The 72089-nt window shown below is 33.5% G+C and overlaps 1 long non-coding RNA gene across 1 annotated transcript; it reads left to right on the top strand.

The window, feature by feature from the left end:
• Positions 1 to 39423: 39423 nt before the first annotated feature.
• Positions 39424 to 49968, top strand: LOC140685517 (uncharacterized). Its single transcript, XR_012058767.1, has 3 exons — positions 39424 to 39560; positions 42716 to 42907; positions 49882 to 49968. It is a non-coding gene; the product is annotated as an uncharacterized lncRNA (long non-coding RNA).
• Positions 49969 to 72089: the final 22121 nt, after the last annotated feature.

Below are 72089 nucleotides of genomic sequence, written 5' to 3'. Positions count from 1 at the left end.
GATAAACAAAACTGATAAACCTTTAACCAGACACTCCATGAAAAAAAGAGAAAAGGCCCAAAAATAAAATCAGAAGCAAAAAGGGAGAAGTTACAACTGATATCATAGAAATACAAAGGTTCATAAGATATTACTATGAACAATTATGCACCAACAAAATGGACAACCTATAAAAATGGACAAATTCCTAGAAATGTAAAATCTCACAAGACTGCATCAGAAATATATAGAAAATATGAACAGACTAATTGTCAGTAATGAATTGAATCAGAAATCAAAATGACTCTCAACAAGCAAAAGTCCAGGCCTAGATGGATTCCCAGGTGAATTATAGAAAACATTTTAAAAATAGCTCACACCTATCCTTCTCAAACTATTCCAAAAATTTGAAGAGGAAGAAATGCTTTAGAACTCATTTTTTGAGACCAGCATCTTCCTCATAACACAACCAGACAAAGATGTCACAAAGAAGCACTTCTGAGGCCAGTATCACTGATAAACATACATGCAATTATTCTCAACAAAATATTAGCAAACAAAATTCAACAATACGTTAATTTGGTGAAGCCGTTATGGAAAATAGTGCAGAGATTCCTCAAAAACCTAAAAACAGACTTACCATAGGTTTCAGCAATCCTACTCCTGGGCATATATCCAGGGGGAACTCTAATTTGAAAAGATACATGTTTCCAAATGTTCATAGCAGCACTTTTTACAACAGTAAAACATGGAAGCAACCTAAATGCCTATCAACAGATGACTGGATAAAGAATCTATGGTATCTTTATAAAGGGAAATTCTACTCAGACATAAAAAATAATAAAATAACACCATTTACAGCAATATAGATGGACCCAGGGATCATCATTCTAAGTGAAGTAATCCAGAAAGAGAAAGAAAAATACCATATGATATAACTCATATGTGGAATATAAATCAGTAAAAAAAAAAAGAGGACACTAATGAACTGATCTATAAAATAGAAACAGACTTGCAGACACAAAAACAATTTTATAGTTACCAGGGGAAAAGGGGTAGGAAGGGATAAATTTGAGAGTTTGAGATTTGCAAATGTTAGCCACTATGTATATAAATATATTTAAAAATTTTATTCTGTATAGCACAGGGAACTATATTCAATATCTTGTAATAACATTTAATGAAAAAGAATATGAAAACAAAAAAGTCATTAAAAATATCATACAATATGATCAAATGGGATTTATCCCTGGGATGCGAGAATGGTTCAATATCTTCAAATCAGTCAATGCCATACACCACATTAACAAATTGAAGAATAAAAATAATATGATCAACTCCATAGAAAAAGCTTATAACCAAATTCAACATCCATTTGTTTTAAAAATTCTCAACAAAGTGGTTATAGTGGGAACATACCTCAGCATAATAAAGGCCATTAATGACAATTCCATAACTAACATCATACTCAGTGTTAAAAGCCTGAACACATTTTCTCTAAGATCAGAATAAGACAAGGATTAACAACCCTCACCACTTTTATTCAACATATTTGTGGAAGTCCTAGCCACATCGACCAGACAGGAAAAAAAAAAAAATAAAGGAATCCAAATTGGAAAGGAAGAAGTAAAACTGTCACTGTTTATGGATGACATAATATTACACATAGAAAGTCCTAAAGACGCCACCAAAACACCTACTAGAACTCATCAGTGAATTAAGTGAAGTTGCAGGATACAAAATTAATATAATAGAAAGCTGCTACATTTATATAATCTAACAACTTATCAGAAAGAGACATTAGAAATAAATCCCAATTACGATTGTGTAAAAAAATAATAAAATACTAAGGAATAAATCTAACTAAGGAGGTAAGGATCCGTACTTGGGAAACTGTAAGACACTGATGAAAGAAATTGAAGATGATACAGGTGAATGGAAAGATAGCATGTTCTCATGGGCTGTAATAATTAATATCATTAAAACGACCATTCTACTCAGGGCCCTCTATAGATTCAATGCAATTTCTATCAAAATACCCGTGGTATTTTTCACAGAACTAGAACAAATGGCTCTAAAATTTGTATGGAAACACAAAAGTCCTGAAATAGCCAAAACAATCTTGAGAAAGAACAAAGCTGGTGGCATCACCCTCCCTGATTTCAAACTATACTACAAAGATACAGTAATCAAAATAATATGGTAGTGACACAAAAATGGACACATAGCTCAATGGAACAGTGTAGAGAGTCCAGAAACGAACCCACGCTTGTGCCATCAATTAATTTAATATACAATATGGAAGAGACAACTTTTCCAATAAATGGTGTACAGAAAATTGAATAGCTACATGCAAAAAAATCAACCTAGACAACTTTCTCATACCATAAAAAAATAAGCTCAAAATAGATTAATGAATTAAGTGTAAGCTCTGAAACCATAAATCTTTTAGAAGAAAATTTAGGCAGTATGCACTTGGACATTAATCCTAGTAATTTTTTTTTTTTTTGGATAGGTGTGTTCAGAGAAGGGAAACAAAGGTGAAAATAAGCCAATTGGACTACATCAAGCCAAAAACCTTTTGCACAGCCAAGTAAACTATTAACAAAACAAAAAGGCCATCTACTGAGTATTCAAAAATATTTGCAAATAATATATTTGATAAAGGATTTGTATTCAAAATAATCAGATAATTTATACAATTTGATATCAGAAATGATAACCCAATTAAAACATGGACAGAGGACCTGAATAGACATTTTCCCAAAGAAGACATACAAATGACCAATAGGCATATGAAAGGATGCTCAACATAGTTAATCATCAGGGAAACACAAATGAAAACCACAATGAGATCCTTCATACATGTCAGAATGGCTGCTATAAAAAAAGACAATAATAAATGTTGCCTAGGATGTGGAGAAAAGGGAACCATCATGCAATGTTAGTAGAAATGTAAAATGGAACAGCCACTATATAAAGTAGTATTAAGCATTACCAAATAAATAAAAAATAAGACTACTATACAATCCAACAATTCTACTCAGATATTTATCTGAAGACAATGAAAACACTAATTTGAAAAGATACACCTCTATGTTCACTGCAACATTATTTACAATAGCCAAGATATGGAAGCAACCTAAGTGCCTGTTGATGGATAAATGGATAAATAAGATGTGGTATAATATATGCAATGGAAGGTTACTTAGCCATCAAACAGAAATAAATCTTACCTTTCAGGATAACATGGGTGGAGGTAGAGGGAATTATGCTAAGTGAAGTAAGTCAGACAGAGAAAGACAAAAATTGTATAATTTCATTTAGATGTGAATACATAAAACAGAACAAAGAAACAAACATAACTAAACAGAAAAATAGCCATAGATACAAAGAACAAACAGACGTTTGCCAGAGGGGAGGGTGGGTGAGGAGATGAAACAGGTGAAGGAAATTAAGAAGTACAAATGTCCTGAAACAAAATAAATGAGTCAGGCATGAAATGTACCATGTGACAATTGTAGTCAGTAATAATGTAACATCTTTATATAGTGACACATGGAAGCTATACTTATCTGGTGATCATTTTTAATGTGTAGAAATACTGATTACTATGTTGTGCACCAGGAAGGAACATAATGCTGTAGGTTAATTATACTTCAAAAACAAACAGTCAAACAAACTCTTAGAAAAGATGATCACATTTATGGTTACCAGAAGCAGAGTGGACAGGGGTACAAGGGGGAATTGAATAAAGGCAATCAAAAATTACAACTTAGTTATAAGATGAATAAGCATGAGGGATGTAATGTACACCATTCTAAGTATAACTAAAACTGTGTTATGCTATTTACAAAAGTTATTAAGAGAGTAAAGCCTAAGAATTCTCAGCACAAAGAAAAATTTTTCTATTTATTTAATTTTGTATATATATATGAGATGATGGATGATCCCTGAACTTATTGTGATAATAATTTAATGATGTATGTGAATCAAATCATTATGCTATTCAGCTTAAACTTAGACAGTGCTGTATGTCAATTATATCTCAATAAAATTGGAAGACAAAACATTTTTTAAATAACAAATGGTACTGAAAGAGACAACAGACACACGAAACGAGGGAGAAATGCATCATATCATCAAGTTTATGCTTTTGTGGTTCTAATTCATAGATATAAATACTGTTTAAAAACTATGTTTATATGTGTGAAGTTTCATCAAAGAAACATTAATAAATATGCAGTGTTTATTAATCCATGAATAAACATGTCATACATTTAGAAGTTAGGAAAATCATGACCAAAGAATCAAAGTTTGAACTACATTTTTGAGTAGGAACATATGTTTACTAGTTAACAAGGAGAGCAAGTATATTCGTAGTGGAGTAAGTTATATGCAGAAGCTTAGCATGAAACAATGGGGAAGTGTGGCTGGAGAGCAGAGTGTAAAATCATTATGGACCCAGAGAGAGAGAGATTAATAAAATATAGACAAGAATAAAACTACAAAAGGCCTTGTATTTCATAGTCAGCAACTAGAGTTTTTTCTGTGCATTTAATAAGAGGTATTTAAAAGTTTAAGAGTATGGAGATTGCACAAAAGGTCAAAAGTGGCAGACAAGTTCAGAACATGTAACCATAAATGTGGGTGAAAAATGAAGAAAGCCTGAATTATATCCACAGTGAGCTAGTTAAACTAAAAAAGAAAGTCCTCGAGGAGAGTGCGTCCTTGGAATCTCTATTGTTTTTATCTCTGATTGGATTGAGGGAGAATATGAATCAAAGTATTAATAGTTATTAATAGTTTTAATATCACTTAGAGAATGCTGATGTCAGTCACATTTAAGCCTCATGGTGCAGGTCCATGCACCTCTTTTACCCATAGCCCTAGTTTTCTCCTGATGTCCCAGAGCAATGACTGAAATTAAAATTGCTTCACTGGTAAAGCTAGAATCACTCTCTATAATATATATATTATATATATGTTTATTTATATATTATATATATATATATACACACACACACATACACACACATATAAAACAAGTGAGTAAGGAAACAAAATTGCCTAACATAAATCAATGTTCATAAAATGCTTAGGAAATATAATTGAGCATATTATGCACAATTATACAGTTTTTATCTTTAATGTCACTAAAAGTGACCAGTCAGCATAATTAAAACTTCACCACAAGAAATCAAATTTATCCCTTTCACAGATAATAGCTCTAAATTCTGGGCAAAAAGTCAGCTATCTAAAGGCACTAAATAACAACGAAGTGGGGAAAGAAGGAAGTTGAAGCTTGGAGAAAAGGAACTGCACTGGATAAATTTCTGTGTGTGTGTGTGTGTGTGTGTTTTAATGTTGAGGATACATCTGGAAGGTCTAGGAAGTGGGTCCTCCCAGACACTGAATCTGCTGGCCCCACAGTCTTGGGCTTGCCATCTTCCAGAACTATTAGAAATAATATTTTTGTTGTTTTATAAACTACTTCTAATTTTTAAAGCAGCCTGAATGGATTAGTATTTGTGTGCACCATGGACTTAATCAGCCATCCTAGGAGAAAATAGCTAGTTTGAACCAAAGGGGAAGAACACAGGAAAGAATGAAAGGAGGCTGTCAGAATTCTTATATTTTAAAGCATGAAATTATAGAGCTATTTGGCTGAGATTATGTGATAATCTTCAAAATTAAGGGAAGAAGGACCCCGCAGGTGATACTGAGATTATTAGGGATGCCGTCTCAGTTTCAAAAAAGGAGACCATTGCCTGGATTTCAACAATCCAGATGACCACCACCCAAAATCATGGGAGTCTCACCCACTACGTAGTGGAGCCTTGGGGCTTTGGCCAACTTCATCTTGATTTTGAAGGATAGAGCATCCTGGAGCTATGGCCATGTGACCCAGGCAGAAGGCTGCAACAAGGGCCAGGCTACCTATACAGCAATGCTCAGTGGAGCAATGGAGGTAGGACTACCCTGAAACCCCAGACTGGCTGAGAAGCCAGTGTGCCACTTCAGCCCAGGAGAGCAATAGGCAGGGGATTCCAGCTCAGAAGAGTTGCTGCCTGGGCTGTGTCCTGCAAAGCCATGGTAGTTAGGTTGCCCCCGTGTGTTCAGAAGGTAGGACCCCATGAGAATTTCCTATTTCTTCCTTTTGTAATGGAAGTGTTTGCCCCATGTTTATCCTACCATTGCATTTCAGAAGCACATAACTTGTTTGATTGCAGAGGTCCATAGCTAGAAAGAAATTTGCCTCAGAATGAATCGATATTTAGATGGAACTTTGGACTTCAGATTTTTGAGTTGATGCTGGGAAGAGTTAATTTGGGGCTGTTGGAGTGGTCTAAGAATTGGCTCCTCATCAAATACTGAATCTGTTGGCATCATAATCTTGGACTTCCCAGCCTCCAGAACTGAGAGAAATAAGTTTCTATTGTTTATAAGCTACCCAATCTGTGGTATTTTGTTATAGTAGCCCAAATAGACTAAAGTAGTGACGATTTCCCATATATTTTGCTCTAGAGTTTTTATTTTTATATTGGGGAATGTGTATCTTATTTGCATGTATATGGTGTGGAGTAGGAGTTAAGGCGCATTTCTTTCCCATGTGTCTATCCATCTGTCACACTTAAAAGTTTCTTAAGTCTTTTCTATCTCTGGTGAATTCTGTCAGTATCTTTTATAGATATCTATTGCTTCCTTTTTTTTTTAAATTTTATTGTATTTTATTGGATTTTGATCAGATTATCACCTAAAAATGCTCTTTCTCTTTTCTTCTTCTTCTTTTTTTTTTTTTTGATATTTGTTGATTTGGGTGGGGGAAGCTAAGTAGCTGATTAATTTATTATAAACCTTCCATGTATTTTTGAAGTAAAAATTTCTGTTCAAGAAATGACCCCTAAAACAACCTAAGAGAATAATTATTTTTTTTATATTCTCAAAGTCTATTTCCTTTTTTGCATACTGTGTCTCTCAAATTCTTAGAAATGTTTACCAATTTTTTTTTCATTTCTGACATTTTATTTTATATATTTAGTTTCAATGCCTTTTGGTATGTATATTATATGTATTCCAAATTTCCTCAAAACTTACACTTCTTATCACAACATAATGTTATTGTTTATACTATCTAGTGTTTTTAACTTAAAATTCCCTGTGTCTGATATTGTTGTTTTTTGTATTCACAGAAAATTATGTTTATTTGCTCATCCACATATTTCAAGACTTTATTCACTGTGTTAATGTATTCCTTAATCTTATTTTGCTATTTATTTAGAATCACTAACACAGCATCTTTCATGTGTTAGACATAAGCAAAAATAAGGAGCAATTTCTCATACAGTTTTCTCTCCCAGGTCTTCAAGGCACTTCTTATGTATTTCATCTTATTTTAGGGAACTCATCCCTTTTCTGTCAAACCACAGTACCTTCCTACTTTAAATTGCCATCAAGATAAAAATCACCCAAATACATGGACTGGCCCCTCACTAGACTTACACAGTTCTCTCCAGTCACCAGCTAATTTTTGATGATATCCAAGTTCTCAGAATCATAATTTTTTCTCACATTGTTTATTAATCTGTTGGAAATGTTAAGTAAAAGTCCCTGAATATTTATGAGAAAAGTAAAAGTTCAAGAATTTTACTTTTATACACTGTGTGACAGACTGCGATTCGAACATTTCACCAGAGGCTTCTTCAGTAATATTCAGAAGCTCAATAGATTCGCAGGGCTTTTGTTTCTCTCAGAAGGGTTGACATCAATTTGCAGTAACACTGAATGTTCACATGCTTTTGAATACATCACAAGCAAGAGTCTATACACTGATTACCAAATGTTTAATTTTAATACTTACCTTGTCCTTCTTTAAATATCTCCCCTATTTAGAATTAAAAGGGTCTCAAAAAGTCATTTGGGTTTTTAAATAACACCGGATGAATAAAAGTTCTCTTCAAAAGGTTAAAGGAACCCATAACTCTTTGAACAGAGAAAACACAGATGATCTCTTTTGGTAATTGTTAAAGGTCATGTTTTAATCTAGTGCCTCAAACTGATAATAGGGAACAGCCACAAGACTATAGTTGAAGGTCATAACATCACGCTGAACTCAAAGTATATTAGAATGAAATCAATTAAACATGATATTTGTCTTCTGAAATGATTGGGTCTAACCAGGTTCACACCCCCATATTTGATATGGATACTTTTAGGGAGACATGTACCTAAGTTTTTTGAGGCAATTACAATAAAGAAGAAAACAAATTAGATGGATTAAAATATAATTTAATCATTTAAATATTTGTAATATTACCCTTGACTTACATGAAAGTCATTCTAATAGATTTTTTATCAAATAATATCTTGGCCAGAATTCTTAACTTAAAACTTTAAAAATTATTTTCCTTTCCTCCATGTTCTTTGTTCACTGCCAGATAAAATATACAATTAATAAATAATAATAATAATAAATATTATAAAATATTATAAAATAATAATAATAAAAATTGTCCAGAGTTAAATCAAAAACAATTGCAAACTTTAATGTGGTATCATTGCTTTTATCTTGGTACATCTTTATAATATTGGGCTTAACCTAAAAACTAAAAATTGTGTTAAATTTATAACATTTTATGTTGCCAATATATAATCCAATGTTATTCACTACTCATTAAAAAACTTCAGATTAGAGAAATAATAATAAAACAGATTTTTTTTTCAAAACACCTGATGGTTTGTTGTATCCACAGGAGAAAGAATCCAATAATTTTACTGACTTTTAATTCTGCTTTACCAAAACCATATTTAGGCATATAGTAAACAAAGTAATAATAACCACATATAAAAGAGAAAAGATCTTGAAGGCAATCAGAGGGAAATGCAGCATTACATAAATGGGAACCATCATAAGAAAGATGACTGCATTTTTATCAAGGACATGGTGGTCAAATGACAATAGATCAACATTTTCAAAGTTCTGAAAGCAAATTATCAACCCCAAATTCTACATCCAACTGAGTCCAAGCTTATAATGCTTTCTGCATCAGTCTAGAGACAAGGTACTGGGGCAAGGAATAACTATTATACAGAAAGCCAGCAAACTGAGAAGATGCTGGACTAATGTCTACTTTAATAGATACCTGGAGACAAAATAAGTGAAAGATTCTTTCCTTACCAAACATTCTGTAATTTAAAAAAAAATTCAGCTTCTGATATTAAATGATTCACAAGTAATAACTATTTTCTAAAAATATTATGATTAGTGTGCCTTAATATTTTTAATAGAAATGTAAAACTTGTTTAACTTCAATTCTTCATAAATTTAAAGTCAATTGGCAATGCTTTTATTCATTAAATGCAAATTTGATAATTGTATTATTTCTGATATCTTTTTTTTAAATTAAGATTTATGCAGGAATGAAAACAATGGAAATGTTACAGAACATGTTAGAATGATAACTGATTGTATAACTACAATTAATTAAATACTACTTTGTACCTGATACTTTTTATAAATTATTTCTTAATTTTTTTCTATTTTCCATGTGTAGATATTATTATTATCTCAATTTTACATTCAATCCATTGTTACATCCTATTTGATCACTGATCTCTAGGCCAAAGTCTTATCAGTTCCCTTCATGCAATTATAAAAATAGTCTAGCCTATTCTATTCACCTTGCTAACTCACTTCCCCAATTCATCTGTTATAAATTCTAAACTATTTACTTTCCATTCCCACATCCACATCATATCAACACCCTATAGTGTGGTTTAAGATTCTTTTATTTTGGGGCACTACAGGCTTCATATTAATCCAACATGTCAAGATTATTTAGCTAGTTCCAGAAAGTCTTCTATCAAATTCTACTGCCTTAAGTTACCTAAATAAGAAAAAAATATCTTGTGCAAATAATGATCCCCTGTAAACGCTCACATTATAATCCCTGAAACCTGTGTATATAATTTACCTGGTTGAATGAATTTTGTAGATGTGATTAACTAAAGGATCCTAATGTGGAGAGATTACCCTGGATTATCCAGGTGGGCCAGATGTATCACAAGAGTCTCATGAGGGAGAGAAAGGAAAACTTGTCAGTAGTGGAAGATGTGATGATGCAAGGAAGAGGCTGGAGTCATGCAAGAAGAGGTCACAGTTTAAGGAATGCAGGTGTTGTAGGATTTGAAAAAAGCTAGGAAACAGCTCCTCCCCAGAAACGTCTAGAAAGAATGCAGCCCTGGTGACATTTTGATTTTACTCTCCCGACTTCTGGACGGCAAAATAATAAATTTATAGTGTTACGAACCGTTAAATTTGTGACACGTCATTATAGCAACGATAAGAAACTAGTGTAGATTTTGGCACCTGGAAGTGGAGTACTGCTGTGAAAAATATCTTAAAAATGTAGGAAGTGGTTTTGGAATTATAAAATGAAAAGAAGCAGATAGGGTTTTGAGATATTAAGAGAAAAGGAGATCATAAACTGTTGATAGAAATATGTATATTAAAATCTCTGCTTGTGAGAGGTTAGAATGAAGTGAGGAACATGATAGAAAAAACTCAGAATTCAGGAATCCTCTAGAATCTGAAAAAAAAAAAAAAACAAACAAAGAAGAAAATGGATTCACTTTTCAGAAACTTCAGAAGGAATCAACCTGCCTATACCTTGACTTTAGATCAGGAAGTCAGATTTTATACTTCTGACTTCCAGAATGATAAAATAATAATTTTGTGTTAGGTCATTAAATTTGTGTTAATTTGTCACAGAAGCAATAGGAAACTATAAGTCTGAAAGCAGCTATTTTCAACTTCGTTCTCAAACTTAGTGTCTTTTCAAGGTATTTCAAGTAGCTTAATGAGGAAATCATCTTCTAGGGACTGAGGTTGTTTTCACTGGGAGCAGCCAGGATTTCTGGGATTAGATTCAGTAGAAAAGGAATTTTATAATGTAAACATGTTTATGAATTAGGTCAATGGTAGGGTCCCATTGCATAATATATCCTATTCTATAGCTAATTATGTTCCATTGAGTTTCTGTTTCCATATTTAATATTTTATTTCTTGGTTTCAGAAAATCATAACAATTGTGAAGAAATCTTTTTAGTTTTGTTTTTTAAAAGATATTTATTAGTTATAATTGCCATTGTCTTGAATGAATCTGAGTTCTGCATATGTTATGTCAAAGTTGTCAGTATAGAAACTTGTGAGGCAATTTATGGGGCACAATGTCCCATTATTTATCACAGAACCAATTGTAATTAAATCCTAATGTAAGTCTCATAAGTTATTTTGCCATTTTAAATATACCTGTAATTACCAGCTCAATAATCTAAAAGTACTCTTTCCTCACCAAAAAACAAGCAAGGTTCAAGATTTAATATTAGACTACTGGTCCACTTTTTGAGCATAAAAACATGTAAAATTAATTTTAGACAATAAAATAAATTAGCATAAATTATATTTAAGTGCCCAAGATATGTGGTTGTGTATTTGACATATTTTATGTCTAGTTTATTGGAAAAATAATAAACAGCTTTATCAGAAGTAATTGCATTCTTTACTGTTGTCCCCATGATTGTTTTCCTTAACTTTTATATCTCCCTACTTATTTTTCTCTTTCCACTCTGGAATTTTCACTGGCTAAACCTAATGGGACTGTAGATTTCTATAGGAAAACTTTATTGTCATTTAAAATTCCGCAGTTCATTTGAGGATCAATATATCAGCTTATACATTTACTTAAACTTTCCAAAACCAACATTCAATTCAGTGAAATGTATTTGAATATATTTTTTATTATCTGTGTCAAGGTAAATAAAAATATATTGAATTATTCTTAATTAACAAAATCATGATATTCCTGGCATAACTTCCCTCCAGTACAATTGTAATGTCTAATAAACTGCGACAGAATTTACAGTCTTTATTACCATATTCCCTATAGCAGAATTCACAATGAAAGTGCAGGTTATTTCAGCTAAGCAACAGAAAGCTGCTTTCCTGAATGACCTCAGTGCTATTCCTCAGACAGATACTCTATAATACCAAAGTGAGATGTCTTGCCAATATAGTTCCATCCTACTAGATAGCTGCTTCATAAATATGGAAGGGTCTACTGCCCGATTTCTCTCCACTTTCTTTCTTGCTCTCTCTTCCTAAAAAGTAAGGTGATTTGAAAAAGACAACTTTTCAAGAGTGACAAGTACATTTCTATCCCCTTTCTGTTGTGTAGGAACATTAATGTGTATGAGAGACAGTTGTTGCCTTCTTAGGAGCTTGCTCTAACGTGATGACAATGGCAATCTCAGAATCTTTACACGTAGTGGTCAAAGTCCCGGGAAGAATTGTCTGTGTGTGCGTGGTCTATGGCAACCAACCCAACTAAAAATCAGCACTGGAATACCAACATGTTTCAAAAGTTCTAAAGACCTGTTGTTAACCTTTGAGCCTCTACGAATGTCCTAACAGAACCAATTAATAAGCTTCCATATACTGATACCTAGAGACAAAAAGACGAGCAGATTATAAAAATCAGTAGTTAATAACACAGCAATAAACACAGCAATACCAGAAAATTAAGAAAATACATTACCCTGCCATTGCAAACATGGCATCAAATGAAAATACTTAGTTGGTCTAAAAAATCTTAAATTCTGAAGCCCTCACTGTTAAATGTGAAGTGATTCTCTAGGGAAATATAAATGTGCGAAAAGACAAGATGAGTAAGATGTCAGTGGTCACAGAGAATAGGGGTGAGATCTTACACTGGAGACAGTCTGGATTTCTCCATTATCTGCCATTTCTTAATTGTATGACCTTGGGCAATTGGGGCAAATCACTTTGTGCCTCAATTTCCACATTGGTAAAATTAGGATAAATTTAGTACCTGCTTTATTTTTTTAAGCACTTGAACAGAGGTTGCACGTAGTAAGAACTGTGTTATTTGTTACATGAAAAAAAATTAAAAATACATTGCACATTTCATCAAGTGCATAATTTCATAGAAAGTTTCATTTTCCCTTCATGATCTTAAAAAAGATCAAACTAAATGAAAAGGTGAATGAGCAGCTGCGAGTAATTAAGGTGCTCCCTAAACCTTGAGGGAAAGTAGGAAAGGAAAGATCACAGGGGGCGGGGTATGGGCAGAGAAAGAATTCAGGGTTCTTTCAGACAATAATAAAAGGTGAAAGAGCAGTCTTTCTTCCCAACACAAACACACTAGAAATTTGTCAACTCCACAACTCCTATTAAAATTAAATTCAATGTCATTACTGTATCTTTGAATGTAACTGCCATTGAGAAATCATGGCATGAAAGTTGATCCTCTAGGTGAATTTTGTACGACTAGAGCACCCACTAGCCATTCAGGGTTTTAGTCATTTATTCATCCATTCACTTAACAATCACTCAAAAAACACATGCCCTATAACACATGAATCATCAGCTAGAATCCATAGACAAAATGGAATTCACATGCTATCCCTACAGAAGATGATACTGGTAAACCGATTCAAATGTTCCTTATAAACAGATGACTTCAGGGAGGACCAGGGAAGGGGTTTTTGTGGAATGAGTTCCCTTTTCACCTGTCAGAGAATCTGAAAGAGACAGCCCCTCATAACAGTCACTTTGAAAGGAAAAAAAATTGAGCAAATCATAATAAAATGAACATAAAAAATGTCACTTATACCTACCTACATATATATAATTGATTTTCTTGTTGGAATTGTTGTCCATTAACCTATAGACGTGGCTCTAACCCATTGTTGATGATATATTTATAAGTTCATTTCACTGCCTTGGAGTTAGCTCTTAAATGTAAATAATATACCAGAGAACAGAGGTTAATGCAAGGGGCACTAAATGAGTAGCCGACAGACCATAGTACTAATCCCAGCTCTAAACCAGCACCAGCAGTGTGACTTCAGGCACATTACTTCAAATGTAAAAGAGTTAAGCTGAATTAAGTATCTCCCAGTGTTGTATGATTCCATGTTTTTGATGAATTAACAATGCCGATCCTATTTCTATGGATGTAGGTCAGTGATTTGAAATACAATTTGAAACACTGCTTTAAAAAATCACAAGGTATATTATTAACCCAAATCTGTGTGCTTTAGTAATCAAATAATGCAAGACTGAAAATGTACTGACATAGATGAAAAGCCTTTACTTTCCAGCCAATGTTTTTTTAAAGCTTTATACTACATCTTTTTGTTTCAAATGTTATCTTGATTTTTCACCAAGGTATTGTGTTTAATGACTTAAAATAAGTTCACAGGATTTTATCTTATAAGGAATAAGTTATCCAACAAATTTGCCTTAACACAAATTTGTGCAAGATAGATGCAGTTTTCTGTGAGCCAACTTATTTGTCTTTAAAACAAAAGGAATTGCTCCTACAGGGTATTATATAATGGTCCAAAACATCCAACTCCTTATGAAACATAAAATAATCAAATAATCAAATATTTATACTATTTTTGAGATAGTTTAATGTGTACATATATATTAGTCTAATAAGCTGTGGAAAACCATCCTGGAAATTGAAAACATTCACAGTATCTAGCTATTTGAACATTTAGAAAGATGACATATTCTTTGAATAAACATTGATGTATCTGCATAAGTTCTAGATGTGAACATTCTCATTTATTTAACTTCACTACCCTAGATCTCCAGTTCTTCTGTTTTATATAAACAAAATGATTCAAAGCATCACCTCTCTCTACTCTACTGACCGATAAAGATTTACCATATGAAGAAGATCAATTATCCATTGTGAAAATAATGCTACATAACAAACCACCCAAACAGAGTGGCTTAAAACAAAAATTCTTTGTTATTTTTCTTGTGTCTATGAATGAGAAGAGTAGTTGCAATAATCTGGGTCATTTTTTGGTAGAACTCTGTTGGGCTTGGTCATGCATTTGAGGTCAGTTGGCAGTAGATTATGGCTGGCTGCCAGAATAGCCTCGGCTGGGACTCTGGGCTCTCTTCCATGCACCCTTCATATTCCTACAGCATCCCAGCCACATTCTCATGGGTGAGGCAGGCATTCAGGAGGAAGCAAGTCCAGTCATGCAACAGGAAGCAAGAAGACACATGTTGTTCTCAAGCTTCTGCTTGTCTCACTCACGCTAGAAAAATGCAGTTGGCCAAAGCAATTCATATGATGAGCATACAGTCAGAGTGGAAGGGCACTACAAGTTACAGTATTAGGATACAAGGTGCAGGGAGACCTTCGATTGGCACAATTAATGCCGCATAGTACAAACATCCTGCAGGTTTGAATTATTTGAATTTTCAGAGATACCTGTGTCCGCTCATACTCAATTATTAAAGTTCTTAATAACACAATAGAATCAATTGTACTTATAGTCATTTTGTATGTTCTGAGTATAAAAGTATTAATAGTAAAAAATTTAAAAACATGGAACATTTCTTATAAATTCACAATCATGTTAAATCTTATTAATATTTTAATAATTTTGCTTTAACTGTACATATGTAATTACATGTTAAAAACAAAATTGAGAATTTACTATATATATGTCATGTTTATACTGTTTATACTGTATATAATGTGTTTATATGGTTATTGATACATACGTGTGTCATAAATCATATAAATATATATGTGAGCACACACAGGCTCATTTACACATCTACACAAACACACCCAGATACACCCTACCACATATATTTATTTTTCCTTATCACAGACATTTCCCCACATAATTAAAAATAATTAAAATTCTCCTTTAATTCAACATCACATTGGTCAAAATGTTTATTTTTGGAATCTTAAACTATTTCTAAGGTATTCATGAATCTATATTACACTTTTTAATACATAGATGTTTCATAGTTCTAATTTTTTTCAAGAAGATTTATTAGAAATTGGATCATTGGATCAAAAATTGAAATGTTGATAGAATTCTTAACATGTGATTCTCTATTGCCCATAAGAATGATTCTACAATTTACCCTTCTAGTAACAGTATCTGAAAATACAGACTTTCCCTCACTTTCACCAAAGCAAGTTAATTTGATTTGCAACGTGAAAGTCAAATAGGTTTTTCCTTTTTTAACATTATAGAGTACAATCTTTAGCAGTTGTGTAGTTTTGCCAAATTATTTAACCTTTCTCTTCTTCAGTTTCCTCATATGAAAAACTGATATGACTTCACAGAGTGGTTTGGTGAAGATTTAAAGTAGTGAGAATTATAAATTGTGGAGCATATTTTTAGCTACACAGCAAATTGTTTGGTATTTTTTATTGTTGATAGTACATTTGCTGATTTTATCTGTTATGTATTGGCCATTCAAGTATTTCAAATATTTTTCTATTAGGATATTTTTCATCTTCTCAGCATATTAGAGCCCTTTATACTAAGTATACAAATTCATTATCATGTGCATAACAATGATTTTTTCCGCTTTAACACTTGCTTTGTTTACAGTATTATCGTGCAGAATTTTAAAATTTTTGTGTCCAAATATATTTTTTCTTTTTTCTTAGAAATATCTTCACCAACTAAAAGTGAGATAACTATATATTTTTATTTTTATTATTATCATAAGACAACTTTTTATATTAAGCTTTTAATGACATATGTCTGGATTTTTGTGTATCACAGTGGTGTCATTTATGTACTAATCCTCAGAGTTATTGGGTAACTTACCAGATTATTCCTTGTATTAAACTGAGTACAACAAATGGCAAAAAAGAAGATTTCAATGTATGTTTGCTAAAAGTCAGTGTACTTTAGCTACAGAATCATGAATATTAGTTGTAGATTAAGCCCTTACTCATTCCAAATGTCTCTCATATTTCCCAAAAATGTTTAGAAAATTGCTATACTAGAAAACTAAAAAAAATAGGTAGGATTGGTAGTGAATAAGATGCTAAAATCTGTTAAACAAGCTATTGAATCTCAGGCTACCCACAGGCCTTAACCTGAGGGCCGTTTCCTATAAAAGCAGCTTATCCATTCAGTGAAATACCAGAAAAACAGAATGAACAGAGGAACCATGGGTCTTACTTTGAGATGAAAAAAAGTGACAAGCAGTCATTTGCATACTGAGTATTTACCTGACTCAGATGATGCTTCAACTTATTAAGACCTTGTCATACTGTTAGGTAAAATATTCTTGGACACATATCACTAGCACCAAATAGTGCAGATATAAGATATGGGACTTAATGGGGAAAGACGTCCTAGCAGAGAACACATAATCTTCCAAACTTTCGTTATCCTGCCTGTGGTTTAGGGTGAGCACAGATGGTCTATATGCCATAGCCAAGTTCTAGTAGAAAGGCACCCCATCTACATAAATCTCTCTGTATTTTATTTTGCGGAGAGCAGAGATTATCCATGTAACTGTGTTATCAGTGACAACTACCTAGTCAGAGAACTGTCCTTAAAAAAGGGAAGAGTTGGGAATCCAGTAATTAGTACTAACCTATTCTTCTGTTGAACTAACTCAGACCCGCTGAGCCAGCTCTTGGCTAAGCCCCAAAAAAGGGAGGGGAGGAACATTCACGGCCACCCTTTGAACACACTACATTGCTACCCATATTTTTGGCTTTTATAGAAATCAATGTTATACACAGTAAGAATGTCCTCTATTTATAATGCCTGACAAAATTGTACAATTGAAGTAATGCCACAGTCAGAAAAAGAAGAACCTGATCTTCTCACAAAAGATTTATTAAAGAAATGATGCTATTCAGTATGGTTTCCAACTGTAATCACTCTGCCTGGCCCATGAAGGCCAGGGGTTCTCGAAGCCTTCTGTGGCCTACAGGAGCTTGAATAAGAAAGTAAGCACCATTGGACAGACTTACAGTATTGCCTGCCTAGTTGTGAGTGTGTTGTTAGTTTGTGTTTTACTTTGTATATTACCCAAGCAATATACAAAAGCAACTGCAGTTGGTAGTTTGCGCTGGATATTGCCAATGCTTTATTGCTTATAGCTAGCTCTACAGCAGGGAAACAAAAATGATTCCCTGAATTTGGTTTGGTATGCCAGCAACCTGTCATCAGACAGTAATGAACTCTAGTACAGTATGAACTCATGGTAGATTTATGAACATTCTGCTGACAGTAAATTGCTGATCCCTCAGCCACCAACTACAAGCAAATTGGTCTAAGATCAATTAACTTCTCTGAAAATTGGGGATAGCACATTCCACATCTCTGGAATTTGTTAGTCTTTATACCAAATAACCGGATAACCATCTAAATTTGAATGGAACCATTTAGATCAAGAAGCTATAAACACAGTCAAGGCAATGGCACATTAAACTCTACACTGGAGTCTCTGAACTTCTTTTAGCCCCTATGAAATTGCAAGTATTAGCTGCCAACCTCAGAGCTGATTAGAATTTTGTCAGCAAGACTCAACTGGTATTTGCCCAGTTGGGGCCTGTGGATTTCAGAGTTTCCTACATGTCTTGAGTAGCTACTAACTGGTCTGTTACAGGATCTTAATGTAGACCTATTGTCTCATTTAAAAAAAAAAAAAGTCTTGGCTTTCCAACCTAACCTTTCACCTTGAATGACTTTCTCTGATTTTAAAATATTATAACGTGGTACAAACCCCTCAAGGTTCCACTTTGATAAGAAAACGATGCCTCCAATTAAAAGATAAATCTGATCCCTTAAGATCTTAGCCATTTCATAAATATATGGCTAAGCACTCATTAAAAATAGACACTCTCCTAACAGCTCACTTCTGAGGTGAATAAACTAACAAAATGCTGCATCACAGTAACAATGAATCGCCAATAACAAACAACATCGGATCCTGTCTGTAATGGACTGAGCATCACATGGTATTCTTACCTATGGACAGACAGACCTATAGCTTTATATAGACTTATAAGTCAAACCAAATAGCTTAACTAAATTCTAATGCTAATGGTCCACCGGGCACTAATTACTTAGGTACACCCACACAGGGTTTCTCCCTTTGGAAACAGATACAACAACCTACTCAGATACCGAATCTTTATGTTGTTCATGTGTATGCCCTTATAGAGTGGACATGCTTAAAGAAAAGCATTTGGATTGACAAATCCAAATCAAATATCTGTGGCCATTATCTTTACAGCCTGCTAGATCAATAATAAAATCTATCATGATAACGAAACTACAACAGTGGATTAGATTTCCCAAAGGAAAGATATTTTTAAACGTGTGAGACTCATGTTAACTCGCAGACCATAATATTTGCCAACCATACCAGCTTCTTAGCAATAACTTCCACAGGAACACAAATTTCAACTATTCTTGGGTATTTTTGTGTTGCATGTGATCTTACACTATCTGTCTTTGATGAGCTCCCAGGTACCTGAGAGTCACTGGGAGTGAGGCTCGCTCCAGCTGTCACTCCAGCTGTCTCTATTTCTCTTTCTCCCTCTCCCTTCCATCCTCCCTCCATCATTCCCAGCCCACCCACCTTGCATTGGTCTAAACAGATGGGTGAATAGTTCACATAACCTCAGTGAAAAATTCTGTGGTTCATATTGCTCAGATCAAGAACACCTGGATAGACTAGATAGACGTGAACTTGGAGACTGCCCTCTTCTTTTCTGGTGGTTCTGTGGACCCTTCTTCTGCTCCCAGATGTTGTGATGAAATTGTGACTCTTAGATATCTATGAGCCTCTTCCCTCCAGAAAAACAAAAAAGAGCCAGGCTTATTCCTCAGAGGGGTATCCTACACCAGGTTAGATAATAGACTTCAACTGGTTTAGCATGGAAACAACTGATCGTTGAAAGAGGATGGGGAATGAGGGGGTAAATAACTCTCTTTCCCTATTACACATGTGAAGGAGCTGCCACAAATGGCCTCCCACAGCTATTTCAAAACTTACAATATCCACTCAGAATTCATTGAAATATCACTTCTCCCCTGGCCTAGCATTTTGGGGATCTTGTTGATGTTCAGCTCTCAGACAAATTGCAGAAACTTCTCTGTGATAGAAAGCATTTTACAACCTGGTGATCAATGGAAACAGATAGAGATACTTACATACACGGATACCTCAAAGGTTACAGGATGAACTAATGAGAGAAATATTTGGAGATCCATATCCTCTCTCTTCTGGTGCCAGAGCAGGTCTAAACTTGCTTAACAAAAGAATAGGTTAGAACCCAGTCGCTAGATTGCCATCACTCCCTCTCTCTAAGAAAGTCACATTACTAACCGAAGTGCTTCCATTGCTGCACAGTCTAATAATATATTCTGCCTCTCAGTCCATTAAATATGTAGAGCATCACTTTGTAGTTCTTCATCGGAACATAGATCATGCTGTATACAGATTATCAGCACCCATCCTAAGTTTTAGGATATTAAACATTCAAGACATAATGTGTACTGTACCACATATATGTCTGTAAGTTTTCTCTAAGTCATATTTTATATTTTATCTGCTTAGTTCTAGTGGTATATGGTATACCTCCCAAACCCTTGCACAACAACCATTCAATTAGGCACTGTTTCATGTATGAGTGCCAGCAATGTCTGAGATAAAATATATTTGGGCTCTGAGACCTTAAATTTGCCCTCTTCTATCCTCACCAACAGAATAAGAGAGTGCTTTAACCTGCAAGGAATGCCTCTTTTTTTTTTTTTAACTATGGAAGAAAATACAAAGTCATGGTGAGTGAATAAATCAATATTGGGGAATTATTGGGATTTTTTTTTTCTGGCCCACATAAACCACATTCAGGAGTTGGAGTGGAAATTTCTTTTCTAGAAATATTTCCCTATTGTTATTCATTCTAAGTAAAAAACAATGAAAGGTTTTCTCTGGGGTGACAGTGACATCACATTTTCTCTGAGGATTGGAGGCTATATATTTGAAGCCCAAAGATTATGGAAGTGTTCCTGGGGCTAGAAGGTAAATGCTTGTGCCCCCTGCTATGCAGATGTTAATTCTGAAATGAGTGGCAATGCCATGCGTTTTTCTCCACAGGGAGGCCACTTGGGAGCATCATCGGAATTGAGTGCATCCACTTTGAAGAGTGGCTGCTTTCTAAAACACCTTATATGTGTCGTACAGTTAGAAAGAACTTCCCCTGAAAGAGTAATGCTAACCTGTGGTTTGAGATGGGGCCTTACTATTTGTCACCAACTAAAATAGTTGATTCCAGCAGAACAGAGATTTAGTGGGATCACCAATGAATGAAATCACAAGCGGTCCTCAGAGAAGCATGAACATGGTTAAAACAAATGGTTAAGTGGTGATCGATAGCCAAGGTAGATTTATGAATTACGTTAATACCCATTTAGGCTAAAAGATGAAAGTCAGCAGCTCTCTAGCACGTTCCATAACACAGCTGTATCGTATATGCACTCCGATTGCTGTTCACTCTGTTGGTCCCAAGGCCATCCTCAGGTGGTCAAGGCTTCTAGAGAGGGATGCCCTTCTCCAGCACTATGGCATCTGGCATGGAATTAAGAACAGGGTAGGATGCCACTGGCCCCATGGCAGGACATAGATGCAAGAGGGCCCAAGTTTGGCTGCATTTTATAATAAGGAGGACTCAGTGGATACTTTATTACCTGAGGCATCATGGGAAGCTGATCAAAGCCTTTCAGAGTCTCTGTTTCCAGGACAGCATGGCATGTGGATAGCAACTGTTGCTCTAAGTGTCAGGCAGTTAGAAATGAGCACTGGGCAAGGGGAGAAGAAGGAGAAGGGAACAATCCAGAAAATAACAGTACACCTGGATAAAGGGCTTCAAAGAATTTTACTTTCTCTAAAGGAGTGCCAATAAAGAAGACTGTTAGATTTAAATGCTGCAGCTGCACAGCAGAGAGAAGAACCCACCTTAATGTGACCCACACTCATTATAATGTAGTTAGCATTGCAGTTTGGATCCCTCCCATAGGGTTTTCTCTATGGGTGAGGGCATGCACAAAGGAGATGGGCATGTGTGAGCACTCAAGGGGCATGAGCTGTCAGTTATGAGAACCAAACCCCTAAGCCAGGATGTAAGACAGGAGAAACAAAGGAGCACTGCCATTTTTGTCTCTTGGGTTGACCCCCCTTCAATTCTTGAAGGTGTGTGCTATACTTTAATAACTTTTGCTCTATTGATAAAATTTTGTTTGTATCACACTTTCAGTCTCCTGTTTAAATTCATTTTCTCCAGTAAGACAAATAACTGAGGTCTTTTACCCTCCTTGTGGTAACATAAGGGCACATAGCATGGTGCCAAGGAAGAGAGTTTCTTGGATTGAGAGCCCTGGGACAGTTTTTAGTGACCATGAATGATCCAGAGTCTCTAGGGGACATGACAGGAGGTTATTAAAGCCTCTCCTTCACTTTACTAAAGTGAAGTTGTCTTTGAGAGATACTAACAGTAATGCCCACTGAATTGAATTTGGACAGATTCTAGATCCTTTTGTTACAGGATGCCCCATTCAAGATGGGTCAATATACAAGTAACAGCATAAATGAATTAAGTAAAAATTTTAAGTGAGGAATGGATTGCTTCCAGAGCCAAACAGCCCTTAAAGAAGCTGGGCTTGTTGTTAAAGCTGTGGGTACTAAGAGAGTCAATAGCTGTTTCTTGCTTGTGTCAGGGAAGGAGAAGCCCTCATTTTACTAAACAGTTTTCAGGAATTTAGCTGAGGTAACAGGAATTTGCAATATATGTGAATCAATGGCCAATAACCTTGTTGTAAGATCTTTTTAAACTATTTCAGTGTCTTAAAAAAGTGTCAAATGTATCTCTTCTGAGGAGGATGTTATCAGTGTGGTGTCATATCAGTGCTTCAGGAAAAAGCTGGATGAAATTAAGATCTTGCCTAAAAAGACTGTGTGTGATGGCAAGGCTGTTGTGGTGTCCCATGAGTAGCCAGGTAAAGGCATATTGTGACCTCTGGAGATAAAGGGAAAACTATCTCAGAGTCTGTTGAAATAGCCACTGTGCAAAATGTATTAGCCAACTCTAAAATCTCAAAATTTATAAATTCAGTGGTTTATTGAATGGAATTAGTAGCTTCAATATGTTTTTATGTGGAGTCTTAACGGATGGGAGCACAGAATTAAAGTGCAATAATCCACAATTAAGCACTGCTCACTCTGTTTCCCAGTTTTGGAAGAAGCCAAAGTAGTAGGAATCATCACTGCTTTTCTAAATAGGTATTGTAAAATATGTTTCAATCTTTGAAGTCCCCGTTTTAATTTACATTGCAGTGCATTCACTATTTTGACTTGGGAGGGAGAGAAGATGGTCTCTAGGTTCCGCCCTTTTTTGGTCCATTTGATTTGTAAATGCTAAAGATTTAATTTCATTTTAATGTATTACTCTTTGGCTCAGAGGGTCCATGCCCACTAAGGGATATTCTGGGGCACTGGATGCTACTATCATGGAAAAACTTAAACAAGGCAGAAGTTCAATTGTTATATTGAAACATACCAATTTGTCCACTATTTTTGTTTAGTAAGTCCCCTAAAATTACCATATAAGGGTTACCTTGTTTAAATTTAGTGTGATTCCCCAGGATTTTAAGGATTGAATAAGGTCATGAAGATTTGCTATTTGGTACATGTTCCCAGATAACATTAATTAAGAACCAATGTTATAGAGAAGCAGAAGCCAATGAACACCCTTTTATCTTTTTAAAACAACTTTATTGAATTATAATTGATATACCAGAAACCACACATATTTAATGCATAAAATTGTTGAGTTTGGACATATGCATACATCTGTGAAACCATTACCATCAATCAAGGTAATAAAAGTAACCACAACCTCCAAGAATTTCCATATGCCCCTCTGTATTCTTCTTCTTTGTTTGTTTGTTTGCTGTGGTAAGAAGACTTAACACAAGATCTACCCTGAACCTGAAGAACATTAGGCTCAGTGAAATAAGCCAGTCACAGAAGGACACATGCTGTGTGACTGCACTTACATGAGGTACCTAACATAGCCAATTCATAGAAAGAGTAGAGTGGTGGTTACCAGGGGCTGGGAAGAGAGGGGAATAGGGGGTTCATGTTTAATGGGTATGGAGTTTCAGGCATGCAAGACTCTGAAGTTCCAGAGACTTACTATCAACATAATATCTATAATTAGCAATATTGTATTGTGTCCTTTTATCTTTTCATTATATAAATTGCTTTAGAAAATTTTAGATTACATATTGGTTAAAATTATAGGCTTCCATACACTTCAATAAAAATAAATAAATAAAATAAAATAAAATAAAATAAAATTATGGGCTTCTGCTTAAGTTTTTTTGTTTCTTCTATATTCAGCTTTATTTTTTTCCTTTATTATTATTATTATTATTATTATTATTAGATGTTTTGGTAGCTACTTGCTAAATTTTAGACATTTGTCTCAATAATGCTCATATTTATACTTTTTTTTTCCTAGGGGGCCTCAAATTAGTATCCTAGGGGTTTAGGGCTTTCCCATGGCTGCAGTGGAATCACCCTTTGGATGTGCCACAGTAGTGCCATGGGTGATTTTCCAGAGAGCCACGAATATCAAGATCACTTTTGGTAATAGAGGGATAGGAAGAAGCAACAGCAAAGGTAATTTGAATTATTTGCTCTTAGGACTGTGACTTTTGTATGTCAAATAGTAACTCCTCTTCCTACACATGAGTGATCACTCAATGAACGTGTATTGCACGAGTATCTGCATTTCCTTTGTGCACTCTACAGAATAGAGGCTAATGCCTGGTTGACACAGACAACTAACAATCACAGGGAAGAGTTGTTTCTCTGAAACTACCAGCCTCAGCAATGGTTCATTCTGGAACTAAGACAATCTGAAACTTGGGGTTACATCTTGAGTAAAACATATGTACCCAGGCCACTTGAAAAAGATTCCAAAATTAATACTCCTGTTGCAAAATGCCAATTCTTTTTTTTCTGTATATATATTTTTTTACTGAAGCATAGTCAATTTATAATGTTGTGTCAATTTCTGGTGTACAGCATGAGGCTTCAATCATACATGAACATATATATATATTTGTTTTCAAATGCCAATTCTTGAAACTTCCAACACATAGGTTGGTTAAGACAGAGACTAGGCAAAACTCAGAAAATACAGCACAATGTGGCACAGCTCAAGATGCAAGGTAGCCACTAAGCTCAAAGAATACACTTGTCAGCAGACAGCAACACAAAGTAAAACAAAAAAGATCCCTTGTATGTAGTGGTGGTCATTGTTAGACATCATGATCAGAGTGCCAGTTTTGAACACTAGAGATTCAAAATGGACCTCCACCAAACTTGGTTAGGATGGTGAGAATGATGATCAAACACACACACACACACACACACGCACACACACACACACACGCACACCAAGAGACCATGAAAAGGTTAATTACTCACATAATGAGGCTTTGTAGGTATAGCAAGGTGGCCCCCAAACAGATCCAAAAATGATTTGAAAAAGCACAGTAAGAAAACTGGCTTGGAGATTTTTGGTGATTGGGTATAGGGCAGGTGTAAGAATCTCCCAAAGGCAGAGACTTTCATGGTTTGAATTCTCACTGCTGCTAAAAGAAAAAACACCCGAAGTTTCTTATCAGCATGTCCAGATGTGGGCAGAAACGGAAAAAGGAGAAGTGAAGCCTAAAAGCTATCAGTATCAAACATCAATAAATGGGATCATACTCTTTACTAACTCACATATTCAATTATCCTCCACCCACCTCCTTCCATATGGCAATCACTGATATTTTTTCTGCCCCTGTAGTTTTGCCTCTTCCAAAATGTCATATTATTAGAATCTTACAGTATGTAGCCTTTTCAAATGGAGTTCATTCATTTACTGATACACATTTAAGCTTCCTCCATGTTTTTCCCTAACTTGAGGGCTCATTTCTTTTTATTGCTGAATAGCTAGTCCTCTTGTGTGAATGTGCCACAGTTTGTGTATTCATTAACCTATTGAAGGACAACTCGGTTGCTTCCAATATTTGGTAATTATGAATGAAGCTTGTATAAACACTTGTGTGCAAGGCTTTTTGTGGACATAAGCTTTTAATTCAGTTGGGTAAATACCTAAAAGCACAAATCCCAGATCATACGGTAAGATAATATCTACCTTTGTGAGAAGCTGTCAAACTGTCTTCCACAGTGGCTGTACCATTTTGCATTTGCTCCAGCAATGTATGAGAATAAGGTAATCAGCTTACATACTTTCCTTTTAATTTACCTAAATCATCCATATTTCTCTCTTTGCCATATAGACAATTTGAATCATTCTCCCCAATATCTACATTTGAATATCTACCCTACTAGCATGTCAACGTGCATTCTTTCAAAGTCTCAACTTCTATAGGCATCTACAGACACACAGTCATCAAGGACCATTATCACCATTGCATGGTTCAGAGGCTTCACATATTTATCATCACAATAAACCTTATGAAATAGGTATGATCATAAGATAGAAATGTATAGAGATTTAGTGAGTTGTTTAAGGCCATATAGCTGATAGGTGACATTCAAGCCCAGGGATACACAGCTGCAGAGCTGATGTTTTGTTCACCTCCTCCTACCGCCGTTCCATACTAGTGATGAGTCACTCTCTCATGGATTTGAAAGATCTGAAACATGCTAAGGTGGAGGAGAAATAAATTAGATGGGAACTGTACACACACACATAGATAGAATTGGTTTGTGTCTTCATCACGTGTGTTAAATTTACAGCCACACCTGGAGTTTCTTTTCCTGGGTTTTGTCTGGGCTTCCTATAAAGACTCTTCTTCATTCTTTATTCCACTCCTGTTGGACAGTAATGAAGGATAATTTATTTACCATATCCACATTTGATAAATAGCTCTTTAGCCTTTACTTTAGAGAACAAAGTTTATTGCAAATGTGGTAAAGATTTCTATTATTTTCCCACAAAAGGAATAATGACATCACCTGTATTTATAGACACCTGATCTGGAAACACAAATGTCCATGAACTGAATGCTGGCAACAGAATGCATTGCTTGTTACCTAGCTCATCTTAAAGATTGGAGCTGACAAAAAGCAATCAGTAGATTTCATATACAAATCTATATATCTGTTGAAAAGAAAATCTGTCAAACACTCCTATGACCTGAGTGGCCACTAGTACTGGACATATGGTCTGCTGTCCACTAGAGTTCCTGCCTCTTCAGGTGACTTCTTCCAGTGTCTGTTTTCATTTTTCATCTCTTCTTTGGATATTTGCATGTATTAGGGATAATATTTGTTGTATTCATATCTCCATGTCATCTAAAGAATTGAGGAGATCATATTTCTTCCTAGAAATAAAAAAATTCCCACATATTTAATGCACATCCAAATTTAGACATTTAAATTGTAATCTTTGTTTTACATTATTCCATTTTGCTCACTTATTAATTCTTTATTTTACATCATGTATTATACTAGAATATTCCATCCTATACTGTATTTATTTAATATATATACACATTTGCATATTTTCAAATGTATTAGTATTATTGAGTTGGTGTTTATACACATGGGTTTGTAGTAAGGCATTTAGAAAGCAAATAATGAGCTACATGCTCTAAGCTACCTTTTAATGAATTATTTATCTATGGATGGTAGTCTAATGGGAAGTTTCTTCATTTTTCTTTAATTTACAGGCACATGGATTGTAATTCAAATTTTGTTTTTTTATCGCAACATGTAAAACATTCGAATATCTTACACGTAAAATACAGATGATGGAGTCACAGACAGTCTGCACATAGCTGTGTCTGTTTGTATTGGTACTAATTAGTTTATGATGGCATTAAACTTAAGAAGTTTACCCAAAGTCTCTTTGTGCTTCAATATTCCCATAGGAAATAACCAAGAATCGGAATCATTTCATTTTAAAAGTGATATTTCACATTTAATGTTGCAGTGCTTTTTAATCATTGTCTACTAATATTCAGATGCATGTAAACAGTTTCTCAGTTATATTCTTAATGTTTGTATCTAGACAGGCTGAATTAGCTCAGAAGGATATGTATTTTTTTTAATTTATTTTATACCACATGTACCTCCAGGATTTATGATTGCAAAAGTAAACAAAATACTATATACAGAAAATGTATGTTTTCTCTAGGCCATGTCTGTTACTTTGAAGTTTAGAATAACTTTTTGACTCCATTTTTTCACTGAAGTATAGTCGATTCAAAGTATTGTGTTAGTTTCAGGTGTACAGCACAATGATTCAGTATTTTTGCAGATTTTATTCCATTATAGGCTATTACAAGATAATGAGTGTAATTCCCTGTGCTATATAGTATATCTTTACTTATCTATTTTGTATATAGAAATTTGAATTTATTAATACCACACCCCTAATTTGTCCCTCCCAGTTCCCTCTCTCCTTTGAGAATCACAAATTTGCTTTCTATATCTGATTATGTTTCTGTTTTGCATATACATTCATCTGTGTTATTTTTTAGATTCCACATGTGATATAATACAGTATTTGAATGTTGAATCATTGTCACAATCCAAGAAGGAGTTTATACCAGAGGTCAAGTGCCTTCAAAATTTTTAATATTAATCAGTAAAATTTCTTAAGGAATAACCTCAAAATATGTGTTTATTCTTTAAACATTTTATTCTGTACTAGAATACTGAGCTAAAATGTCTTACATCATAAAAGATAATCAAAAGTATAAATTTAAATGGTGAGATAAAAGTAACATATTTTAAAATATTTTCTATCATATAGATATAAGAATTCTGTTTTCCTATTTAAGAGTATTGAATTTAAATCATTGATTAAAAAGAATGTGACAATGAATATATGTATGTTCATGTGTAACTGAAAAATTGTGCTGTACACTGGAAATTGACACAACATTGTAAACTGACTACAACTCAATAAAAAAAATAAAATAAAAAATTAAAAAATTAAATCATTCGTTTATCATGTCAATTATTGCACTTTATGTGCCACCACACATGATTTCAAATCCATGCTGATTTTATTATTAAATAATGGCAACCTGAATTACATATGCTTCATTAGTTTTTATAGTTTTGGCATAAAACTTTGTACTTCAGAAGTTTATTTTGGTATTTGTATTTAATGGCTACCATATCTGAAAAACAGACTTCATAGATAAGGAGATCCAAAAGAAAGTACGTTATTAGTTGTGTTTCCTAAAGTAGGATGATAAGGTTTGAAATCAATCTAACCACTATGCAAATATTTTTGTTAAAGTTTTGCTTGTAAGTTTTATTCTCTCTAATGTCATTTGATTGTTCTTACAAACTAATGGGAAATGTAATGCTTTTATTTTTTCCTTTTTATACTTAGAATATATATTTCTCTGAAAGACTTAAATATATTAGAAAATCTTTTGTTTACAGTTTTAAGTATGTGAATATATGAGGGCTTTTATAAATGACAGAAGTATCACTGTAGGTAACAAAATAAAATATGAAGGAAGCAATTTTAATTAACTAATTTAAAGTTTTCTCTTCATAAAATATTTTTACTAGAAAAAGCACAACTATTATTTCCTCATTTGTTCACATTTAGGAACACCATCTGAGTCATAAAGAAAAAGATGAAACATGTAAATGCATATATCTTAAGTGGCATATTTCAAATTGTTACGAATTTTGCACTGTAATGTTCCTGATGAGCCATCATGCAAATATTAAGAAAATGTTCAACTTTGCCATTTTCTTGTGCTTATCTTCAAACTTGATTTCATTGTCAAAAATTCTCTATATCTTGTGCTGATTTTGAATGTATTAGATTAGTTACATGTTAGGTATGGAAATCCTCCAAGCAGAGACATACCACCTGTAATATATGAAGTATGGGTCAATGGAGATGCCATTGTTAATGGTCCCCAAATGTGAGAAATCCTACCCTTCTCTGCTTACCATAAATGATACATCACCTTCTTATGAGAGGATATGAGAGGGTACCCATATCAATTCATGACTGAAATATTAGTAAAGCTTAGTATCCTTGAGTTATTGTGTGTGGGTGACATATATGTATGTGTATATATATGTGTGTGTGTGTGTGTGTGTGTATGTATATAAACATATTACATATCACAGTTGATAATGTGAAGCACTGCATTGGGGGTGATGTGCATCCAATTAGAGGCCCACTAGTCTAGACTGCTGAATAAATGCATTATTTCAAAATTCCAAACATAGAGGATATTTCTAAGCTATTATTAAAAATAAACAATTGTAAAATCCTCAAGAATAATGAGTTTGCCTCATTTTTATATTACATTCCATTTTACCTAATATTATACAATATTATGCATTTACAAAGTAGGTCATATTTAACAGCTATTGATAATTCAGACTAACAAATTACTAAGGTACACTCCCAGATTGTAGATTTTGAGTTGCTTGCATTCAAATCTCATGCAATACAAATTGTCTAAGATAATCTTTTTTATGTATATATTATTTTTAGGAATTCAAAAGCTTGTGCAATAATCTACCTTTCCCAGGAGTGATTCTTTCAGCAGTTGTCTTAGAAGACTTTTAAATAATTCAAAATTGATCTGCTTTTCTAAAAAAAATGCATAGTATTTTAAATTTTCAATTTAAACTTTCAATTTTGATATGATTACCAGCTGTATCAGATTTACCTTGATCTATCAAATCAAAACAGGGTGATAGGAACCAATGAATACTATTTTTAACAATCTCTTCTGGGACATTTTAAATCAGACTGAAATTTAACAAACACTGCTTCAGATGGTTTTTGTATTATTTCAAATGAGGGCTAAGTATATTACCCACTTTGTGACAGAGTAAAATAAAAGAAAAGCTCAAGTACTGTAACTTCAGAATCTGTGCTCTTAAATCACTATTATTATGTCTCTAGCATTCTTGCATCCCAATGATTTTTGTTTTTTCTAAAATCATATCAAAGATTTCTTCCATCACAAGTTCCTTATTCAGAGCCAGTCTTTTTAAATTAACCACCCCAACAAATTGCTGCAAGAAATAACACATCGAATTAAGAATATCTTTAAATGATCAATGTGGACAAATTAAGCATGATCTAAGGGTGTGTCTGATTTTCCTTGGTTAAATATTCTCATCATAGTCTCTTGTTCTATACCAGAGTTTACTACATAGATAACATACTCTTGTAGTTTGCTCTCTGTGTTGAACAATTCTTTCCTAATGGTTTAGCATTCCATTCCAGGAGCCTTTTGGAAATTTCCTTAGTTCCCAACAAAATGTAAGCGAGACTTTAGAGAAATTTTGATCTTCCTCTTGCAAATAACCTTCCTCTGAAGAGGGCGACAGATGCTGGAACCTTGAGCCAGATGCAGATAATCAAAGCAGCAACCACTGTTGTTGATCATCACTCTCAATCTTGAGTGCTCACCATGTCAACTACTAACTAAATTAATCCTTCCTGGCTCCACATCACTTGATATTCCCTGCCTGTCCAAGTCCTTTGTTCTGCTAAAATTAAAGCTTCTCTTTAAATTATTACATCATAATATGTCATGTTGTCAGGTGTTGTATTCTATTGTATCCATCATTTATATTATCCTTAGTGCCTTCCAAATTGCCAAATCCAACAATAGCTTAGACAAGTCAATCCGTGCTAAGGTTCATGGAAGAGGGTCTAGAAAAGTTCCTGACAAATCATAGATGATTAATGCATAATGGAATAAATAAGTAAAAGAGAAAACTGGGCTCTAATACTCCTTCACAGCTTCTCAGGTAAGAGATATGCATCTTAACTTTAAAAACATAAAGGAAATGTTTCTAATTATCTGGCTTAAATTATTAGGCAATATAAGAAAAGTTGATGAAAGTTTGATGAAAGAATGGAAGGTGTGCATAACGTCTGATGAAAGACTGTTTCGAGGATTCATGCTTGTGTCTTCCTAAGTAATTCGGTTTATGAAGCAATTACATCCTCCTTATAATAGTATTTTCATATTGGAAACTTACTGGACTGAGTGGTTTTAGTAAGCTCTTTCAGTAGATATGTTATTTTTAATTTACTTTAAAGAAATAAACTAATGGAGTTCCTGCTTAAAATATACTGAATACCTTAAAGTGTATAAACATCATTGGTAACTAAGACCAGACAATCAACTTTAGATCAGATATAGAAACACTGACTAGAGAAAGAACTCTTAACAGATTAGTAACAATTCACTTTGTCTCTATATATAAATATTTTGACTTAATTTCTTTCTCTTTCACACACACACACACACTCTCATCTAGAAGAAAACATTTAACTAGATAGTGAATTTAGATATGCCATATATATATATATGCATACATATATCTAATTTGAGCAAAAAGAAGAATAAATTTTCTTTATTGATTACATGCATATTTATATTTTTTATTTAACAAACAAGTGTTAAATACTCCTCTATATTTTACCTACATAGACTCTAAGAGATTTAAGTTTTTCTTTTTTTAATAAGAAGTATTTCTTCAAACAAAGAAGACATAAATGGTTAAACTAGAAAGATTGCATTCATTTTCAAGTATTTGGGAAGCTCTGTGAATACTTTTAAACTTCTATCAATTTTAACTTATATAAAATAAAAGACTTCTCAAATAATGAAGCACATTTTTTTTAACTTGGTAGGTTATAGCAATTAAATTTTGAGTAGTGTGTCTGCTCTATGTCTAACTGTAGTCAACCTACCTCAGAGAAAAATCAGAACTGTCAGATAACTTTTATTTTTCTGTGAATTGAGATGGAAATGATATATGAGGTTGAAGAGATCAAGTGTAATCTATCTACCCTGAAACCTCCACGCAATGAACAGTTATAATGAGCATTAGCCCATTTTATCTTAGGTAGTAAGCCAAATCCAGACTTTTAAAAAGTCCGTCTTGTCACCAACAATTCCTTTCACACATAACTTAAAATAGCTTATAAACATACCCAATAACACTTGAGTCAATCATTTTCTCCTCAACCACATCCCCTCACACTCTAATGCAGATATAGTAACATTTCTTTGAATGCCATTCTGTGTATCTTTATAGATATAATTTATGTGATCTTGCTAATGAATAAATGCTGGCAAGGTTTATAAGACAAGAGGGTACTTTTACAGTAGAATCCTGATGCAACTGTTGTAGTATTCAAATTTAGAACAAGTTCAAAATCTAACTACTGATGTTTAAAAGGAAAGTTTGATATGCCACTTTTTCCCCCTTGTAAACATTGCTGTTAATTACTTGGAGTCTGAAAGAGCTTTACTTCATCATGGCAGTTCCCTAGAGCTAACAATCTGTGGCGGGTTTAGTGATTGTGGCAGAACGCCAATTACACTGCATGATGAGTGAAATAGCTGCTACAACTGTCAAAAAGCAACAAAAGTCACAGAAAACATTTAAAAGCCAGAGGCTCAGAATTAGGCTTCTCGCTGAATATGTAAACAAGCTTTTATGTCTCAAACTTCTCTATAACAATGAGAAATATGTTTCCAAATTAAAAAATACCAACAATGATATATTTTATTACTTGATCTTCACTAGTATCTCATGGTCAATGAACAAAGGAATAGAAGACGCACCAGACAAGGAAGCTGCCACTACTATTATTTATTTACAGAATTAGTAACATGAGAATAGCTTTTCCGTGTTCCTGAAAATGCAAATTAAGGTACATATAACTAATTATGTATTATATACCAGGAACAAATAATTCACCTAAGGAGTGTTTGGTAATAATCTTAAACATTTTAAAATGGATTAAAGAAGGGGCAGGGACATTTCAGTGATAAATGTTTAAAGTGCATATTATTTATTATCCAAAGCATCAAAAAAAATCACAGAATTTCCCATTATGTAATTTTTCGAAAAAATAAAATAAAATGCAAAATTGTGAAGAGAATTTGAGTAACTGTTGGGAAAATGGTTGCATTGCTAAACACTCGGAGGAAAAAAGATTATAGGAAAAGGGGATAGAATTTGCTGAATGGCAAATGGGATAAACTAGTCACAATGTATGTATGTAAATATAAAAAAGTAGAAACCATTATGCAAAACATAAAGTATCATGAGTGTGTAGAGACAAGAAATGGAAAGCAAATCAAAGAGTTGATGGAATGAGTTATACATAAGATTTAGGATGCTTTCTAAATGCCGCCTCAGACAACAAGCATCCTCACTCAAGCTGGTCTCTCCAGTGAAGCTCTTTATTTCTGGACAACCATCAGCCATGCTGGTGACTATCAGCAACAGCCACCATGGGAACTATATTTATCGAAGTCTCATACAGTTCTAAAAGACTTTATGCATCAATTAATTTAAAAACCCATTCAATTCTTTCCACATCTCTATGAAGTAAATGACATTGTCATTACCATTTTATGTTTGATGACATTCAAGCCCAGAGATTTTAAAGAACTGTCCAAGGTCATAAACAGAATGATAGTCTAGATTTTCATTTGGTGATATATACTTTGTATTGATTATTACTTTCTGAGATTAGCAGGTTTGCTAGTGTATACTCTTGTATAATAATGTGACCCTACATGGTTCACAATCTCTGAAAGCAAAATGCTATTCATGAAACAAATGTAAATTTTTTTTTGTTTTTGATAACCATTCACAAACATCAAGCCCTGAGAACCCTCAGGTAAAAACTGGAGATAAGGACAAATAAAAATCAAAAGTAAATTTGAAAACCAGTTTATTCATGTTTTCCTGAATTTTATATTTCGTGTCATGTTCTGTGTTATATTGTTCTTGTCTAATATTTATATGCTAGCTTTTTAGTTTTTGTGTTAATATCTTTTCCATCCTTTTACTTTCATCTATTTTATTAATTATGGTGTGTTTCTTATAAGCAGCATGGATTTTTATTGTTCATTTGGACAATCTTTGCTTTTCCTCAATTTGTGTTTCTCAACTATACACATTTAATGGCATTTAATGTGCTCCTATTAAGATTCTGAACCAAACCACTCATTGCATTCCCCAAGATAAATTCCAGAGATCACATGAAAGGCACCAGGAAAAAATACTATAATCTAGGAAGTCATTAGGATGACAAGGGAAATTGCTTTGATCTTGTGCATATTTGGACAGTGGTTTTGGCCTACAGCAGGAGGCAATCATGAAACAATGAGAGAGTGAAAACAAACAAACAAGTTATTGTCTTACATCTTACCCATCATTAACTTGGAAGAAACAGTATCTGGCCCGGCACCTGATCTGTCTTAGATCTATTCATGATGTTCCAGTAACAAAATCAGTGCCAGATCCCTGAATTTTTGAGCAGCGGAGAAAATGATGATGACTAACTAGGTCCTGAATGTTACTTTCCACTCTATACAAAACTCTTGACCTGGTAAAAAAGTAATCTAAAGACAGTCAGCTCCAATGCTGCTTTTTCCTCATTAGCAGAGGATGAAGCCTTGATCTGATAAAATGTTTTGTGGAGTGAGGAAATGATTGACTGTGATTTTATGGTGCCTGGGGGTCTTCAACTTAGAGCTTGTGTTCTCCTTACCGCTGAATTAATTGGCTGTCCCAAGCCCTGGGTCCTGGCCTTCACCAAATAAATATTGGCAGCGAGAATAGCTGATATCTCCAGGGGGCAACGAGCTCCAGACGCAAGTAACAAGATACACTGCTAGCACAATGATGTCAAAGGAAATGAACCCACACACAACTGAAGAGTCAATCAAAATCAGAATGAATAGAACTGAAAAATCAAGAATTCAAAAGTAGAGAAATAAACATATCAAAGGAGACAGGGAATATTAGCATATAAAATAGCAAGCCAAAAACATAAATAATTAAAAATATGAGAAATGAAAATCACCCATTAAAGCATTCCTTTCACTTCAGATTATTCTATACTTTAATGTCATTTTCCTCTCTCACTCACTGTTGCATGCTTGACAAATTACTATTTTGTGTTTTTTTTTCCTATAAAGTGAGGATGGTTAATAGTGCTTACATCATAGATTTATTTCATAAATTAACAGAATATGTGTAAAAAGTATTCTAGTATTTCTGACATTTAGAAGGATCTATAAAAATGTTTTATTTTATTGTCATCATTATTGTTTAATTAAATAGAGTGACAACAAATAATAAGATTAATATAATAAATACCTTTCCTCCCACTCCACCTTCCCCGACAAGTGCTGCTCTGGCTGCACGGTGCTGGCTCCCAGCTCCTGCCAAGATAGCGCTGCCTTGGTCTCCTACCAGTCACGATCAGGACCATCCACCGCAACCTCATCAGCCATAGTGAGATGTTCTCTGACATCTACAAGATCCCTGAGATCACAGACGGCTGTGTCTGGAGGTGGAGAGGAAGATGGTCAGTAAGACACAGGGTAACGCTGATGACTCACTCACTGATGGAAATGCCTCTCCTGAAAGCTTCAAGGTACAAAGGTATGTTGTCCTGGACCATCACTTGTAGAGAAACCAGCTTCACAAAAAGAAGCCAACAATAAGTACATCAAAGATTACATGATAGTTTAATGCATGCCTAAATCCAACCTGTGTAGTATTTCTGGAGAAGCAAGAACCTGGTTGTGGACCACTACGAGAAAGCATAAGACTGTCTTCAGAATAACTTCCACAGTGAAAAACGACTTCCGGGACTTGGAAAACAAACAAGAGTCAAAGTAATTGAGTTGAAGTACAGGGAAAGACCATGATTGTAGCAGTGCCAAGATTTGAAGTGGATTCCTTACACATTTCATCACCTACAAACAGAAGTACTTAATTCTGGAAGAGATTACCAAAAGAATAAAAAGAGACTTAAACAGGTAAAAAAATACAGTAAATAGATATGCATAAAATATTGGAAAATAAATATGCCCATAAAAGAATGTATAATAGATAGGAAAGCTGAGTATTTATTAGGTATATAAATGCAAGATGTGTATTTTATTTTTCTGACCATAATATAATAAAGTTATATCTCAATTTTAACAAAGAAATAAATTCCAAGCCATTTCAATTTTAAGAAAAGCTTATTAATTACTCACGGATCAAAGAGCAATTAGAATAGAAATGTAAACACTAAAAGCTGATTATAATAAAAGATACGTCTAAGCCTGGATGGTGTAATTCAAGCAGCAAAAGGATTTGTATAGCTTTCATCATTATATTAGTAATTAAGGTGAAAATAAACGTTACGTTTCCAATTTAAGAGACAGAGCAAGAACGAAAGAGAAAGAGGAAGTGAAAGGGAGGGAATGTACCCATTTTACCATAAAGGCAAGGTTAGTTTGAAAGTATAAGGAGAGCCAAAGATGTACCATGAAAACAGTAAGCATAAGAAAGCTGGTGCAGTTGTATTAACGACAAGGTAGACGTGCACATACTGGGAGTGACAGAAATGGTCATTTCATGGGAACCCCAAATAATCACAATATGTATAGACCCACTAAAAGTGCTTCAAAATAAATGAAGCAAAAATCAAAAAGTGAAATAAAGGATAATGAAGTCTCAGCTAGAGACAGTTAACAGTTAGTGAGGGTTGCGGGTTGGCTCGGACGAAAGTGCACAGCCTCCCTGGGCCGCAGCGGAGGGATTCCCCGAGCTTCACAGACCTTTTTCTCCAGTAACACAGGCCCAGAGGACAGACTGTGGACTCTCCCGGGAAAGCTTTTTCTGAGGTGCTGGCTAGCGGAGGGGTCAAACTATGTCCAGGAGAAGAGAGCGGCCACTGCTGAAGCCCCCACGGCAAACCCATGACACCATCCCCACTCCGACCTTCTACCTTCTGTAGGAAGAGGTAGAAGAGAGAACATTCAAAATGGAAACCGCATCTAAATGGAAAATGGAAAACTCTAAGACTTCCAGAAGAAAACGTTAAGAGAAAATGCATGAGATACTGATTTTGACAATGAGATTTTAAACATGACACTAAAATCACCTTTATAGAAAAACTTTTAAATTAGAATTAATCAAAACTTAAAATGTTAGCCCTGACAGAGACTCTGTTAAAAAAAAAAAAAAGGCAAGTCATAGACTCAGAAAAATATATTTGCAAATCACATATCTTAGAAAAGGACTGTATCCAGAATATTTAAATATTTCTCAAATCTCAATACTATGTATAGTTTTGAGTAAAGGAGATAAGTCCCAGACTAAATTAATTCTGACAGTCATTCTAGAAAACTAAAAAAAAATCAAATCTAAATAATAATTATATATGCACATAATATTCTTGTGACAACATTCAAAAAAGCAGTGGCACGATGGACACAAAACACTGAAAGATAGAGTAAGAACACAGATATATCTAAGTTACTGGTAACTATCCAGCTATTGTTTTGAGTGGAGAGCTCATGACTGACATACTTTAAAATAAACATGAAAATAAATCAAGTACAATAGCAATATATGTAAATCAAAAATGCTAGGTATATCATTGCTATGGTCTCAGTGCTTGTGTCCTCCACATTTCACATGTTGTTAGGGAGGTGGGGCTTTTAAGAAATGATTAGGTCATAAGGATGGACACCTCATAAATTAGTGTATATATATATGTATATATATGTATATGGGAAAGAGGGGCAGAGGGAGAGAGAGGCAGACAGAGACAAAGAGAAAAGTTATTAAAAAGAAGGTAACCATAATTCCATCTGCAACTATTGCAACTATTATAATTATTCAATATTATTTAATATCAAGGAAAGGAAAAAGTTAAGATCATAAATGGGATAAAAGATGACATGTAATTAAACTAATTATTAATTAGCTGAGGTTTTTCAGATATCACATATTTTTACTTAAAATTCATAATAAATTTATGTTGTAGGTATTTTAAACCCCTTTTTACAGATGCAGAATTTAAATTTAACAAAAGCAATGCGTTTCTGGTCAGAAATTTCTTCATTTTCCTGTATAAGTGACAGTGAGAATATTGATTTCATGGCTGTGGAAATACAGGGTTTAATTTCAACTATGAGCAAAAGAATGAGGAAGAGGGATCAAGAAAGGACTTTGGGCTTGCCTGTAAGATTTTGGTGATCTTTTAAGGCAGCATTTTTTTATAGAAGAGTGGGGCTAAATTGTCCTGAGGAAAATAAGGCAATTGGCAATGTTACTGATTTATTTTTGTCTCCTTAAATTTAGCAGCATGTTTTGCTTTTTTATTTTCTCTTTTCAAGATCTTGTACAGAGATGAATATCATTGAACTGAATAATGATTTTTTTTCTTATCTGTCCACAAGATGCTCAACTTGCTTAACTTTGGAAAAACTGAGACTACTGATTGCAGTGTTTCTCAGAGAGCTAATGTGACCCCCCAAAAGAGTTACATGTCTTTGGATGCTTTTATAGCTGTTAACAAAGAAGTGTTCCCTCCCAGAACAATGAACTGACTCCCTGATGGACACAGTTTAGATACCACTTTAAAGAAGGCGTTTGTTGGTTGCTAATAGGAAATTTTGCTTTTTCAGCACCTGTAGTGGCAAAAAGTATCCAGGAGCTAAAATATAGCTACAGCTGGAGCTGACTTCCATTCATTCATCATTGTCACTTCATGAATTAGGAGCCAGCAGACCATTTCTCTCACTTTACTTCAGCCCCTTTTCAGAATGAGGTAAGATTCATAATGTTTAGATATGATAGTTTTTTTCCTAATTCATTATTTAGAGAGCAATCAATTTTGACCTGTGTCACTCTATAAACTCTTGAGCTTTTCAAAAGGAAAATGAATTCTGATTGGTGTTTATGTATAATTATGTGTATCCATGTTAATAGGACATACCACAATGCCATTTGCTTAACATGGCTGTGGCGTTTTTATTGGGCACATTTTCTCTTCTCTAAAACTTGAAACAGCTTGCCTTTTCTCTCATTCAAATAACCATAATCTAAGTAAGTTCCTTTTTTTTTAAGGATGTTAAATGAAAAGATTCACACTTTCCACTTTTCAATGCTTTTATTAAGACATTTTATGGTAATGGATAAAATGATTATATATCCACTGAACTGCCAATAAGATAATTGGTCACATCATCATAAAAGGGAAGTGTTTCCTTAAAATGGATTACATTACATCAATTTATTCTCTTTAAAAAGTTACAAGCATTAACCTTTGAAATGACCATTACCCTTTAATTGGTATTCTTATACTACCCAATGTATCATTAGCCTTTGGAGATTGTGTATTAAAAGTGGCAATCATAATATTCAGTAAATTATAAAACTACAAGTTGGGATCACCTTTTTGGCTCCCCCAAAAGCCACTAATTAGCTGTGTTCTTGCGTCAAAAGATAAAATGAAGCTTCACTGCAAGCAAATATGTTTTACCCATTTAGCCTATCACAAATAAAGATTTATACATCCACATAATTTATAAAGTCACAAAACATAATCATAACTTCATTTTCAACAAGATATCTGCAGTACTCTGTGTAAGAGAAAACCTTGGCAGAAATAAAGGCTCAATAAAATATGCTTCAATGACAGGCAAACCTTTGGAATTTTTAAATATAAAATCTATTATAAAGATGTGAGGTTATAGAGGTAGGTTATTAACCATACAAATGTCAGTTTTTCCAATGTGAACAAGCGGAATCAGCATGAGAAAACTGTGTGAAAATATTGTGGTGTCAAAATGCATTGATACAGATACATGTATATACACTTGTTAGTATTTTAAATTTGAAAAATAGGTCATTATAACCCTTGTAAACTGATGGTTATAATATAAGAAAATACATATTTGTAAACATTTTCAACACCAAGAGGTACAGAACCTACTAGTTAATTTTCACACACAATGTAACAGAGGGCTTCACAAGCCCAGTGTTGAATCAGATGTTTTGCATAATGTACATTATTTGGCATAAACATTTGGTGTTTGATATAAGTATTTTAAAATAATATTCTTATGTTTTTTAAAATATAACAATTTTGACTTGCTATTATAGTTTGTTTTATGACCAATGTTATATACCGAAAAAAAAAAGCATATTATTCTCTAAAACAGTGAGTTTGCTGTGGATTTCATACTCTAGACATTGAAGGATAAACCAATTCATAGTTGAAAGGCTTTCCTCCTCTAGCCACCTTTGTGGAAATCATATTTGTATAAAAAGGGGAAACCTTCAGCCATCATCACAGATTGCAATCTGTAATTAAATTTTTATTCTGCAGATTTTTCTAATACTCAGGAAAAGGGCAAAATCTACTCCCCATCAGAGTTTTTCCAAAGTAAAATAATTCACTCTGACCTAGCTTTATCAAAATAGTGAATGAACTAAAGATAATTCCAACCAAGGTTGTTGTTTTATTTCATAATATAATTAAAAACAAAAGTACTTTGAGACTGAATTCCAACAATAAGTAATTCACAGAATTCTGTTTATTTGCAGACTGAGTATATGTCATAATCATCATACTGAAAAAATTATTTAGACAAAGAAAAATCTGTGACACTTAAGCATTACAAAGTAAAGCATTGGGATGATTTTTCTCCAAATTATAAATGCATTAAAATATTTGTGATGAAATGCATGCAGATGTAAAATTATAGAATGTTTTAGCAGACAGTACCTTAAGGAGAACTATATCCTTCTGATAATTTAAACATGAGGAAACTGAGACCAAAAGATCTTCAAGACTCATACAATTTTATGTAGACATTTATTGTAGAATAAGAAACAAAACCCAGGTAGTTTGTTAGTTGAACTTGTGCTTTTTTTCCACCTAATAGTGCTGTCTAGTCACAAAAGTAAACATGTTTTTCTCCTTTTAATCAATGGTTATCTGCTAAGTGCAGTGTTACCATTCATACAGATGCTGACTTTATTAGCACCATTCACTTATGCAAAAAAATGCACTCTTTTTGATTCTGTTATAGGAAGATCTGACTTAGATGATATAAGATAAATGAACATAAGTGAGATGTGGAAGGAGTTGTAATTTTGTGAAAAAAGTAAAGCATTTGAAAGATAATTGTATATCAAAATATGTGTGTAATCACAATAAAAGACAAAATATAAGAGAATTCGGAGGGATAAAGTAATGTGTCTACCTGGGAGATCACAAAAATTTTAATTAAGAATGAGACCACTTATTTTAAGCCTTAGGTATTGGTGGAATTTAACATGAAAAATAAGATATTTCTGCATTTTTTCCTAAATAAGATAGTTATTTTAAAAAAGAAAAGCAAGATTTTTCAGCACTGAAGAAAGATTCAAGAACATGCTGAGAGCTTTACAATAATTGATTGATCAAAATATGAAAAAAAAACTACATTCATTATTTACTTAGAAAAATAGGACTATTTGTGTTTCCTGTCTGAATCTTTTAGAGCTATGGCAAAAATCATAGAATTAAATTATAGTATTTTTGTCAGCCATCTGACATTGGACACTACGTAACTTCTACTCTAAAGTTGCTTCTTTGAGGCCTTTAATATGTTGAGGTAATGACTTTCTATTCTTTGTTGAGAATTTTTATCAGAAAAGAGTATTGATTTTGTTAAATGCTTTTTGTGTATTTGTTGAGATGGGGTGATTTTTATCCTCTGTTAATGTGGTATATTACATTGATTCATTTTCATATGTTGAACCATCCTTGCATCCAGGGTTAAATCCCACTTAATCATATTGTGTGATCCTTTTAATGTGTTGTGGAATTTGGTTTGCCAGTATTTTATTGAGGATTTCTGCATCTATGTTCATCAAGGATATTGGCCTGTAGTTTTCTTTTCTCATAGTGTCTTTTTCTGGTTTTGATATCAGGGCAGTACTGGCCTCGTAAAATGAGTTTGATATTTTGAGAAAGTTAAGGATATGCCATATGTACATACAATAGAATATTATTCAGCCTTAAAAAAGAACATACTGAAAACAGAACAACCTGAACCTCAAGAACATTATACCATGTGAACTAAGCCAATCACAGAAGGACATCTATGGCATGATTCCACTTATGTAAGTAATTCAAAGTAGTCAAACTCAAAGAAACAAAGAACAGAATAGTGGTTGCTAGAAGCTGGGGAGGATGAAATGGGGAGTTGTTAATCAATATGTATAAAATTTCAATTATGCAAGATAAATAAGTTCCAGAGATGTGATGTACATCATTCCCATAGATAACAACATTGTATTGCACACATTAAAAGACTATTAAGAAGTTAAATCTAATGCTCTTAATACAACAAAAAAGCTATTTGTACCACTTTGGAGAGCTTAAAATTCATATGTATATAAAATATAATTGTGTGTGTACACTTTATATACACAAATGTAAACATGCAATTTGATCAACCCTTTTATTGAAAAAGAACATCTCTGATTAATGTTGAGCTGCAGAGCTTTGATTCAGTGAGAACCACATTGCTCTTGTCATCTACAATGCAGAAAGCAGTTTCCATACAGTTCAAATTTTACTGTAGTTAACTATTCATGCTGCGTTTGTATTTGATGACAGGATTATGCAATGCTAGCACAGAGGGCATGCAGTAGAAAACAAGTTGGAAAGCATCTCAACTCCATGATGAGAAAGTGCACTGCAGAGGTATTCAGCAGTACGCAACAAGTTTGAAACCAGCAGACAATTTTCAGTCAGTTATTCTATCTTAGAAATTTTACCAAAAACTATTTCTGAATGAACAAAATAGTATTTATACTTGAGTGTTATCGGAGTACTTTTTCACAATACTAAACTGGGGAAACAATGTAAATGGATAAATAGAGAAATTTTAAAACATATAGTAGGCATTAACTCAAAAGTATATTATTCAAGTGACTATATAAATTTCCATCCAACTGGAGACACTTTCAACAAGGATAATTTGAAGAAAGCCAGTGCCACAGGTGTAAACTGGGACTGGTCCAGGCAAACTAAAACATATGGTTGCCCTGAATATTATTCATCTTTTAAAATAATGTTAAAAATAATAATTGACTTGAGGAAATACTTATAATATTAACCGTAAAATGGTAAATTCAGAATGATTACAAATATATACACTAAAGTGGGTCTCTGTTTTGTCATTTGTAGATATGCCTTTTTGATAAGGATATAAATGATCATATTTATTTTCCACTTTTCTGCATTTTCCAAGTTTTCTGTATTGAATATGCATTGATTTCATGAAAGAACACATAGTAAACAAAGCTTTATTTAAAACATAAACAAGGGTGGGAAGGAACTAGGAGTTCAAGATTTGTAGATACTGACAGATATATATAGAATAGATAACAAGTTTATACGGTATAGCACAGGGAAATATATTCAAGATCTTGTAAGCGCTCATGGTGAAAAATAATATGAAAATGAATATATATATATATATATTCATGTTTGACTGAAAAATTGTGCTGTACACCAGAAATTCACACAATATTGTAAACTGACTATAACTCAGTAAAAAATGAAATAAATAAATAAATATATAAACAAGAATTGCCTAAGTAAAGAGGTAGTATGACTTGTCCAGAATTCTAGCAGAGCTAAATTCATAGCTAAGCTATGGAGGAAAGAGGAAATGGCTCAGAGAGTGTATATATTCTCTCATTTTCCAAGTTATGAAATTCAGAATTACTGCAATTATTCAGCAGCTTTAAGCCACCTTTCAGAACCATTATAAAAACTGGCAATTGTTCTACAAGTGACATACGAACAGGTAACACAGACTACACTTCTACTCTGAGGGATTAACAGTTTCCAGAGAATGTCTGGAAAGTATATCACTTTTTAGTTTATTGGGGAATGTGGTTTCATTACCTTAATACATTGCACAATTAAGTGTCATTCCCTTAATATTAACTCACTAATAATTATATACTATTAATGATACACTGATTTTGGAATAAAATTTCATTTTCTTAAACCACAGTCTGTATAGATGAACAGGAAGGGTCCAGCTAATTCAGCTATACCAAATATTTCCTGCCTTAAAGAAGCCTACTGCAAAAGCAGGAATAAAGAAAATATCTCAAAATGAGAAAGAAAATATGCTCAATGTGTGTAACTGTAGTTCTTCATAGGTTTAGCATTGTTTACTTCAATCATATTAGAACAAACATAAAAATTGTTTTTAAAAATATTTGAAAGGACACAGGACTTAACAATATCACTATAAGAAGCTCCAATATTTATGTATTAAATTCTCATATCTAAGACTCAGCTATTAACATTTGTGGGCATAATTAACTTTGTGATCAGATGAGCTAATTCACAATTAAAACAAAACAGAAACAAAAAAATACTCGACCAAGGTTTTCAGAAGCCATGATTCTAGAAAATAAAGAGTTTACAGTTGCCTTCATGATTCTCTGAAATAATAACCAACTGGAATCAAAGTGGAGTCTTCCTCCAAAACCAAACTTAGCAATTTCTCCCTACTGCAGTAATCAAGCATGAGAGGAGAAATTATTACAAAATCTCCAGAAAGACAAAAGAAACGACTAGAAGTCATCGAGCATGAATTGTTTTCATTCACCATACTCTTTTCTGTAATATTGTGTGGTAGGCATTATCATCTCCTTTGGAAGCTGAGCACATTCAGTCAAGGAGAAATTAAGCATGTTTTCAAAGTTGAACTCCCAATAAGATCCCTGAAGCAAGCCCACACGTTGTCCAAATTCAAACTTTATTAAAGTTTTACCCAGTTGCATTCATAAAAGTTTTGTTGTTGTAACAGTTCCCTACACAGACTGGATTTTCTATTCTCATCTAATTAACTCTTCTCTGTATTTTTTAGAAAATATTTAGTGAAGAAATAACACACCTATCTCTGTTATTTATGTAATTTAAACATCACCAGGAGCCATTAGATAATTTGTTCTTTTAAAATAAATTTACTAAATAAAACTAAATAAATTGAAAGAGGAAAGCATCCTCTGGACATAATACTGATCCCAACACTGTACCTCCTCCATTTTATTAGAAAGCATATTGTATGTATCTATCACTTACAGTGAATCTTCTCATTTGAATTGAGCTACCTTACAATTTTATTCCAAGTGAGTCTTCATGTTGCTTGATTAAAAGAAAATAATCAAGAAGCTTGATATATCCTTCTAAAACCAATCTCCTTCATATAATTCCATAACATAGAACATGGCTATCAAAAAGAAAATGAAGCTGATTTTTCATATATTTTCTTTGCCTTTTTTTCCTTAGCCTGAAAACTATGGTACTTGTTTCTTTGTAATGAATTCACATGCTTCTCTTAGATTTCTTTTCCTCTGCAACAGCCCAATGAGTCTTTATCTATTGCTCCAGACAGTCATCTTCTCAAATCACCTAGAGATGTGAATGATAACCCTATCACCTACTAGACAGAAACATCAAAATTCTGGCCACCATTCACCAAGATAGCTTTTTCTTATCTGAAGCTATTCATCTGTAATGTGTAAGGACAGAGCCTGCTTTCAGTAATGCAGCTGGTTATAGCAACTAAGAATAGCACAAGCCTCCATCCAGATGATGGAGAGTAACTCATCTTCATCAAAATGAACCAGAACCGGATGCTTGACTTCTGAAGGACAATTGGAAAACTGTATATTGAGTATAAATCGCATAGAAAGACTGAATCAAATAACTAATTGAAATATACTTTGTAACCAAATCTCTAAATAGATTTAACTTGGCATCAATAAATAGTTAACCAGTTTAAAATTGTATGGTTTAGTAAGGCAAGTACTTTGTAGTTTTTATTAATGATCAAAAACAATAGAAATGATTGTATAAAATTGGGGAATAAGTTAAATATGCTTGAGTGAAGTTGACATTTTAATGCCATGAAATAATTAAATATGTACTGACCTGTCAGATAACATACCTCCCAAACCTGGGTTTTTCTTTCTTGACATTACCTCATAGATTGTGTAAGCAATTATGAGATCCTCCATGATACGAATTAATCCTGAATAAGCCATCATGATGCAAAACTTCCTTTAACAATTAAGACAAAAAAAAATACTACTCTCTTAACACTTACTTACAGTAGTTAATATAAAATTATTGTGCCCTTCCATAAGTAGAAAAAAGTTATAAAAATTGTCCTAATAAATACATTAATCTTGGGAATAAAGTGATTTATTACTTTTAAATTCAATGTTAAAGATCAGGGTCCTTTTTACATATAGATGTTTACATCTGTATGTATATATATTTTATTTTTCCTGTGATATGCACTTCCTTGAAGAAATTTCCTTCTATCTCATATAAAGCAAGTCTCATCAGATCTTGCGATCTTGTGAAAGCAAAATCATTTATTTTGGGTGTCTGGAGAAGAGAAGACTGAACAACTCTGGACACATTATTGCCCCTCTACCATTTAAGTATAGATGTGGGGTTTTGTGTAACTTACATGAAGTATTAAAGGTATTAAAAAGGCTTTATTAAATGGGGGGGGGTGTAGGCAATTTGACGCTACACCAGAGTGATATCTCCTGACTGTCAAAGGTATGTTTTAATGAACGGCAGGTTCACAAGTCAATCACAGAAAAAAGGCCGGCATATAGAAATGTTTGGATTAATTATAATATCACTTGAAAATTAGAGTGCTCTGGTTTCTTGCTGTGGCAGAGCATATCAGTGAAAGTGAGTTAGGAAGTGGCTTGTTTGTATGCAGGTGGTTCTCGATTATAATAAATCATAACAAATTGTAACTCTCTCTCTCGACCTTCTACAACTTTTTGTGGCTTCCATCACAGTGGGGATATTAGGATGCCTTAATCGCCTGGATCATGTGTGGAGGGTCTCAGTCCTGCACAGGTGAAACCCACAGAGGTAGGACAGCAGTGCTGCCTGCCTGCCCCGTCCCTCCTTCTCCACTAGCGTTTTCTTGAAGTCTTGCTTGTTACTGACAGCCTGACTATGACCTTAAACACTGTGCTTGTCAAAAGAGAAAGTAGCTGTTTTAGTTTTGCTGTTCTTTTCTGAGAAGAACTAAGCAACACTGCCATTTTTCTTTCCTCAAACTTTTGACTTCCTCACATATTCAGATATTTAAAATACACAGAAGACACTTTACTATCACAAACAAAAGAGCAACAACAATAAAAATGAAAACTATGCTTCTGTGGTCTTTGCATAATTATTCCACCTATGAGTCTTAAATCAAACAAAACATAATGATCTGGGAACAAATGTGAGGTAAGAAAATACACACACCAGCCTGCAGACTGTGGGATGAGACCCATCTTCAACACCTACTATTTAAGTCTTTTGTGCATTTACGGCCTGGAGTTCTGCTTCTCAGCTTCCTATCTGAAGTGGCAACCATCACCCACTTCAACTGAAACCGATATGTAAATATAAGATGTACAGCTATATCATCATTTCACCTGTAGAAAGAACAAGAAATATTTTTCAGAAAGTTTTATACATTAAGAAATTATTTCACAAAGAATTAAAAAGCTGTTAATAATAACCTATGCTTAGGCAGAAGGATCAAGAGATCGTTAACATCTGATATTTTAGTTTTATTTAGATAAATGAGTGAGTTTCACCGGCAACGCCAGAGTGTAATGTTTAACCTTAAAGAAAAAGAAATCTGGTGGTTGGCTTGTTCAGGGACAAGTTTGTTTTGTTTCTGTTATTTATGTTGTTTTACACGTGTCTCAGAGGTAGGATGTGAGGATGGCTTTCCTCTTGTTCCCCATTTGTGCTCTCCTCTTTGGGGGCACATTTTATATTAAATATATATAGTGAAGGACACTTAGCAATTAAACCCTTTTTCTTTTAATTTCTAATTTCTAAACAAGTTGAGAAATGCTTTCAAATACATACACCCCATGAGAAAAGTGTTGCCTGTGTTTGGGCTTTTTTCTTTCCTTTAAACAATATGGAAGGACATTATCTCCTTGCCAAAGATCTGGAAGCTGGCTTTGATTTTCAGCTCTAATGGTCTCATCTGAATCCTCATCCCAGGGGCATTAACTGACAGAGACCCCATGCTGCGATTCACGCTGTTTAATGCCAAGTTGATGGGTAATAAAGTTATCATAATCCATTATTTAATTATAGATGATAGTCCCTGCTCTGATGGTAACACTGAGACTCTGGCTTAATTTACACTTCTGGGATGCTTCACAAATGATTTGGGCTGATCTTTGATACAGGGTCAGGGGTGGAGAAAAATTTTATATAATTGCATTCTATCGTACTTGAAACATTCCACATCCAAATTGGATTTGTTTTTGAGTTGACATATGTCTGTAGTTTCTATGGTAAGCATACATTTTAATAAGGATTTGTGTAGGTGTTTCCTCTTTGCAACAGATATGTAGGTTGGATTTATCATCTTATTTGCATGTAAAAATTGCTTCTTTTCTTGTTACTGCTACAAACCTCAAAAACAGAAACAGAATACACTGTTTACTAGGGAAAATAGAAAAAATGCATATTTGGAAATTGATTTCATTTTCCCCAAGTTGCACTGCTCACACGCAAACTTCATGTCAATTTATGAATTTACTGAGGCTGTTCACTTAGCTGGACATAATGCTCTTTCTTTTTTTAAATAGTATCCGACTCTATTCCTTCTTCTCCATGAAGCCCTTTCCTGCAAGGAAGTGTAATATACGCTAAGTTCACACATAGCCTGTGTTAGCACTTACTAGCTGTGTGACTGAGACATTCACCCTTACTCTCTAAATCTTTCTAAATTCTCATGATAATGGCAATTAAGCCTCTCTCCAAGGGATGTAATGAAGAAGCAAGATGGACGCAGACATATCTAGCATCCTCTCAGAAGGATTTAATCAAAATCAAAATGCTGTGGTATATATGGCTGAAAAACAAAGTAGCTTTGCATTGGTTTTAATTCTTTACTTTTGTGTATAAGTATAAATATGGGGGATGGTTTTAATGTGTGCAGTTATAATAGAAATAATTACTTAAGAAAAATGCTTTATACTGAACATTCTTTGTGCACTTACTTTCACAGCTAAGAAGATTAGCTTTATTAGAAATTTCTTGGAAACTGCAATTATATTTAGAAAAGAAAACCAGTTGATTATGAGCAGCAAGAAACTACAGGGAAGGTAATTTACTTTCCAATATCTTAAAGAGTACATTTAAGACTCATAATTGAATAAAAGATTCAGGGTCTTTTGTGATTTAATGTGTCGATGTTGAATACATAATCACAACATTTATGAAAGTTGGATGTAAACATCTTTTGATCAGACTGCACTAGGCAATGATATAGAATTCTATAGGTAGCGCCACTGTGACATGAAGTATTTACAGCAAAAAAAGCTGGGTACTTTCTGTGGGAAAAACAGGCCACTCTGTGTTAATAAATGTAAAGAAATAAGAAGTTAAATTTTGGTCTGTTCAAGGCCAAAGGCAAAATTTTTTTTCTTTTATTAACATATAAATATTACTTATATTGTATTAATTTATTGAAATTAAAGGAATCATAGACTAATACACTACACATGTCACATTTATACAAAAGACTGTCATAAATATATTCTTTACTATTATCACACATTTTATATTATCATACTAAAGTTTTGTGTAAGTACATACATATTCTCTTAATTTACATTTAAAGGTTGCCGTAGCATCACTGAGGCATGCTCAAGGAAGAATAGGAAAAACACAATGAAAAAAAAGAAAATGGAATTCACAAAAGAAAAGAGTATTAATGTGCTTTTTTGGTTTTAGATTATTGGTTTTGAGTTAACTGTTACAGAGCAATATTAATTACTTTGGGGAAAAGACAGAGTGTGTTGAGGAGATCTGGAGAAATTCTAAACACTTCCTTACCTGAATATTCCCATTTATATCTAAAATAAAATTTCTATTATTCCTGGCTTCACTATATTATACTAAAGTGATTTGTACACATCATTGGAATGAAGTTGAAACTTAATTTACTATGTTTAAATTTAAGATTCGTTTCATGCTGAGTGTCCATAGATACTCAAAAGCCAAAGCTTAGTTTCACAAATGCCCTTTCACTTTAAAAAAGAAGTTTCCAGAACTTACCTATCACAGTAAATACAAATTTAACTATTTAATTTATTTTAGTACATGTTTGTTTACATTTTATTGGGTTCTATAATATATAACTCAAATAATTTTAAAAATAAAATTTACATCCTAAAAGAAATTGATTTATGTATGCATGTATTCTACTTATGTTAAAAATCTCATGTTCAAAATATAAATTATGTTTAAAATATAAAATATGTTAAAATATAAGTATGTTAAAGTAACCTTAGTTGAATATAAAATGACTTGATATTTGGCTCACATTTTTAGTTACTTCATAAAAATGTTTATTTGTTCACACAAAATTTGAAGACAAATTGTATAAACTATGGTGATATTTGTGAGATTAAATAAAGAATTAATTAATTCAGAATATTAATGGATGAATGGATAGATACATAGTTAATAGATAGATGAATAGATAGGTAGAAATTTCAACAAAAAACCCTTAGGAAAAAATTAAGTAATTCTTATTTTGAAATTAAACTTCCAAGTGAAGATTGTTCTTAGCACATAATCAAAAATTTTGTTTCAGAATCATCCACATATTTAAAAATGTAAGTTTTAGACATGTATGACACATGTAGTATTTTTCCTTTGCAAATAAAAAAAGTTTATTTGGGATCTTAGGAACTCCAATCCGGGAGACACAGATACCAAAAGCAACTCACAGGTGTTCCTGAGGCATACAGTATTTTAACAATTTATAAATTCATATTGAATGTTTATCTTCCTCTCAGTATTTGGCAAAAGTACATAGAAAATTTCATCTAGTAAGTGTTGCACATTAATTTGTAAAATCAATTAAATGTGAAAAAGATAAATTTTATGACAATATACCAAAGAAAACAATAGTACAAATAACCAACTCAAAACCAGAAATGACATTTCTAAGTGCTGAATCAGAAATGTCAAGAATGTCTACTGTAAAATTGTAAAATGTTCAACAATATTGCTTTTCCACATTGAAGTATTTTCATATTTTTCACTTTCAATGTCTGATTTATTTGTTTGTTTGTTTTAGGCAGGTAGATTGCTTTCTCTGGTTTTCATACAATGAGCAAATAGTTTTCTTCCTGAGAAAAATAATACCGTCAGTCAATTGTTAAAATATTGAAAATTCAAAGATGTACAAAATACACTTTCTTATTCTTTGGGACACAATTATAACAAAATATCTCAATGTAGTGTATATGAAATCTCATTCTCTTCATAAATAAGGAGATCAAACTCTCCTGGGTCACTTTCTTCATTTACAAATGATGGTCTTATCTCCTTTAGTACAACCACATTCTGAACTTCATAAAATGCAAGCTATGAGCTGAATTACAGTGATAACCACCAAAAGAACTGAAATATTAGTGTAAGTGGAAAAAATACATTAACATGTACAAACATAAATAGTTTGGAAAGAAACAAAGAAGATACGAGAAGCTATTTCAACCTTCATCATGTTAACTGGTCCCATGGCTATTTTGACACTAAGTTTCCTTCCTCAACATTTTATTTTGGTCCTTTTGTTCTTGGGAAGACCAAAGTGCTGGGGTTCTTTCTCTTCTGTTTCCAAAGGATCTGAAATCTTGGTAGACTTGCCTGTACGGGATTTCTGTAATCTTCCCTTAACTGTCCAATAAATACAGCTCTACTAGAAAAGTCTAAGGAATTCCCTAGATTCTACCTACATCTTGCCTGACACATTATATAAATAAAAATTGTAATTTCTCTTCATATTGTCTCAATCACTGTAGCCAAAAAGTTATTTGTCCAGTGGAATTGTTAGGTAGTTAGATAAGTGGGGATATCTGGCAGATAAGGTGGAGGAGAGGGAAGATGGTCTGGAAGATGGTGTTATGCCCACCTCCAGCATAAAGGGTCATGACTTCTTCTAAATGAGTACCAGCAAACAACAAACAAACAAAAAACCTGGTTAAAATCTAACAGCCACGACTGCATGGTAGCAGAAAGGACTTAACTGGACATGACCAAAGTTCACTGCATATAATTAACATTGCAGTTTAGGCTCCCCCATGGGTTTTTCTGTGTATATGATGGGTAAGGACATGTGCAAAGGGGCCAAACATGACTAAGCATTCCAGGGACAAGAGCCACCAATCAATCAAAAGACCACCTCTAAGCAAGTGTGTAAGAGAAAAAGGAGACAAAAACCCTTGCTTTTTCCTCCCTTGGATCAGCCTGCTTCCCATTCTTGGGGGTATACTTTTCCTTTTCTTTCAAATAAATCTTTTAAAATCTTTAGCTACACAATTCACTGTCTCCTGGCTGCAAACTTGTGTTTTGGATGTGACAGAAAAACTGGATCTTTACCTTTTGTGGTAACAGAATGAGCTATCTATGCAAATGGTTGGTGGCTGCTTCAATTTCAAATTTCAGACAGTTTTATTTTTTAACTAGGTTCCCAAGAGGATGCATTTTTCCTTTAGTTTCTAAGACCTGAAAACCAGTAGATCCCCAGATGGAGTGGACCAAGTCAAAATTTTGTGATTGAACCAATAAATTTAACAGTTACAGATGCATTCCCAACTCTTCTTTAATTCTCTTTAAAATGCATTTTCATTATGGGAAGAAACAACATTATATATGGGCTGCTGCTTCAAAGCATGATATCATATCCTGTAAGAAACTACCTCAGATTTGTAAGGTTCTGTGTCCCCATCTGGCTCTTAAGTGAATCTTTAGAAAGCCCTTACAATGCCTCAGTAGTTTCCAGGCAATTTTTTCTGGAGAATTTAGAACATGATAAAATCAGGAAGTCCAGTATGTGTTGGTCTATATTGCCTTACTTAGAAACAGTATTGTGTGGAATCCGAAGAAGATGAAAAGGGCATTAGGTAAGTTGAAATACGATTTTTCGCTCAGAAAGCATGATGTATGGAGGAAATAAATCCATTTCCAGAATTTGTATCTCTAATACTGAGGAAATAAACATTGCCTACAATCTGTGATTTGGGGGAAATTGCATATCCTGTAAAATATTTATACCCTGTAAAATATAATACCAGGGACAAAAGATAGTTAATTGCTGCTAACCAGTTGGGTGCTCAGTTTTGGCCTTGCCTTGGTATGAGAAATGTATGTCATTGCATCAATGTGTAACTGTCATCCTGTTCCCATGGTCACTAGTTCGTCAGCCTATTGGGTAAACACAAGTGTGGCTGAGATAAAGGCTGACTGCAATCAACTGAGAGGGTCACACTGTTCACCTGATGATTGAAAATCTTCTATTTAGTGGGTACCCTGTGGTGGCATTCACAAGGATACATATTATATGTTTATACTCTTATACAAATAAATCCTATTTATTATGAGAAGTCCATTCACATGCTTTTGTTTAGCACTGCTTGTCACAATCTTCCAATCTTGCTTTCTCTAAGTCTTTGACCATCTAGTGAGTTATAATTATTGTCTAAAGTAATTTTTTTTTACTAATACTGATGACTGATTGCAAGTATAGACAGCATTATCATGAAGCAAGCCATCCAAAAGGGTATAGAATAGAGTTGAGGGAGCAAATCTGTAAAAAATGTGAGTTTCTCAAGTGCCTCACAGTATATTTAATAAAGTATGTACCTAGATACCACATTTCTTCAGACTGTGGCATTACCTCATCAGTTTATAACTTGGCCTTTAATTTACATTTTCATGTATGAAAATGACACTTGTGACTTTCCCCTTGTTTTGCCAAAGTTCACCTATATATTAGATTTTTTCTATTATAATTCATATTATAATATTTACATAGGCTTGTAACAGACAGAAAAGCATCCAAATTAACCCAATCTGTATGAGAAATCAAAGTACTTTTTCACGTATATGTTTCAATGATCTTTTTTCTTTCAATTATTTTTGGCCAGCATTCTAAGAAGCATTTCAATACTGTTCACATCTCCCTTCAGTTCAGAAACATGCTTTTCTTCTTTTGATATTAGTACTTAGTGTCTATTTTATTCCATTTTTCAAGTATTCATTCATAAAATATCTTTGAATATAATTTCTTTCCCATTGGCTCTAACTCCTTTTGAAACACTTTCTAATTATTATATTTATATATCATCTCTCTATTCATCCTTCTGTCAATTTAGTTTATATTCTGAGAATTATTTTTAAACCTATATTTGAAAACATATCTTTTTCTGTAATCTTTACTAATCATTTTGCTGCCATTTGTACTTGAAAATTTGAAGTTTCCATATCCACCTTTTCATTTATTTCTATCAGTTATAATTTCTTTTAACCTAACTTCTTATTTTTATGTTTTATTTATAAAATTCAGAATACATTCTCTAAGTTACTTCAAACTACAAAAAAGTCATTATATAAGTCTTTTGTGATTACTGATGCAGGAAATTTTACCCAATTTGTGATTATTATACACTCTCTCTTCCTTTTAGCAGTTTTTTGGTATAGTTGATCCATGTGTAGTTTTCCTACTGTTTTAGCCTGTTGACCAAATAATAGTCTAGTTACATTGCACTTTGCACCTCTTCTTATTTATTTAGGCAACGTTTAAATTCTTTCTTCATTTTCTAAGTTCAGGGCTTAAGTTATCTGCAAGGGCAAAAGAAAGCTTGAAACACACCCTGGATACTTCTTGTATCAGTAGATGGTTTCCTGTTGGAGTTAGTCATGGGAAATGCACCGTCCTCCAGGAGATATAGCTCAAGTTTCAACTTGTTCCATAGTTTAGGGATGCACAAGGTCCTTACATAAATTACCTGACTGCAAGTACTACTAGCAGACTAAGTTAGCATACTGTTTTTTCATGTATTTTTACTTGGTTTTCTACTGTTTTACCACACTTAAGGAGGGCAACTAGGAGGTTACAGTTCAGGTTTCCTACCATCTATACTCAAATCTGTAATTTATCTCTTTTGATTCTGGAGTATGTATATTTTCTTTATTATTCAATTGAGTCTATGAAATTATAATAAAGTGTGATAGAAATTTGAAAAAAATATTTCTCCGGATTCATTATACCTGTTTACACATTATAGGTGCCATTAACCATTTTCCCCATGAAAACAGTCATTTGTGTGAACTAGAAGGCATTAGTTTTATGATTCACTTTAAAATATTTTTAATTTTTGTCTTACTTTCCATAAAGATATATTATTCTATTGAGAAATAGATAGAGACCAAATATATATTTTCAACTTCATTGAAATTTATTTCTGGGAGATTACCCTCAAAACATTATGTGATAGAATTAAAACTCTTAGAAAGTTTAAATATAAGGAGCTTTTGGAATGCATTAAGAAATGAGGTGCTTAATGATTTAAAAAAATATTTGGGGACAATTTTGATGTATTGCCACCATTAAATATTTCAAATATTTGATATTGGTGTCTTGCTTTATTAATAAAATTTTAATGTTAAATGGGGGATTCCTGTACCCTCAAATGGAATAAATGCAACCTATTAAAATAAATTATTCAGAAGTAAAAAAGCCATTTTATTAAAATTTATAAAACTTTACTTATGAATATATTTTATTTGTAGAATAATAGAAAAATTATTTTTAGTCTCTTAAAAATAAGAATTAAATCAATGTATTGATTTAGATAAATTTGATTGATTCCCCTAACTTCCATCACCATGGTGGTCTGCAATTTTAGTCATGAAAAACCCTGCATTTTATATCACTATTTTTTAAATAATAATCTCTAGTTGATAATTCAAAAGTTAATAGGAAAACATTTCTAATAGCCATTTGCAGAAATTAATGAATAGGTGCAAATACTTTATTACAATTAAGAAATATTTTTTGTAAATATATTCTACATAAAAGACACTTGGAGAGCCTTAGAATTAATGACTGAAATTTATAGCCACTTTTATTAAGTATAAACTGGGGAAGTGTTCAGCACTTAAATTTATTATTCTGTAATGAAATTATAGTTCATTTAAGGAGTGTAGTTATATTTTGAATCATTGGAATGTGCAATTTATAACCTATTTCAAACTTTTAATATTCGCCTATACTATATTAAGTTGTCAGAAAGTTAAAGCAAGACACTATGGGTGTTATATAGGACAGTTTACCAAATTCACTGTTACCAGTGACTGGGAAGAAGGGAAGATCCAGAATTCCAAAATTTTCCTGTGGAAGATTTTATTTCATTAATTTTCACTTTATGTGAGAAATTTGCTGGTTTGATCAGGTATAACCTGAAAAAAATGAATTTAAAAACAATTTTGGTCAGGTACTAACAATTATACTGATAAAAACGTTTAAGGAAACTATTTTATGAATAATAAGTCAAAATTAAAACTAAATTCATAGTGTTTCTAAATAACTCAAAACTATTTATTACAAAATATTTTTCTCTGCGTATAGATTCTTAGGGGTTAAATTCAGCTTGAATTTTACTTTACCTGCTATAAAAATTCTTTAAATGGCCTTCAGTGTCTCAAACCAAAATAAATCTCATCATGCCGTTTTGTTTTTAGATATTTCCGTCTATCTTTTCATATGTTATTCCCTACTGATGATACAAAGATAAGTAAGGCATCACTAAATCAAATAAAAAAGACAGTAAGTAAGTGGGTATATGAGAGGAATTTGCACATCACTGTGTGGCACCATCTAAGGCCATCAGAGAAGTATAAAATGCATTGGTACAAGGATCAAAAATTAGATTAAAGGTGTTTAGAGGTAACTAATCAGGGTTCCTTGAGAAGGTGGCATGTGAAATAAAACTTGAAGCATAGACAGAACGTTAAGGGAGAAAGGAGGAGGCATTAATCCAGAGGGAGTATCAGGAGGAAAGGCTCAGTGGCAGCTGGAGTTTGGAACGAGTCCAAGTACATGAAGGAAATATTATATAACACTTGCACAGTAAGAATTTGAGACATTCACTGTATATCCACCCAGAGTATTTTTACTTTACTTGTATAGGCCAATGGGGAAGCCCTGTGCAAACGCAGCTTCAGAAAGATTATATTGGCAGCTATGTTTAGGATGAATGAGCACAAATGGAAATCACTTTTCAGTAGTTTTCAGTAAGCTGTACATAATTGGGATCCACACTGATTTGTTGGTAGTGGCCTTGGAAATAATGAAACAGATGAGACTTAATAGAGACAAACTATACATAATTGGGCAATTAGCTGCAGAATGAGAAAGAAAGGAACAAAAGTGGTTATTTCCAACACATGTGACTCTAGATTTATTTTTATTATCACCAAGCTTAAATAATAATTTCCAATGACATTTGTGACATTTGCTTTTTGTATATTAGACTGTGTTAGAATTTTCTGGATAAAGGGAACCAAGAGGAATATATATATATGATAAATAATTTATGTATTGGAGTAATATAGTAGTATAATATCTTTAGATACTATACATTATATAGCATCTATACATATAATACAGTGTATTTTACATATGTGTATATAAAGGTATTTATTATAAGAAATTAGCTCATGCAATTATTGAAACTAAGTCCCACAATCTGTTGCCTGCAAGCTGGAGACCCAGGAAAGTTGGTAGTGTAGTTCTGGGAACCATTGTCCCAGTGGTCTAAGTCTTAGTCTGTGAAGACAGGAGAAGTCGCATGTCTAGCTCAAGCAATCAGGCAGAGAGAGCAAATTCTCCTTTTCTCCATCTTTTTGTTCTATTCAGGCCCTCAGCGAATTAGATGGTGCCCACCCACACTAAGGAGGGTGATCTACTTTCCTCAGTTGACCAGTTCAAATGCTAATCTCATCCAGGAACACCATCAGAGACATACCCAGAAATAATATTTAGCCAAATATCTACACACTCCACGATCCAATCAAGCTGACACATAAAATCAACCATGACACCATAATTAGATTAAAAGTGTACTGCCTACTTTTCAACTATTCCTAGTTGTATTTTTGTAATTGATTTCTTAGTTTTACTGTAATCAGATATCTCACTCTACATAACTTAAATCCCTACAAATTTGTTGACTGTGACTCAGTATGTGGTCAATTTTGGTAAGTATTCTATATATACTCAAAAATAATTATTCCTCAGTTATTGGATGCATCACTCAGTATATGTCAATTAAGGTTAAGTGTGTTAATCATCATGTTCACATCTTCTACATCTCTATTTAAGGCTACTTGCTCTGTTTCTCAGAGAAGTGTTGAAAATATGTCACAATTATTGTAAGTTTGTCTACTCATACTTTCAGATAGAGTTACTTTTATGTGATAGATTTTGACACCATGAGATTAGTTACATACACATTTAGATTTATTTTCCTGTGGATATATCTTTTTATCCTTATAAAGCATCCCCTTTTATCTCTAGTAATATATCTTCTTTAAAGCATACTTTTACTAGCATTGATAGAGCTATCTCAGCTTTCTTTTGGTTTCTGTTTGCAGAGTAAATCTTTTCCCATGTATTTACTTTTGACATTTCCATCTACTTATATTTTAGGCATGTCTCTTATAAGAGACCTAATTATTATTTAATTCATTCCAACAATCTTAGTTTTGAATCTTTATAAGATCAGAGGTAGTATCTGTCTTCTTTATAACATACTTTGTGTCTAGCAGCATATTTTACATCTAAGAAATGCTAATAAATATTATTGAAATAATAGCTAAATAAATGAATAATGAACTCTCAATTTAGTTAGCTTTTATCACTTCCTTTATGTTTTTTTTTCATTCTAGATAGTAGTCAGTTCTCCCCATCTGTTCCTAAATTGTTTAAAGGCAATTATTTTATCAAATAATTTATCTTTATTCTATATAATATTGAGATAATATCTATCTATCCATCCAACTATCTATGTATTTATCCACATATACATACATATGTATATATCCACATATTTGAATATGTGCACATCCCATTTCTTATCCCAGATCCCTATGGAGTTTCAAAATTATTAGCAGATTTAGGTAGTGATGTTTAGGTTCATATATTCATAAAATCTACTCACTACTGGTATTACATAACATACTTTTATAACATATACTGCGTACTAGTTATAGAATAAGTTAATGTAAAACTATGCTCTCATGTATCATAATCCAAGCACTGAATTTCCCTGTTGAAATCTCCCAGGCATAGTAAAATAGAATAGCATATTCTTTTGGATAGTCAATTAATCTGAAATTTCAGGAAACCTCATGAGAGCCTAAGAAAGAATAAGAAAATAATTCTTTCTTCTAAAGGACGTGAAGTGGTTCATTATATACTGGATAACATTTGAGTCTTAATGGAGACATTGGAACTAGTTCATATTTAAGACTATGATGATGAATTCAAATCTAAAAATATTTTAATTAATTTGATTTGATAAAGCTATCTTACACAGTTGCAAATTTACTTTTCTATTTAAAAAACAGTAATACTTGTGTATAATTTAGAAACATTCAATGTGTATGGAATTTGGACATGGCATACACATGTATCATTTATATTTTGATTGCATTCTAAGTGCCAACAAGGTGTTGTATTCATGAATAATTCAAACCATCTAAAAGAATAGGCTTTTTACATTCCATTCCAGAGTTCTATTTTTCAGACAGGATGTCTTAACAATGTAAAACATATGTCACTGATGGAATATGATTAGAAATACACTGTGATCTGACAGTTAACAATTATTCCCTTATGTATGATTCTTTCAGGTTATATAAATGATATAAAAGATGTACAGTAGCTCAAAATGTAAGCCACAGAAACTTAAAAAGTAAGCAATATGCATAATATTTTTTGTATGTAAGATAAAAAATTGAAGTATAGGAGAATAGTATTTTAGCCAATTAATGCAATGGATTTGATAAGCAGAACGAAAAACTTATTACAAGAAAAGTGCACTAAAATATGGAAAGTGAACTCTAGTTTAAGATGCTTATTCTTCATTTTCTTAAGCAAAGTATCCAGATATTAAAGAATATATTTTTATACTTAATTGAAGTTCATGATTTTCTTCAGTCATAATAAATTTGTCTCTGTGCTTTTAAATTTTCCTACTAAAGAACAAAAAAGATTTATAAAAAATAAAATTTAAAAATAAATTTAAACAGGAAAAAATTATATTTTTCCAACTGTAGTATGTAATCCCAGGGTAGGCAAAATCCAGAAATTAGTAAATGTACATATATATTTTTAGTTAAGCAGTAGTTAATCTGAGTTCAGATATTTAGATATTGAAAACTATTTAATTATAGAGGAAATATAAACAACAATTTGGGAACTTTCACTTGACATGTTCTCAATTACTGATTACTTTTCTAAGCCAGTTTCTTTGGGCCAATAAGAATGTCTAACTCAAGACTGACTATTTTGACCAGATTGACAGACTACGTTTTAGTAACTTACTTACTTCATATTCCATTTTTCATTTGTAATACCATGTTCTCTTTGTTACACTAAATAGTATATATGATATTCAGTGCAAATAATTGTTTACAAATACATATTTATAAACAAATTATATTGTAATTTGTCATTATACACATTGTAATTACATACATAATTACCGTGTTATTTGTACATGTGTAATTTCAAAATATATTAATGAATAATGTATTACTTCAATAGATATGTCTTTCACATAATTTATAACTGAAAGAAGTAAAAATAATTGAAAAGTGCATGTAACTGAAAGCATACAAAGTACAAGTAAATCTTCCTTCCACTCCTGTACCCCTACCAAATGAATCACTTCCTAAAAGACATTTTCTATTTTTCTTGCATTATATATGTTTATAGATATTCTCTATATATGCAAATAATATGTATACTAATTTTATTGTAATGTACAATATGCAATTTTGCACCTTGATTTTTTCCACTTATTAACATACATTAGAGCTTGAACTGCTTCATTCTTTTCAATTTGATACTACTCCATTTGGGACTGTCCCGTAATTTACTTGACTGTATTATATTGAACATTATTTAGATTGTTCCTGAAACCTAATGTTGAAACAAATGCCCTTATACTTCTGTAAGTATATTTGTGAGTATAGCCTAAACTCTACAAGTTGCACGGCTGAAGGGAATGCATTATTCATTTGGCAGATTTTGCCAATAATTGGTCGCAAAGACTAGATATATTATTTTTAGACCACAGTAATCTAACACTGATGTCAATCAAATACTTTAAAATGGCATTTCACTGTTCTTTTAATTTTTATTTACCTCATTATTAGTGAGTATGAACTGGTGGTGTGTGTTAAAGAGGCATTTTTGTTTCCTACTTCATTTTCTTTAAACACTTTATTCTTTTCCATACCCATTTCTCCCAGGGCTTTTCACTCAAGTTTTGTTGATTTATAATACATATGTGTGTACTGTGTTGCAATTACGTATTCCACTGTCATTTATGTTTTACATTTCTGCCTGATACTGTTTTTCATGTAGAATTTTTTAAATGTAGTTGAATTTATCAAGTTTTCTGTTGCTTTTGCAGCTTGAATTTGATCATACTTTAAAAAAAAAAAAAACTTATGCCTAACTTTTAATGTTTCTTCTCTCAGTAAAAATGTTTGATTTAATATTGCTATATCTAGAATGTATTTTATAAAGGATTATATTGAATATTACCAGGTATCTTTCTAGTATGATAATCATATGATTTTTATTTTTCCTATATTCAACACAGTAATATTTTAAAAGATATTTCTTAATATTAAGGTATCATTTCACTACTGATATGAAACTGGTTTTGTTACATTGAATTATATGTTAATTCCTATTCATTTGTGTTTACAAATACCAGGTGGATGTGGAAACTCTTTTCACCTGGCTTTATGTTTTCATCATTCAATTTAAAACCTTTGGCTTAACTTTATCACTTTATTTAATATTTGTCAAGAGAGGAGTAAATTACCTTACTGATGATGCTCTTAGTTTGGGTCCCTTCAAAAGGAAAGCCCCAGGAAAAGGCCCTCAGGCAAGAAATTGAGCTGGCTAATTGTCCTAGGGAGCTGCAATGAGCATTTGGGAGATTAGAAAAGTAAATGACAAACAACCAATTAAAAATATATATGCATATTTATATATATAAATATATATATTTTATATGGAGAGTGTGTGTGGAGAAGAAGGAACCCTCCTACACTGTTGATGGGAATGTAAGTTGGTGCAGCCACTATGGAGAACAGTATGGAGGTTCCCTAAAAAACCAAAAAATAGAGTTACCATATAATCCAGCAATCCTATTACTGGACATATATCTGGAAAAAACTCTAATTCAAAGATAACACACCCCAATGTTCAGAGCACCACTATTTACAATACCCAGGACATTGAAGCAGCCTAAATGTCCATTGACAAATGAATGAGTAAAGATGTTAGATAAATATATATATATATATATATATATATATATATATATATACACACACAATGAAATATTACTCAGCCATAAAAAGAATGAAATAATGCCATTGGCAGTGACATAGATGAATCTAGAGATTATCATATTAAGTGAAGTCAGACAAATATAAACATCATGTGATATCACTTATATGTGGAATCTAAAAAAAATGATACAAACTTATTGACAAACTGGGAAGAGACTCACAGACATAAAAACAAACTATGTTTACTAATGGAGGAAGGGGTGGGGGGCATAAATTAGGAGTTTGGGATTAACATATATACATATTAACATATATACATATATATACTATATATAAAACAGATAAACAACAGGGACCTACTGTATAGCACAGGGAACTAGATTGAATATCTTGTAATATCCTATAATGAAAAAGAATCTGAAAAAGCATATGTATGTACATGTGTAACTGAATCACTTTGCTGTACACCTGAAACTTACATAACATTGTAAATCAACTATATTTCAATAAAATTATATAAATAAATATGTATATAATTTTATATAAATAAAATTTATACATATAAAATTATTTATTTTATATAAATGCATATAAAATTATATTTATTTATTTATATAATTATACACACACACACACACACACACACACACACAAAAGTTTGCCACTGCTGTGAGTGAGTGGGGCTTAATCTTCCTGAGAATCTTTAAAACATCTTAGAATCATCTCACTTGGGCACAAAAGAGGAAATAGTTACTGCCTTTATTCACCTAGTTGTTAACAACAATCCTGTTTTAAGCCCCTAATGTTCAAGATTGCTTACGTGTTGGTGTTAAGTGGATTCCCAGGGGCATTCAACATAGATTATAGAAGGGAATTTCTGGGACTTTATGTGGTAGGCTGGAAAATGCTCAGCCTGAGACACTATCCATTTTATCTGTAAAGCTTCTCAGAAGGCTCCTTAGAAGTAGTTGCTTTAGCAGTTCTAGGGTCAAGAAAGATCCTCAGAATGTACAGCGTACCAGAAGGTGTCCAATGCTGTCAACTATTTTACCACTTAGCTAGATTAAGGCTAGCCAGCACAGAGCCTCTTCAGGGTGGTAGCCTGATCTCTTAAATGACACAATACCTGTCAATTTTAACAGAAAAAGAAAAACTGGTTCTTCTCCAGCAATAGGAGACATCCCCAAGGGAATGGTGAACATTCATCATGTTTTCTCAACCGATTATCCTAAATTTCTCTCACTCTTGGCCTTTATTTGGCTGGCCAAGATTGCTTACCAAGTGGATTGATCCAGATTTTCTTTCCCAAAAGTTATGAGCCCTTATTTGTCTTACCCTTGGCCTTCTGTGATTGTTGCAATTGCTCAAATGCAGTTAAGACAAGGTAGGAAAGAACCAAGAGAAATCCCAGTTAATTCTCCAGTTTCCAGAGGCACTCTTACCTTCCCCCACCATGTAGATTATGGCTCTATGGTAACTGGTTGTTACCCTGCTCAATACAGTAACTCATTATTTATTGATTTATTTAGTTCTGATTGTTAGTCAGAAGGATGAGACCAAAGTGGCAAAGTGGTAGTCATAATTTCAATTTCTTTGGAACCTCTACCTAGAAGTATTTTGTCAGTGGGAGAAGAATCACTAATTCAACAGAGGCTACAATAGTGAGGGCAGAAACCACAAATTCTCGAAATTAATTTTTAAAAGTTAGTTATTGTAAAATAAACCCATATGACTTCCATATTCTATTCCTATTAGGGACATATCGCTATTTATGAGACACTGACAATATACTGCATATCCATGGATTTATGTTCCCAAGCTAGTGGCTCAGCTGAGCCTTCAATGTCTATTTCACTCTTTTATTAGGCTAGTTATTTCAGATACTTGGAATCCATTGTAAGACCAGTGGAAGCCACGATCATATGCCCACACTGGCTTCGTCTTTGCTGTAAAGTGAATCCCCCAGTCTGAGTCAATGTTATTTAAATACACATGCCAGTTGATCAGACATTTGTGTTGGGGTGTGAGATGCTCATGGTCAGGAAAGGCAAACATATCTGGAGATGATACCAGTTCTATTAAGGAGAAATCACTGCTTCCTTGAGATTGAAAAAATATCCCTCCAAGGTAATCTACATGCCAGCAAGAGACTGGCTTAGCTCGTCCAAGAAGAGTACATGCTAAGAACTTGGCATTAGTCTCAGTTGCTGACACTTTGCAATATATTCTGCAGTGTCAGTATCTAGAACAGCCTTGGTAAGACAGAACTTATGGTGTTGAGCCCGTGCTTGGCCATCACTACTGCCAGCATGGCCAATTTGTTTATATCCCCATTGTGTCAGCATTGAAGTGGCTGAAAGTTAAGCTGACTGACTTCTAGAGAGTGAGTCATCCAGGCCACTTAGTTTCTGAGTTCTTCTTGTAGAGGTCATTGACAAAATACAAAAATGATAAACTTTGTCCTCACTCTCATATGATACACATGTCTCTTCCTCAGACTTCTTCTCACTCCGCTTTCTAAGTTTGTTCCTTCTCTGTTACTAACTAATGTCTCTAGCTAATTGCTAATACCCAGAAGTCAATGTGCATCTGAAATTCAGGCTACTTCTCTACTTTATCTCCTTTTACAAAGTGAACAAGAAGGGTACATGTTCAGCCATCCCCTCTGGGGGGATTTTTTTTTTTTGCATGGTCCTTTAGGACCACTCTTGAGTAAGATTTTACTGTGGAAACAGTGTATCTATTGCATTTGAGTCTTATTACTGTTGAAGACTGAGAAGAAATAATTTCCCAGGTCAGTAGTTATATAGCAAGTGCTAGAGGGTGTGTTGTTCTGCTCCAGCAAATATGCTACTTCTAACGTGACAGCTGTGAGTGAGACAGCCATTTGGTAAGAGTTTTGGTAGTTCATCATGGGTCACTATCTAGTTGGTTTTTCTAAAGCCAAAAAAAAAAAAAAAAACTAAATGGGGAGAATAAAGACAATGCCCTTGACTACTTTCAATCTTTGATTGAGGCACTCATTTCTTTCCAACTTTCCAAGGTACAATGTTACTTTAGATGATTATCTTGGCCAAGATGGAAGAGCATCAGGGATTCCAACTGCCCTGCTAACTGTTATGACCCTTATTCCACAGGTCAGGTAACAAATGTGATGGGAGTAATATAAGATAGTCACACTTGTCATATAATAATGATCTAAAAATAAGGAATAGAAGAGACAATATCCTCTTTACAGAGTCTTGGACTTGGTGTCAACTGAGATCCCTTCTGGGTGAAACCAAGTTTCCTATCATTAGGAAACTGATAACATAATGTCTATGTCTTAATACTCAAAGTTATTTGAACTGTGTCCTAAATTAATAAACTGACTCAATGATTTCACTATGCAGGGATTTTTTTTTAAATAAGAATATGGCAAACTAATAGCATTTATTATAAATTGATGTTAGACAAACATGTATATCAGGCATGGATCTAGATCAGTTTGGAACATTATGGCCAATACTAAAGGACTAAAAATGAATTTAGGAATTGTAATGTTAATGATGCATTTGCATGAAACTGGTTTCGATTTAAAGACAAGTAAAACAATGTTTTGTAAAAGAAAATTCTAAAATACATAATTAAATATATTCTTAAAATGTCTTCATAGTATATAGATAATAATCATACAAAAGTAATTTAATAAGATACTAATTAAGATTCAATTTTATACTTGAAAATGAAAATTAATAATAAGAATATAGTTAACACTTTTTTCATTATCACCATGTGAAGTCTAATTAAAATTCTCATTTAATGATGTTTTTAAAAAATTATTCATATACACCAAGAAAAAATATCATTTTAATATATTCTTTTTAACAAGATGCTATAATAAACATTTAAAAAATCTCTTTAAATTGACCCAAATCCACTATGTAAAATATTTTGTCATTTACTTAATATATAAAGCACTATTATACTTTTCTAAATGTCCAAATTAAAAAAAAAAATTAAAGTGCTGACTTTGATTTTACACAAGCACAGGAAAAGGCAAAATAACAGCATTTTAATTTTACAAAAAAAATTTGATATGAGTTTGATGCTTTCATACCCAGGCAGAAACTATTTGTCAAGAAGCCAGAAGCTATGGTTTTAGGATTTTAAATGTTTTTTTCAAAAAATAATTTGTAAATAGAAATATGAACTGCTTTTCTCTTTCCATTATAAATACTAGAATACATGCTTAACATGTAAATGAACATCTCATTCATATCATTTCTATAAAAGTTTTCAGTAGAGCCTCAAAGCTGCTGAATACAGGTTTAATTTCAAATTTCATTTCTTTCTGAATTGCACCATCCTTAAGCAATGCATCATCATCACAGGTCATTGCTCAGATGAAATTAATCTGATAAAACACCTGTGTGACAGAGAAAATGATATATTAGTGTGATTCATCATTAATGAACATCATCAGCCCATGATCTATTAGTGTATTGCTCAAAAGATGGTGTCATTAGGAGTGAGTTCCTAGTGTTAAATTATGGTGTTGAAGGCAATATCTAGAGCTTGGCATAACCCATAAGGCTGCAAGTAGATGTGCCAATACAAAATCCAATTCCGCAGAACTTTCTTTTTTCTTTCTGGTTTAGAAGTGTCAGATTTGCATCTCTACTAAGAAGGTTTACTATCCTAGGGCAAAATTAAGTTTGTCCTCATTATTCATCTACTATTAATTGCTTATCTATCCTCTATAAATTATACCAGTTATGGGGCTGACTCATAGGTATCACCAGTGAGAAATACTAACAACATTTTATTTGAAAATGAAATGAAGAGGAATTTGCAGTATCTGTGAAAAAATTATAACCTTTCAGAGTTGTTTTGTGAAGCACTTTCTTAGGCTTAAATGTGGCACAAACTATATTTCACTTTACCCAGCTCATGAGATCGAGATTTGAAATTGTCCTGAAATGGCTTTGTTAAAGTGATCCAACCAGGAAATTTGAAGTTCCTAAAAATAAAAGTAAGTGTGTATATACAACAGAATTTTAAATAAGAGATTGATAAATAGGTAATAAATCTTATGAATTCAGAATCTGAATAGATTATTTTTAATATAAACTTGATGAATTTTCTCATTTAGATGAAAATGACCCTAAAATGTGACTGGATATTTAAAAATTATGATATTTGGAACAGATATTAAAAACTACTTTTTATCAAGAATGTTTGTTCAGTGAGGCAAAAGTTTTTATCTGTTTAATTCATTGTTTTATGCCCTGGATAGAATAGAGACCAGCAAATGTTAGGCACTCAAGGTTTTCTTTAACTAACTCAATTAACTTAAATAAGTGATGAAACAGATTTTGACTCCACAGATCATATATGCATTTTAATAACTTCTGTATACATGTGTTTTTGAATGATTTAAATGATTCTCCTTCAAATATTAAAAGTACTTTGCTGATATTGTCATTCATTTGCATATCAATATCAAAAGATAAATATACTCATATTTTTTATTGTAGTTTCATACATTAAGAAACTGCCAGATACAAATTTGCAATAGTCTAGACATGCATAATGTGAGAGTAAAACTTGTATGAAAATGATTCATAGTATAAGCAAGAACTATTAACTAAACTCATCCGGACCTTCAACAAACAAAATGGTATGACCTCATTTTCCTCCTTTCTCCCCATTAAGCACAATTAGAAACCCTTGAAAGAACACCAGATACAAACATGGAAATTTCTGAAAACTGGTAAGAAGGAGAATAAGTGGTTTGGGATACCAAGATTGGAGAAACAGCATAGTGTCCCCTATCCACAAGGATGCCTTCTCAATTTTGCATTTCCCCACCTTCAACTTAATGACTGAAGGCAGCCCAGGTAGGTCTATTCCTCCCCAGAGCAAATGGGAGCCTTGCAAAAACGCCAGGCAAGCTTAAAGGATGGGAAGATCTTCTAACAGTAAGTAGCCACAGGAGACCTCCTCCTTCCCCACAAAGCATGAGACTACCCCTCTGCCAGGGTGATACCAAGGCAGATGCCACTGGCAAGAGAGCCTACAATAAGCAGGCTGATCTGGAAGACTTACAGGCCTTGAGATTCCCTCCCTACCCCTCACCAGAAGACATGAAGGTAGGCAGGATGGAGCCCGGGTAAGGACCAGTCAGGACAAGTAGCCCAGCCCAGAAGTGCCCTCCTCCCTCACAAGCAGGGGGTCCCATGACAAGCGCCTGGCCAGGGAAACCCTCCCAGGCTGGCTACTCTCTTCCCCTCTGGGGAGACTCTGGGATGAATAAGCAGGAGGAAATGGCGAGAGTGACCGAGTCATAGATGGAAGCCTTGCCCAGAAAGTTCCTTTGCCCCACCAGGTTGGATATTCCCCTTCTTTATCCAGAGACACCAAAGCAGCTGCAGGGCATTGGTAAAGGAATACCCCACCCCCATCCAAGTCTCTTCATCTCCCCGAGCCTTTCTAGGACTGTCTCCCCCATGGAGATGCTCCTGAAAGTCCAACCTGGATGAGCCCTTCTGCCCCTTCAGGGAGTACCAGCAGGGATGAACAGATGTCCTGCTGACATCAGAAAAACCAAGCTGACCAAAATAGAACCACAAAGGATCTGAAAATGAAACTGCCTTTAGAACTACACCCCACAAAAGTAGGCCAGGATATGCAAGCTAAACCTATACAAAGTGATTGTCTTCTAAAATAAATGATTTCCTTACGACCTAGAGTATTCTAACAAAACAACCAAAAAACAAAACAAAACAAAACAAAAAAAGCAGGGTGCAATTAAATCACTTATCCTACCAAGAACCAAAAAAACATACTTTTAAAAAGAAAAGACAGTGAACTGACACAAATATTGTGATTAATCAGATACTTGGAATTATCTGCCATCTTAAAATTCTTCCACAATCAATTACATATTTTCTTGAAACAAATGAAAACATAGAAAATCGTAGTGAGAAAATGCAAGTTCTAAAAAAAGGGACAACTGGAAATTATAGGACTGAATTGTACACTAACCAGATTTCAAATATGTCACCTTGATTCTCATCCCGGATAGAGCTTTTACACCTGATGTACCCCTGTCCGGGATGCTCTTCCTCTTCTTCCCCCCATTTCCATCTCTTTGCAAGACTGGCCCTTTCAACTTTCAGTATAAATATCAGCTTTCAGCATCTCTCGTAGTCATCTTGTGAGCCTACTTGTCTGTTTTGTTTGCATGTCTTTTTTCTACCTCCGGATACAATTTGTTTCCTCTGTAACACTGTTCTCATTGGTAGTTATGTGTGTGTTTGGTTATCTACCTTTTTAATGTTAGTTTCCTAACAAGAGTTTTCCTAACCTAAGCTCCATTAGGGCCGTGTTACTTCTTATTTGTGCATTTCTCTCTGCCCAAGGTTCACATGAAGGTTGCTGTGGAATGACCTGTCTTTACCTACCCTGATTCCCTCCCTCCTGTTCCTCCGCTTCTGGAAAGCTCTTCTTCCATTTCTATTTAACGTCCTTCCCCTCCTCATCCTCTGGAACCAATCACAGCTTTTCTTTCAAAAATCAACCTCTGTGTCTCTACTAGCTTTTTCCTATTAGCTTTCAAATCTCTTTGGTTCTCCCTCAGTGAACACAAACCAATCCAGCAAAATATAAACCCCAGACCCCTCACATTTCTGCGTCTATGTGAGTAACTTCACCCTTCCCGTTTACAGCCAAATATCCTTGAGTAATTGCCCACGCTTGCTAAATCCCTCTTAGTGAGCCATCCTCTCAGCTAGTTTCCAGCCCCCATCCAGCTACAAAAATGACATTGCTAAAGGTCAAAATCACATCCAAGTCAGTACATAAAAAGAAAAATTCTTAGATCCCCTCTATAACATATCACAGCAACAGTTGTATGTCTGATCTCCTCTGTCTTTCACAGATCCACCCTAGATCCCTCTGACCAGTTTAGCTTCCTTATTTCCATTCTTTTTTGTCTCATCTTCCTCAACCTAAGCATCAAATGTTGGGGATTCTAAAACTCTAGGGAAATTAAAAATCATTCCCAAATTCAATGTGCAAATGCTTAGAGAAGCTCATCTGTACCCACAGTGGCAACAACTGCCTAGATGTAGATTCCTCACAAAGTTATATTGCTATTGTGTAACAAATGGCTGATCTTCATTCCTGGTTCCTGGGTGGTAACGTGTAAATCCTTGACATTTCTCAGTGGTAGAGGTGTCTTTGTTATTCATGGTAGGTCCCTCACACCACAAGAGATGGCATGTGCTAACAGAGTGAGACCTGTCAGGGTGGGACCTTAGATAGTTTGTGCTAATGGGATAACTTAAGATGTCTGACATGCCAAAAAGATCAACTATGTGATTGCATGGCTGGGATTTTGAGGCAACTGATCTCAGTTTGACCTCTGGGGAGGAGAGGAGGGTGAATTTTGAGTTTGAATCATGCAGCCAATGAGTCAGTCAATCATGCCTACATAATGAAATGTGGACAAAACTCTCGGTACTAAAGCTTAAGCAAGCTTCCCTGGCTAGCAGTACTCTGTGTACTGTCACACATCCGTGTGCTGAGAGGTCAGTGTGTCCTGACTTCATGAGGAGAGGACAATAGAAGCTCCATGTTTGAAACTTTTCTAGATCTTGCACATGCATCTTTTTTTTTGACTGATTCTGATTTGAATCTGTTTGCTCTAATAAAATTGTAGTCCTAAGTATAGCATTTTCCTAAATTATGTGAGATGTTTTAATGAATTATTGAAACTGAGGAGATTGTGGGATTCCCTTAAATTAGAAGTCAGCTGATCAGAGGTGAGGGTGGCCT

This window comes from Vicugna pacos, chromosome 14 (assembly GCF_048564905.1).
Source record: "Vicugna pacos chromosome 14, VicPac4, whole genome shotgun sequence".
Lineage (NCBI taxonomy): Eukaryota > Metazoa > Chordata > Mammalia > Artiodactyla > Camelidae > Vicugna > Vicugna pacos.
This window is presented reverse-complemented; position numbering and strand designations above follow the sequence as displayed.